Below are 62,596 nucleotides of genomic sequence, written 5' to 3' on the forward strand. Positions count from 1 at the left end.
GAAAGAAAGAAAGAAAGAAAGAAAGAAAGAAAGAAAGAAAGAAAGAAGATAAAAGAAAAAATCAAGTAAGGTAAAATAAAATAATTATAATAAAAAAAATTATTAAGAAAAAAATATTTTAAGTAATAAAAAAATGGACGGATAGAACCCTAGGACAAATGGTGAAAGCCAAGCTATACAGACAAAATCTCACACAGAAGCATACACATACACACTCACAAAAAGAGGAAAAGGGGAAAAAAATCATAAATCCTGCTCTCAAAGTCCACCTCCTCAATTTGGGATGATTCGTTGTGTATTCATATATTCCACAGATGCAATCAAGTTGATTGTGGAGATTTAATCCGCTGCTCCTGAGGATGCTGGGAGAGATTTCCGTTTCTCCTTGTTCGCACAGCTCCCGGGGTTCAGCTTTGGATTTGATCCTGCCTCTGCATGTAGGTCGCTGGAGGGCGTCTGTTCTTCGCTCAGACAGGACGGGGTTAAAGGAGCCGCTGATTCGGGGGCTGTGGCTCACTCAGGCCGGGGTAGTGAGGGGCACGGAGTGCGGGGCGAGCCTGCAGCGGCAGAGGCCGGGGTGACTTTGCACCAGCCTGAGGCGTGCCGTGCGTTCTCCCGGGGAAGTTGTCCCTGGGTCTCGGGACCCTGGCAGTGGCGGGCTGCACAGGCTCCGCCGAAGGGAGGTGTGGAGAGTGACCTGTGCTCGCACACAGGCTTCTTGGTGGTGGCAGCAGCAGCCTTAGCGTCTCATGCCCATCTCTGGGGTCCACGCTGTTAGCCGTAGCTCGCGCCAATCTCTGGAGCTCCTTTAAGCAGCACTCTTAATCCCCTCTCCTGGCGCACCAGGAGACAAAGAGGGAAGAAAAGTCTCTTGACTCTTCGGCAGATCCAGACTTTTCCCTGGACTCCCTCCCAGCTAGCTGTGGTGCACTAACCCCCCGCAGGCTGTGTTCACGCCGCCAACCCCAGTTCTCTCCCTGCGCTCCAACCGAAGCCCCGCCCATCCCAGCCGGTGAGCAGAGAAGCCTCTCGGGCTGGTGAGTGCCGGTCGGCACCGATCCTCTGTACGGGAATGTCTCCGCTTTGCCCTCCGCACCCCTGTTGCTGTGCTCTCCTCTGCGGCTCTGAAGCTTTCCCCTCTGCCACCTGCAGTCTCCACCCGCAAAGGGGCTCCTAGTGTGTGGAAATCTTTCCTCCTTCACGGCTCCCTCCCACTGGTGCAGGTCCTGTCCCTATTCTTGTGTCTCTGTTTATTCTTTTTTCTTTTGCCCTACCCAGGTACGTGGGGAGTTTCTTGCCTTTTGGGAAGTCTGAGGTCTTCTGCCAGCGTTCAGTAGGTGTTCTGTAGGAGTTGTTCCACGTGTAGATGTATTTCTGGTGTATCTGTGGGGAGGAAGGTGATCTCTGCGTCTTACTCTTCCGCCATCTTCCCCCTCTCCTGCTAGTGTTGGAGGGTCTCCTGCAGAGGCGGGCGGTGGCTGTGGCTCACCATGGGGACAAGGACACTCCGAGCAGGTTTTTAACATGGACAAGACAGGACTGTACTGGAAGAGGAGGCCAGACCGACGTTACATCAGTAAGGAGAAGAAGTTGTTGCCAGGCTATAAAGCAGCAAAGGACAGGCTAACTCTGTTGTTTGGTGGCAATGCTTCTGGTGATATGAAGCTGAAGCCTCTCTTAGTTTATCATTCAGAGAACCCAAAAGCCCTTAAAAACATAGCCACGGGCTCTCTCCCTATTGTATAGAAGAGTAACCCCAAAGCCTGGGTTACACAGGCCATTTTCCAGGATGGGTTTTTCTACCACTTTATCCCAGAGGTAGAGAAACATTGCTTGGAGAAGGAGATCCCATTCAACATTCTTTTGCTGCTTGATAATGCTCTGGGCCACCTCCCATTCATGGATGACTTTCATCCCAATGTCAAAGTAGTGCATCGCCACTGAATACTATGTCGCTCATCCAACCTATGGACCAGGGAGTTATAGCGACTTTCAAGAAATATTATTTATGTCACACTTTTCGTCAGGCAGTAAAGGTAAGTGATGAATCAGGAACAACATGGCAACAATTTTGGAAGGACTATAACATCTACAAGGCCATAAGAAACATTGACTTTGCTTGGTGTGAGGTTATGGTCATTACCATGAATGGGATTTGGAAGAACATTTGCCTTCAGTTTGTTCATGATTTTCATGGATTTGAGGTGGATGAGGAGTCCAAAGAGGTCTTCAACAACTTAGTGACCCTCGGCAAGAAGATAGACCTGCAAGAGGACAATTTCATTGAACTCCTTGCTCTGCAACACAAGGAGCTTACTAATGAAGACCTGATGGAATTGGTGGCCCAGAGTAAGGATGAAGAGAGACAAGAGGAAGAAGAAGTAACTGAAGAACTGAAGAGATTCACGACCCAGGAAATGGCAAGGGGATTTTCTTTATTTGAGGAGGCGCTGTTAGTTTTCGAGGCACAGTACCTGAATGTAGAATGGTTCACGAAGGTTGCAGCAGCTGTTCAGAAAGCAGTCTCTGTTATCTATATGAGAAAAAAAGAGCTACTACCCAGACATCGCTGGATTGTTTTTTCAAGAGGGTAGATAGAATTGAATCCAGTGAGGAATCAGAACCCGTGTCATCTATGTCAGGTGTGAGTGAAATTGCAGCTTGCCCTCCATCTCCTATTGCTGACGATCCTTCAGCTCTGCCATCTCCCATCTCCTCTCCCTCCTCCAGTCAGTAACTCTTCTTGCCTGTTTACTCGATGCCAGCCCCTGGATGCCAGCTGTTGTACTGTACCACTGTACTTTTCAAGGTACTGTACTGTAGGATTAAAAATGTTTTATTTTTTGTGTTTGTTTTTTATGTATTATTTGTGTGAAAAGTATTATAAACCTATTACAGTACTATATAGCTGATTGTGTTATGGGTACCTAAGCTAACTTTGTTGGACTTACGAACACGCTCTTGGAATGGAACTCATTCATATGTAGGGGACTTACTGTATTGGAAAAAAGTAAACAAGTCTTGCTGACCTGTGAGACAACATTAAATGGTCTAAGATACATTTAATCGAATTTACAGAAGGAAAGAACAGAGAATGGTGTAGGGAGGTAAGTTAAAGAAATAATGGTTGGAAGTTTCCCAAATGGTGAAAATATCAACCTATCATCTGTCTATGATGCTCAAAGACTTCCAATGAGGATAAATACAAAGAAAACCACACATCACAGCCTAATTGCAGAAAACCAAAGCTAAAAATTTTATCTTAAAGCCAAAAATCTGAATCCCATCAGATAAAAATGTAACTGAAAACTGTTGGGGAAGAAAAGAAAAATCTGTCCACTCAGAATTCTATATCCAGTGAAGATATTTTAAAATGCATACAAAAAAATACTTTCAGATTAAACAGTGCTGAGAGAATTTATCTCTAGCTGTTCTGCACTACAAGAAATGCTAAAGGAAATTCCCCAGCCTGAAGGGATGTGACAATAGATAAAACTCTTTAACTACCAGCAAAACTGAAAAGCAGATAACTGTGTATTTGTGGGTAAATATAAAAACTATTTTTCATCTCCTAATAGCTGTAAAGACAACTGATTGCTTTAGCAAAACATAACGTTTAATTATGTAGTCTATAATTTGTGTGCATGTAAAACATGATAGCAATGACATATAGAATTGAGGTACCAAAAAGTGCTTTGCAAACTTCCTAATTTCACGTGAAGAGGTACAATATTAACTCTAAGAAGATTGTGGTAATGTGGGAAAAAACAATAAAAAGAAAATAATACTAAGAGATGTAGCTAAGGAGCAATAGGGCAAATAACGTAGGATTAGTACAAAAAACAGTAAAGTTTTCATCCCCTGAAGGATTTGAGTTGGAACATCACCAGATCAGGAATTTCATAGACATAGGTTTGATCATTATTCTTCCCGTCAAAACTTGGGATTTGGGGCATATGAAATACTTTCAATCGTTTCTTTATCCCTCCCCAAAGCAATATGTTTCACAAGCCATGTTTTGCTCCTGAATTATTGGGGATCATTCATGTGATCATTTTGGAGGTTTGCATTCATAAACTCAATCTCTGAATCACTCTCATGAATTTAAAACAAAGCTAATAAATAGTATCATATTTAGCTGTAGTTTCGGCACTACTTCGTTTTATGCTTTCAATATAACATTATTTCAGTATCTGGGTAATGGCCCATGCAATTACTACTGAGAAATGCAATATGAATTTTTTAAATCTATTTCACATACACAGTAGCAGATAGCATTCATAAGGGGAAAATGGAAAATTCCAGAACTCCACTCCCATACGCCTTCCCCTATCCAAACTTCTCCCATAGTGGGGCACTGCCAAGTACTCTTCAGAACTTAATCTAATTTACTTCTGTCCAGTTCTGATTCTTTATAAGGTCAGAGATATCTAGATTCCCTCAGTTCCTGTCAGTGGGTTGTGTTCCTTCCCATGGACCACAGATCTAAACTTCATTAGTTTGAAACCAATACTTGTGCCTAACAACAGTAATTAACAAATGCTATTTTTCTCTCAGAAAACATAGGCGACCCAGCTCCCCCACTCCTCTTTTCTGGCACCCCTTCCTCCCTACCTCCCTCTAACATCAAACTGGCCTCCTCCAATCCAGTGGAAAGGAAAACAAATGCCTGGGCCCCGCGCCTGAGGGTTTCCAGCCCGCATTGCATCGCCAAGGTCAATTCTCCAAGCCAAGGGTCTGGGGTGTGGGACAGATTTAAATTAACAGGGCTCTTACTAAAGGCTGGCTTCTTTTCCTTTCTGGGCTCTTTGATCTCTGCCACGAAGCCCTGCCTCACAGGCTCTAGAAAGTGCCTTTAGGATTAGAGGCAACCGTCGACTTGCTTTTATCTTTTTCTTCACCTCACATGTGAGCAGTGACAACTAGTTTTCCCTCTTTTCCTGTCTCCTGTGCATTTTTACTGGAAAGCCGGCTTCAGCAGCGGCCCGTGCCTCCAGCAGCGGCCCGTGCCTCCAGGGGCAGCGGACCCGCGGTAGCAGATCTCCCAGCGCGGGGGCGGGTCGGGTCGGGTCGGGGCGGGGAGACTGCGCCCCGGGGAGGGTCCCCGCCCGCGGGACCACGCCCCCGACCCTCCTCCCAGTCGCCTGCGGGGCTCTGTGTGTTTTTTTTGCAAAATCCTCCTCTTCCTTCTCCATTTCCCCGCCCCGCCCCTTTCTCTTTCCTCCCTGGATAAACTCAGACCCCAGGCCTGGCGTCGCGGGTGCCGAGTGGACTGCTGGCCGGGCGGTGAGTGGGGCCGGGCGGGCGGAGAGCCGGGTCGCTGGCGCCTCGAGGAGAGGCCCGAGGCCGGCGGACGCGGGGGCACGCCGTGTCCTGGGCTGGCTGCCCCCCGGCCCGCCGCGCCCCGCGCCGCATCCCCAGGTGGTTTCCGAAGTTTCGGGGCGCTCGGCGCATGTCTGCCAGGTGGACGCGTGGGCCTGGCTGGCAGCGAGCCGTCTCCGGCGCTGGGTGAGGGGTCGGGGCCCCCTGGATCTGAAGTCGGCGGTCGTGGCCCCGGGACTGAGGCTGTGTTGGGGAGAGCGTTCCGGCCGCGGAAGAGCGCGCCCCGGAGAGCTGGCTGCGCTGCCCGGCCGCGCTGCGCACCTTTCCCGCGTCTCCTGCCCCGGAGGCGGCTCCACTGGCGTCTCTGGCGGGCGCTCGCTCAGCGCAGCTTTGCGGACCCGGGCCTGGCCGACTCGCTGGTAAAAGGGTTTGCAGCCACTTCTTGACGTGCTTTGCTGGCAGAGCGACGGGGGTTACAGGAGAGAACCCAACTCTCGCTTTAGCATTCAGGCAGACTTGGGGGGCGGGTGGTAAATTATTTCGGCGTACAGTTGGTTTGTTTCTATAAAATAAAACGTTTATGTTTCAAGACTTAGAATTTTCTTTCATTTGTTTTCTGGTCTTAGGACCTACGATTTGGTTGAGTTTTTACTTTGTTGCGTATTTAGTGTGTTATCTACCCAAACTAGTACAGAGATGAAGATATTATGCACTAAGGTCGATTTCCCACCTACGTAAAAGGGTAAAGCTTTAATATTTTATATTGGGTGTTACTGCATTACGAGTAGGATACCCGCCATCTGTCTGTCTTGCTCTCACGGTAAATCTTGGAACACTAGCATCACTTCCAGGAAATTTGGAAAAGCCAAGAATGCTCATCATCATACTCTATGACGTTGTTGAGTCGTATAGGCCAGTGAGGTAGGCAGGAGGACACGTTAACATTCTGATTAGAAAAGAAGACACAACATTATCACTTTTTACACGTAATACAATCGTGTACCTTGAGAATCAACAGAAAACAACTGAAAATCTCATAGAAAAAATAAGAAAATTTAGTGAAGTGTCTAATTGCATCTAACTGCGATTTACAGTTATCAATAGATGTTATATATATATATATATATATATATATAAACTGGAAAATAGAACAAAACAAGCCATTCCGTTTGGCATGAAATAACTTGAAAAACGTATTTTAAAAAAGATGTAAAGCTCTAGGGACATAGATGAAAATATACTATATATGAGAATGTATAGATAAAAATACAATGAAATACATAACGTTCTTCTAGACAAAGGTATCATTTCTCTAAAAGAACATATAAATTAAACAGAATCCTAACCGAATTTTTTTGTTTGTTTTTAAAGCAACTGTTTAGCTCAAAGGGAAAAATAACTACTTGCCAGGAAGTTTTCAATTCAAAGAAAAATGTACATATGTATACATATATCTGGGGATTTTGCAATATAATAAAAGGTCTTATAAAGCTGTAGTGATTAAAAGGCCACTAGGGGGAATAGATCTACTACCAGACAAATCAAAGAAACCGAAGAGACATTTAAGAATAAAAGGAAAGCTGACATTTGATAAGCATACATTTAAAATAGGGAATGGAGAATAAATAACATTTAATCCATCATGTATGGACAATCAGGTGTTTATTTGGGAAACCTAATAATAAAACTTGAACTTTCCCTCACTCTTAACATACAAATGAAATCTAGATGATTTACTAATTTAAGTTGAAATATATGAAACCTAAAAAAGAAGAAAAGCTGAATGAATGTTTGTGAGTGTAGCATGTGGGAAAGCATTTTTGAGGTTAATAGAAAAACCTAAAGCCCATGTAGGGACATGATTCTTAACATTTGCATGCAAGAAAAACAGAACAAAACAGATACAAATGGAAATTGTTAACAGAAAAAGAGCTAATTTTCTAATATGCCTAGAACTCTCATTAAGGACTTTTAAGATCAACCATCCAATCTGAGAATAAAAAGTGTGAATTCAAAGTAAGAGAAACACAAATGATAAGGGGAATGAAGACTCAGCCACATTAATTATCAGAAAAATGCAATTAAAGTAAGACCATTTTTGCCTGTTCTACTGATTTTGAAAATGTGATAATGCTCAGTATTGTTGATAGTGTGGTGAGAGAAATATACTTTTACAAACTCTTAGTGGAAATGTATTGGTAAAACTTTTTTATGGTGATAACTTAAAAATTTTAATATCCATTCACTTATTGGAATTCATCGTGCTCCTAAGTGTGCAAATAAAAATCTGTGTCAAAGATGGTCACAAAAAAAAAAAAAAGATGGTCACAGTAGGATTGTTTGTAATAGAAAACTTGGGAAGAGTTTTGTAACCATTGATTGGAATTTGGTTACATAATTAATTGTACATCTACAGTGGAATAATAATAGTTTAAAACATTTGATAGTTCTAAATGTTCTAAGGTGGAAGTATGTCTGAAGTATATTATAAATTGAAAACAAACTAACAAAAAGCAAGTTGTACCACAGTATGTATAAATGTTTATGTATATGGGTGTGTATATATACATATATTTATATGTATATATGTGTATTTGCTTTATTGTGGTCTGGAACTGAACATGCAGTAGCTCTGAGGTATGCATATATTATGTATATTCATGTTTTGTTCTGTAAATATATGCATATTTGTAAATAAAAAGTGATATTTTTATAATAGGAAAAATAAAATAATAAATAATAAAGAGTTTGAGATTGTAATTAGTAATTTAGGTATATAATTCCTTTCTGGATATATTAGTTATCATTCAGTGTAGAAGAAATATATTTTCTTTCACAGAGCTTTTCATATTGTTCACTTCATTTACTTTCTCTTTGAATGTTCTCTTTCAGCTTCTTTCTTTGAAAATCCCTTCCTTTATCTACTTCCTCAGTATTGATTGCTATGATGTTTCCTATAGGCACACAATTGAAGTTTTGCTTGAGGGATTTCACAGCCTGTTAACATTTTTATAAACAGAAAATACAGTAGTTTTTATACTCTTTATATATTTCAGTAACATTGTCCTAAAATCACTTTTATAGTACTCATTCTTCAGGATGAGAGAGATGCTGTACTTCAAAAAGTTTGTAAGAGTATATTTCTCTCATCACATTATCAACACTACTGAGTATTACCACATTTTCAAAATCAGTAAAACAGGCAAAAATTAGACTACAAAAAAATCAAAAAGAATGCGTGGCAAAACTGTAAACATTCATGACAAATTTGAGAAAAAATTCTTAACATAAAATGAAATTTTCTTTTTATACAGCAGGTTCTTATTAGTTATCCATTTTATACATATTAGTGTATATATGTCAATCCCAATCGCCCAATTCATCACACCACCATCCCCATCCCCCTGCCGCTTTCCCCCCTTGGTGTCCATATGTTTGTTCCCTACATCTGTGTCTCAATTTCTGCCCTGCAAACTGGTTCATCTGTACCATTTTTCTAGGTTCCACATATATGGGTTAATATACGATTTTGTTTTTCTCTTTCTGACTGACTTCACTCTGTATGACAGTCTGTAGATCCAGCCACGTCTCTACAAATGACCCAGTTTTGTTCCTTTTTATGGCTAAGTAATATTCCATTGTATATCTGTACCACATCTTCTTTATCCATTCATCTGTCGATGGGCATTTAGGTTGCTTCCATGACCTGGCTATTGTAAATAGTGCTACAGTGAACATTGGGGTGCATGTGTCTTTTTGAATTATGGTTTTCTCTGGGTATATGCCCAGTAGTGGGATTGCTGGGTTGTATGGTAATTCTATTTTTAGTTTTTTAAGGAACCTCATACTGTTCTCCATAGTGGCTGTATCAATTTACATTCCCACCAGCAGTGCAAGAGGGTTCCCTTTTCTTCACACCCTCTCCAGCATTTGTTGCTTGTAGATTTTCTGATGATGCCCCTTCTAACTGGTGTGAGGTGATACCTCATTGTAGTTTTGGTTTGCATTTCTCTAATAATTAGTGATGTTGAGCAGCTTGAAAAGAAACTTTTTACAAAACCTAGCAAACAGAAAAATGGGCACATGACAAACAGGCAGTTCACAGAAATGGAGCTGAAAATGACTTTTAAGCAAAGAGTAAAAAATGCTCAAGATACGGAAAATAAAACTGAAATGTTTTCACCTTTCAGATTAACAATGACAAAATTTTGATAAAACATAGTGTTAGAAATGTAACACATTTTTGTCTGGTATGTGAGTTGATTCAGATTCTTGGCGAAGAGTTTGACAATATATGTCAAAATAAAAATGTTCAAAACTTTTATCCATCAGTTCTGCTTCCAGGGATTCAATACACTGGTGCATAAAATATATAAATTTATTTCAGCATTGTTTGTAATGGCATACATTTGGGAACAATTTAAATTTTCATCAAGCAGCCAGTTGAACCGTGGTGCAGCCTTTAAACATAATAAGGTTATATGAACTGAAATGTAATCAACATCAAAGAATTTTATTAAATGAAAAAACAAGATACAAAACAGTATATAGGAAACTGCCGTTTGTATTAAAAGGCATATATATTAGTTTGTGTTTGCTTAGAAAACCTCTTGAAAGACACAAAAAATCTAGTATCTGTGGCTGCCTTTTGAGAAGGGAAATGGGGCTCTAGGTAGGAAGGATCCTTTTTGTGATATAAATATATGTACTTTTGCAGATAACACATTTTAAAATGTAAGGTTACTTAATCAAAATGATTTAATTGTAGGTCACCTGACATCCTGTTTTGTTACAGTTTTTAATACTAGAAGACTAGCCAGAAAATGACACAATAAGGCATTATCTGGCAATCTTTTAGATATCATGATTGTCATGGTAATGTTTCCTAAAATGTATTATATAAACATCATGATTATATTATTCTTCTGGAATTTTTTGTACTCCAGGTAACAAAAACATGCCTCCTCTGAAAGCTAAAATGGAGAGACCTGATATTCTCTCTTAAAAAATTAAGCTAATACGTTTAATAAAAGTTATCTATCGGGCTTCCCTGGTGGCACAGTGGTTGAGAGTCTGCCTGCCGATGCAGGGGACACGGGTTCGTGCCCCGGTCCGGGAGGATACCACGTGCCGCGGAGCGGCTGGGCCCGTGAGCCATGGCCGCTGAGCCTGCGCGTCCGGAGCCTGTGCTCCGCAACGGGAGAGGCCACAACAGTGAGAGGCCCGCGTATCGCAAAAAAAAAAAAAAACGTTATCTATCAACTGTGACTATCAGTTTGCTCCCATTTAATCTAATTCTTTTGTTTTTAAATAAAGCTGAATAACCAACCTCCTGCTAAAAAAAGGAAATGTCCTACCATAGACCTTTTGTTTGGAAGGAACCATAGTGTGACTAAAATAAGAAAAATATTTGTATAAATTATAAAAACAGAACATAAATTGATTAGATTTTGCCAACATTTTCATTTGTTCATAGTGAAAATTAGTCACCATTTCTGTCAGGTTTCTTGTAGGATTAATTTCATGCAAATATATAATTAAATATATATTCCATGTATTGTTCTAATGAAAGATTCCATGTGTCTCTGGGTTACTTCTACTGCATGTTTTATTCCAAAGTAACAGACCTAAATTTATCTTGTTAGTGCAGGCCTCTGTAATTGCTTTTTGAGTAGGATAGTTTCTTAATTCTAGCCCATGTAACAGCAACCTATTAAGTTGCCAAGGTGTGGAACAGGAATGACAGAATCCTTCACAATCATCGGACTTTAATCCATTCATACTGAGCCCACTCAACTATCTAGTTCCCTGGTGACTAGGAAACCCATAAAACTAACACAATACACCACAGGAGCCAAGATTTTGGCTTCAAGTCTGTAAAGAGAATTGTGTTTGGAAGGGTGTGTAAAGTTTTCATCTTTTATGGACCTCAGGTCTTTTTAGTTAAATTCACTGTAAGAGTCTAGATTGTCAGTTCTATTTCTATTATTTTTTTCATTTCAGATTATAAAATCTATTATACATTTCTTTTTTTTTTTTTTTTTTTCGGTACGCGGGCCTCTCACTGTTGTGGCCTCTCCCGTTGAGGAGCATAGGCTCGAGACGCGCAGGCTCAGCGGCCATGGCTCACGGGCCCAGCCGCTCCGCGGCATGTGGGATCTTCCCGGACCGGGGCACGAATCCGTGTCCCCTGCATCGGCAGGCGGACTCTCAACCACTGCGCCACCAGGGAAGCCCTATTATACATTTCTTATAGAAAATTTGAAAAGGAAATATTATTTATTCTTTAGTATATTCTCTAGATTTTAAATACTTTTAAAAACAAAACTTTCCATATTATAATTATGCAGATTATTGTAAGCATCTTAATTATTTTTACAAAATTATTGTGACCATATTTTTAAAGGAATATGATTTTATAACGTTTCACTATAATGTGTTTTCTTATATGTGTTAGATATTTATGTGCTAGATATTTATGTAGTTTACAGTTACTACTGTTTCATTCTGTACTCCTTCTATGAGAATGAGAATGTATCACTTAAAACAAAAATCTTACAGCATATTTAAACTTTAAAGGAAGTTTATTAAGATAAGGTTCTTTTATAAGTCAGAAGGAGAAAAATACCGTATGCTAACGCATATATATGGAATCTATAAAAATGGTACTGATGGACCTAGTGGCAGGGCAGGAATAAAGACGCAGATGTAGAGAACTGACCTGAGGACACAGCAGGGGAGGGGAAGCTGGGACGAAGTGAGAGAGTAGCACTGACATATATACACTACCAAATGTAAAATAGATAGCTAGTGGGAAGCAGCCGCATAGCACAGGGAGATCGGCTCCGTGCTTTGTGACCACCTAGAGGGGTGGGATAAGGAGGGTGGGAGGGAGGCTCAAGAGGGTGGGGATATGGGGATATACGTATACATATAGCTGATTCACTTTGTTATAAAGCAGAAACTAACACACCATTGTAAAGCAATTATACTCCAATAAAGATGCAAAAAAGAAAAAGATGTGATTCTTTTAGAAGATGGCTTTTTTTTGAGTGAGGAATGGATGTTGTCCAAAGTTGGGCGTGTGTTGGGGGGGTGAGGGGTATGTCAGAATTGCTTGGAAAATGGTTTCAAACCTCATAAACTTTGTGAAAGAAGTTCTCTAGACTAGTGGTTCTCAGAGTGAACTAGCAGTATCAGCCTCACCTGGTCTGATATGCTCTAAGTCCTATTTGGAATAGATTTCCTTTATACAACTACCCGCCTCCTCCTTGAGAATCATCATATTTGATTGCTGAGCTGTAGGATTTTCGTGCAGGAAGGAGCTTTGGAAATCAATTTGTTCAAACTTTTATACAGGTATAGTTAACATATACTTGTCTGGGTGTATTCTATGTGTGACTGAAGCTCTCTATGAAACATATGCGTAGTTTTTCTTCAGTGTCAACGTGATGAAAATTTCATAATTTTTACACTCATGAGAACAAACTGAACCATATTATTTAGTAATATATGTAGCAAATTGACTTTCTTAAATATTCTTGGTAAGAGTGGAGTGTTAAAGACATATCTACACTCATTTTGGAAGTGGTAACATCAAATGATGAGCTAATATTTGGAAAATCCTTGTAGGAACATTGCATATCCTATTAATCATCCTTTTGCAAATTTCTGCTATGCTAAGTACCCTTGAATAGTACTGTAACAGAAAATTTTTAAAAGACATCTGATTTAATGTCATAATCTAAAAAATGTTTATGTATTAAAAAAAAATCTTTAGCAACTTGATCCAATTTAAAAATCTATATGAAAGAACTCCTTTAGATTTGGCTACAGAAGGTGTTAATTTTTATTTTAAATTTATTGTCTCAGTTGTTTTTGAAATGTTTTAATGTTGGACATTTATGTACTTATAAAAGTTTTCAAAGAAGTTTTCTCAATAGAAAAGAAGTAAAACATCTGAAAATTTGATCATGTTCCTGATTTTTGGAATCATTTTCTTAGTTCTTTATAATAGGTACATAAATATATGTTTTGGTACTTGAATAATTAAATACGCACAGTAGAAAGAATATTTAATTCCTTGACTTAAAAACTGTATCTTCTCCCCCCAACATGAGGGAGTGGAGAAAATGAGAAAATATTGGGGAATTCTCAACTCTTCCTGAGCTGCAGGGATTCCCCTTTCCCTCTGCTTAAGCCAGGACCAGAGGGCTTCTCCTGATCTCTCTGCATCTGGCACTTGCTACTGTGTGTCAGGCTGCCTTGAAATAGTATCATGCTAGAGACACCAGAGAAAAATTAGGAAACTGATTCCGGTTTGATAGTGTTTCCCATTCTGGACTTCTTCTCCCATGCTCTTGCTACTGTTTAATTTTCAGGACCTTCAGATGCCCAATCAATTTTTCTACATTAATTGCATTCAGTTGTGTAGATTTACTGAATTGGACTCAGAACTGGAACATGTGACCTCTTATGAATTTTTTTCCTCCTGGTTCATGGATAATTTCTCTCCCAATTATACATATATTTCAAAAATCTTACAAAAGGGAAGTTGAAAGGGAGTTCAGTAGAAAAGTCTATTTTCATTTTAGAGGGTAGAGTACAGTAATAGTAGTGGGGAGAGCTGGAGAGGGCAGCAAGGTGCAGAAAGTAATTTTCAGTGGCATTTAGAATACTAACCTGGCCTCTGATGATGGTGTTTTGAACTACTCTTTCCCCAGTTTATAGAACTGTGACCTTGAACAGATTATTTAAACTCTGTGGGCTTTTGTTTCCTTACCTGTGTAATGAAAATTGTAATATCCACCTCAATCAACATATACAAAGTTCCTGGAACCTCATAGATAATTAATAATTGATATCTAAAACTGAAATCCAATGACAGTGTTTTATGTATATCAGTTCATTTGAAAAATTAATTCATTAATTAATCAGTAGGTGACTCCTCAGCTCTTTATAGCTAACTGCTCCTTTAAAAAATACTTTAAATCTTTTATAAAAAAATATTAAAATTTTTCACTTAAAAAAATCCCATTTTCGGAACTTCCCTGGTTGCTCAGTGGTTAAGAAACCACCTGCCAGTGCAGGGGACACGGGTTTGAGCCCTGGTCTGGGAAGATCCCACATGCTGTGGAGCAACTAATCCCTTGCACCACAACTACTGAGCCTGCGCTCTAGAGCCTGCGAGCCACAGCTACTGAGCCTGCGTGCCACAACTACTGAAGCCCGTGAGCCTAGAGCCCGCGCTCCGCAACAAGAGAAGCCACCGCAATGAGAAGCCCGTGCACCACAATGAAGAGCAGCCCCCGCTCACCGCAACTAGAGAAAGCCTGTGCGCAGCAACAAAGACCCAACACAGCCAAAAATAAATTTTAAAATAAATTTATTTTAAAAAAACATCTTCTATTTGGCCTCATCCAAGGTAGTTTTATTTTTTTATTATTATTATTATTTTTGCGGTATGTGGGCCTCTCACTGTTGTGGCCTCTTCCGTTGCGGAGCACAGGCTCCGGACGCGCAGGCTCAGCGGCCATGGCTCACGGGCCCAGCCGCTCCACGGCACGTGGGATCCTCCCGGACCGGGGCACGAACCTGTGTCCCCTGCATCGGCAGGCGGACTCTCAACCACTGCGCGACCAGGGAAGCCCCAAGGTAGTTTTAAATTGAAGTGTAACAACAGTTATCTGCTTGAGAAGTTAGAAATATGACCAGTTTACCTATGCTTTCCAGCCCTGTGGTTTAGTATTATGTATTATATAGTTATATGTATAAATAAAAGTATATAATATATAAACAGTATTATATGTCATATATGTGTGTGTGATATTTACATATTTAGTAAATATAAATAATTTTTAACATAGTAATCTCTACATATGAGGTTGTAGAGATAGTATGTGGTGAAGAGAATTACATCTGCCATTATGAGCACAATAATGTAATACTGTAGACAACGCAAAAGTGACAGAAATATACAAATTCAGGGCAACTATCTCCATGTGAATCAACTAACAGTCAAAAAACTTTTAAATAAAGGAAATTTACACCGAGAAACTGATGTGTAAAGTGCATAAATCCTGTAGTCCATCATGATCCGGAATCTGTAGGGAATTGTATTCAGAGAAAACAAAAATATACCCAGAGATGTGGAAGAATAATTCAAGCTTTTAGTGTAGATTTTCTTAAAGGGTGTAGCATAGGATTTTACACAGCAAAAAGTTTCATTTAAACAATATTTTTTGGATACCTACCATGTGCAGGCACTGTTCTATGTACTAGGAGTACAGGAGTAAAAAAGTAAAAATCTTTCTTTAGGGAACTTACCTTCTAGTTGGGGGTTCCATAAAACTTAATCCTTGTTAAGGCTCTTACTTCAAGACCGTTTACTTTTTATCGTACCTGCTGCTAATTCTCTCTCTCTTCCTACTCTTGAAGTTTCTTTATGGGGAGGCTTACTCTCCACTGCCCTTCTTCCTCTTCTCCACCTCTCTCCACCGTATGGCACCCCCTCCAAGCCAGAAAGGGGTTTTCTTTTTGCCCCAGTGGCTTTGTTGGGCCATAGGATGGCAGAGACCCCAGCCCTCCCTTTCATAAACATGATCTCCTTTTGGGCCAGTTTCTCAGGGACAAGGGTGGGGGAACCCATGAAAAACATCTTCCTGAGCTCTGTTTGTATCATAAGAAATCTTGCTGCAGAATTTTTTGTGAAATGAATTTTTCACCTACCTCATTACGCTTGCTAAAATACATAAACTGATTCAGTTTAAAATTTACAGCTGACGTTTTTATTATCCATGGTAACGTCACATATGAATTAGTCTATAATCCACAAACCTTTTGCTGAGCCACGGTAGAGAGATTAATATAAATCTGTCACCATTACTGTAAAACCATTTCAAAAACCAGACCCACCCAATTATAAAATGAATTTCATATTCAAAGAGTAGCATATTTGAACTAGTTGTTTTTGCTTTTTGATTTTACCAAGTCTATCACCAGAATTGCTGTGCCTTACAAAGACAAAAAGTAGCTCATTAAATTGTACATACAGTTGACCCTTGAACAACACAGGTTTGAACAGCGAGGATCCACTTATACGCAGATATTTTTTCCTAAATAGGAACTGTAGTACCACATGATCTGAAGTTAGTTGAATCCACGGATGTGAACCAGGGATGAGAGGACCAACTGAAAAGTTATAGGTGGATTTTAGACTGCTGAGGGTCAGCACCCTTAACCCCTGTGGTTCAGGGTCAACTGTGTTTTTTCTATTTTCAAATCTCCCCTACCTCAAATATTGAAGAGTTCTGGTTTGGCCAAAAGGTAGACAGCTGCACTGGGTAAAAGGAAGGCACAGGGAAACTGGATCACCAGTCAATGCTGCCAGAACTTCTTGCTAACTGTACAGCCTTGGAGAAGAGCCTCTTAATAACTTCTCTGTGCCTCAGTTTCCACCTCTATTATAGTATCTCTTCTATAAAGCTTTCTATGAAGTTAATATTTGTAAACTGCCTATGAAGATGTTTTAAAGTATTTTTGTTGAATACGAGTTAAAGATAGAAAGGGATCATCAATAATGGGAGATCTGATTTGATATATTGGCCACAAAAATAATAATCAGTTTTTGGACGTCCAGTCTTTTTCATCCATCAATATAAAGCTAAGAAATGTAAAAAAAAAAGTGAGCAAAAGAACACGTAATACCTCTAGTGAATTTACTGCAAAAATCTAGTTAAACCCTAAATGTGTAAGATTTGGGTGGGATCAGAGGCTTATATTTCTGGATACCCCTGTCAAATCTGATTTGAACTAGTTTGTTCCTCAGCAGTGATTTCAAGGAGCCTACCCCTAAACATGTGTTAATTTAAAATTTCTCTCTTTCAAAAAAGTAGTTACCTAGCTATTATAATATTCAATCCAGAATCCACAGGCAAGCTAAATTAGAAACACAATGTATCTGTTGCTTTTAAACCTCCAATTTGAGGGGCTGTTTCCCTAGGCAACCATTAAATTTCCATTTGTCTTTACCTTGCTTCATCTGAAGAAATGAATAGAAGTTTTATATGTTTGAATTAGCAATAGGTATTTAAAGGGTCACTTATAAAAGGAAGAATCAACAATCCTTTTGAATATAAGTAAAAGTTCCTGAGTACCTACTATTCTGTAATAGTTTTGCGTTAGTGATTCTTTAAAATCTATTAAGCCACTGTATCAGTTAAACTTTCTCTTTCAAAAAGCACATTATTATTATTAATATTTAAGGAATTAAGAATTATATTTAATGGCATGGTAATACAAAAGGAAATTTTCCCTTAGCATATGGGAAAAGTTTAAAGGAAGATAATATTTAATATTGAGATGGTCACTCAGATATGATTTAGGTTTAAACTGAAGAAGTCTGCTAGAAAGAAAATAGCAAAATGTTCCCTAAATTATAAGAAACATCCACCTATAGAACATGAATCCTTCTTAAATTGTTTTATCATAAGAGAATGGCAGAGGTATGTGCAAATATTTATGTAAATGGAAATTATATAGCATTGTTCATAATACCAAAAAGGTGTAAACAGTTAAAATGGAAGAATAGTTTGAATAAGTTAGGGTATAGTCATTGGTACCTTACATTTAAACAAATACATTTATTAGTTTCACAGTATATTTGAAATAAGTGGCAAAGAGATGATATCTTTAAATTTTCTGCTCATTTTAAAGTCTATTACTAAATAAATCCATTCATCTTAAAAATATAAGCAGACACATAAGCTATGCTTTACTCATTTTCTTTCATTTGGCTACAAATATGGAAAGCCCTCCAGCAGTGTCTCCATTTTCTTTTTCCTAGTTTTTCCAATTTGCAACTCCTTACAAACAATGCTCATAAAATCATATCTGCTAGAATTGTTACTCACCCAAGACCTTGGACTCTTTAATCAATAGAAATTGATAAGAGGCCAGACAAGAAATTCAGGCAAGGCTTTACTGGGGCTCGTACTGCAGCAGGAGGGAGCGAGAATAAGAAGCAGGTGGCCTTGCTCACTCTCTGAGGCAGGGGCTAAGCTGGTTCCTTAAATGGGGTGAGGGTAGGGCCGGGTCAGTGGGCTGGGCAGGAGGTGTAGCTTAGGTGGTCTTCCCACCCCCTTAGTGGTGCTGTGTGCAGGGATCATGCACAGGACCCTGCTTTTACCCTCGGCACCTCAGAAATGGCAGTTGGTTTGTGGCCTTTTTGTATCTTATTGCTCATAATTGCCCCACTGTGCATGCGTGTAGTTATTTTCAGTCCCTTATAGTTTCTTTGTATTATGTTGCTCGAGGAGACGAGGGTCCCAGGTCCTAGCCCATCTCTTGGTATCAGCTTGGAACCCAGCATAAAGTCTTACACATAGATGCTCAGTAATACATGTTAAATGACTGGCAGCATTTTTTCTAATACTACATTTGAATACCCAAATAGGGGACTGTGGTAGATGGACTGGGACTTTGCAAGAACTAGCTGTATTTCCTGCCCCTGCTAAGGAGCTGAAGGAATTATATGGACAGGGACCTCTTGCTTTCTCTTCTCTCCTCTCACAGCTGAAGGCACTGGAAACAGGCAGAGCCCAAGGTTTGAGATTTCACACGCAGGTTTCCAAGCCTTGTGCCTAAAGAACGGCAAGATTCTCGTGTGCCCAGAGTCTCTCTTGCCAAGAGACCAGGACAGATTCTAGTAAATACTCAACTGCAAAAAGCTGATTGTCATTTTCAGTTTTGTGATTGAATATCCATGGTATGGTTCAAGGATTTGCGGTTTTATTGCACTTTGCTAGTGTGTCACTATTTACAAAGGTGAAATTGAAGCATGAGCATATAACACAGCTGCAATGCTTGTTGCAGCAAGTGGTATCCGGGTAAATGCTCTCTTGCTGTGGGATGCCATTTAAGATACCAGGGCTGCCTTGCACAACGGCAAACCACAGCTTCCCCAACCTCATGCTATCTCGCCCATGTCTCCTTTCCCTCTTAATTATGCTTCAGTTGGCTTAGATTCCCCCGTATGTAGCCCAAGCCTTGAAAATGCGAAGGCCTCTGCAATTGAGTTCTCTAGACCATGTGATGCTAACCTATTACAGAGACACAGCTCAGTTTTCTATCTGATTTCCCTTTGATAGAAAGCCAAAAGTCAGTCTTTCTTCAATGTATGGCACTTTCTGGCCTTGCTGAGTGAATGAGAAATCTGAAACAATCCACTGAATGTTAAGGGAGGATTAAGTTAGAACATTCACGACTGTACCAACAGGACATTATCCTGCCTTATATAACATTTGTTGATAAAACTATATTGTAAAGATTCAATGCAATCCCTATCAAACTACCACTGGCATTTTTCACAGAACTAGAACAAAAAATTTCACAATTTGTATGGAAACACAAAAGACCCTGAATAGCCAAAGCAATCTTGAGAACAAAAAACAGAGCTGGAGGAATCAGGCTCCCTGACTTCAGACTATACTACAAAGCTACAGTAATCAAGACACTATGGTACTGGCTCAAAAACAGAAAGATAGCTCAATGGAACAGGATAGAAAGCCCAGAGATAAACCCACGCACATATGGTCACCTTATCTTTGATAAAGGACGCAGGAATGTACAGTGGAGAAAGGACAGCCTCTTCAATAAATGGTGCTTGGAAAATTGGACAGGTACATGTAAAAGTATGAGATTCGATCACTCCCTAATGCCATACACAGAAATAAGCTCAAAATAGATTAAAGACCTAAATGTAAGGCCAGAAACTATCAAACTCTTAGAGGAAAACATAGGCAGAACACTCTATGACATAAATCACAGCAAGATCCTTTTTGACCCACCTCCTAGAGAAATGGAAATAAAAACAAAAATAAACAAATGGGACCTAATGAAACTTCAAAGCTTTTGCACAGGAAAGGAAACCATAAACAAGACCAAAAGACAACCCTCAGAACGGGAGAAAATATTTGCAAATAAAGCAACTGACAAAGGATTAATTTCCAAAATTTACAAGCAGCTCATGCAGCTCAATAACAGAAAAACAAACAACCCAATCCAAAAATGGGCAGAAGACCTAAATAGACATTTCTCCAAAGAAGATATACAGACTGCCAACAAACACATGAAAGAATGCTCAACATCATTAATCATTAGAGAAATGCAAATCAAAACTACAATGAGATATCATCTCACACCAATCAGAATGGCCATCATCAAAAAATCTAGAAACAATAAATGCTGGAGAGGGTGTGGAGAAAAGGGAACACCCTTGCACTGCTGGTGGGAATGTGAATTGGTACAGCCACTGTGGAGAACAGTATGGAGGTTCCTTAAAAAACTACAAATAGAACTACCATATGACCCAGCAATCCCACTACTGGGCATATGCCCTGAAAAAACCAAAATCCAAAAAGAGTCATGTACCAAAATGTTCATTGCAGCTCTATTTACAATAGCCCGGAGATGGAAACAACCTAAGTGCCCATCATCAGGTGAATGGATAAAGATGTGGCACATATATACAATGGAATATTACTCAGCCATAAAAAGAAACGAAATTGAGCTATTTGTAATGAGGTGGATAGACCTAGAGTCTGTCATACAGAGTGAAGTAAATCAGAAAGAGAAAGACAAATACCATATGCTAACACATATATATGGAATTTAAGGAAAAAAATGTCATGAAGAACCTAGGGGTAAGACAGGAATAAAGACAGACCTACTGGAGAACGGACTTGAGGATATGGGGAGGGGGAAGGGTGGGCTGTGACAAAGCGAGAGAGAGGCATGGACATACATACACTACCAAACGTAAGGTAGATAGCTAGTGGGAAGCAGCCACATAGCACAGGGAGGTCAGCTCTGTGCTTTGTGACCGCCTGGAGGGGTGGGATAGGGAGGGTGGGAGGGAGGGAGACGCAAGAGGGAAGAGATATGGGAACATATGTATATGTATAACTGATTCACTTTGTTATAAAGCAGAAACTAACACACCATTGTAAAGCAATTATACCCCAATAAAGATGTTAAAAAAAAACAAAACTATATTGTAAAATTTTTAAGAACAGGGAGAGAATTTAGAGTGGTGAAAAGAAAAGAAACCAGTGGCTCAAAGGAGGGAGGACTAAACAAATTCCATGAGCACCTGCAGCTTGTTAGGCAATGTGTAGGTGTATTTTACTTTAAATTCATTGATATTAGTTACTTTAAAAAACATTCTTATAGATTTAAAATTTTTTCAAAATTGGTTTATTTTTTCAAGGTGTTTTTCAATCGCTGGAATCACATTTGAATGCTAATTTCTGCCTGGCATGGTTGAGAACTGTTATTTTTCTTTACACTCTATCAGTCCAAACATGCCTGATCAAAAGGATCACCTGGGACTGTGTTAAAAGTACAGATTTCCAGGCCTGGACCCCAGAGGTATTATTTCACTTCTGGGGTCCAGAATTATGTACTTGTTTTCCTTCAAGTTTTTTGTTTTTGTAATAAAAATATTCAAATCTGTCTTCACTTAGCTTCAGCAACTGTTAACATATGCCACTTTTGCACTATGCTGTACCATTTGCCACTCTAGATAGTTGGATGGATATATGGATGAATGGATGAATAGATGGATAGATAGATTGATAATCTGGCCCGTTTTTACTAAGGCACTCAATAATCTGTTCTAATTACTTTCCATCACAGTTATTTGACAGTTTGCAATCCCCAGGCTTGATGTAGAAAAGAACAATAGATGTTTAGTTAGAAAGTTACACTAAACATATAACTGTCAGATGGTTCTTTTTTATTGTGAAACAATGTCGTACATATAAATATGCAGATATAAACATATATGTACTCTTTAAAAACTAGTAACAACCCATCACCCCTGTTTCACCACCCTATTAGAACTAGAACATTAGCAGGAACTTCAAGCCCCTTGAGGGCCAGAGCTAAACACTTTACCCACATCACTTCTTTTCCACAGGTAACCATTTTCCTAAATTTTGTGTTATTAATTACCTAATTTTATTCTTTAAAGTTTCCCCCACACATGTATCAGAAAAAAAGCGTTTTGTCTCATTTCCTGCTTTTGAACATTCTTAAATGGACTCGTATGTGTTCTCCTATGACTCCTTTTTTTTGTACAGTGTTGTAATTTCGAGATTCATCTCTGTTGATGGGTATGGCTGTACTTTGTTTTCACTACAGTATACTATTATGTCATATAAATACCAGAATATATTTATCCAGTGTACCATTGATGGGCACTGGAAATGTTTTTAGTTTCTTTTAGTATGAACAGTGTGTCAAGAATATTCTCGTATATAACCTGTATGTACACATGCAGTCACTTGAGGGTACATTCCTAGGAATGTCCAGAATTTAAGGTTCTAGAAAGATAGGGGCATTTTCCTAAACACCAGATATTACCATCATTAAAGGAATAGGACCAGTTCCTGGAACTCTTGGTTGGCCTGCAGTTGGGTCTGGATTTGTGATGTGCTCCAGGGAGCTGTTTTCACTTTTAAGACACGTAGGACATTGTACAACTAACTCCAGCTCCAGAGAGGGAGAGGAAATGGTCCAACACTGACGCAGGCTTGGCAGGAGGCTAGAATCTACATACTGGCTTATGCCATGGTGACATTTGCTGGGTCAACTCAGTCTGTATTGACTACTCACTCATATAGTGTTCTAATGCTTCTTTGGCATACCTACCCTGTATCGGTGATTTCTACCCTACTGGAGCAACACAAATGACCACATTCTGTACTCTGATAAGCAGAACAACTCATTGGAAAGAACATGGACTGGGAACTTAGAAGTACTTAAGTTTAGCAGCATTGGCCATTTACGTATTAGATGTTTTCATTTGTTTTTTTCACTATTACATTGTTTTGTTTATTTACTTTTTTCCCAGTTTATTTATTTATTTATTTATTTATTTATGGCTGTGTTGGGTCTTTGTTGCGGTGCACGGGCTTTCTCTAGTTGTAGCGAGTGGGGACTACTCTTCGTTGCAGTGCATGGGCTTCTCATTGCGGTGGCTTCTCTTATTGTGGAGCACAGACTCTAGGCACACAGGCTCAGCAGTTGTGGCTCGTGGGCTCCAGAGCGCAGGCTCAGTAGTTGTGGCACTCAGGCCCAGTTGCCCCACGGCATGTGGGATCTTCCCAGACCAGGGCTCAAACCCGTGTCCCCTGCATTGGCAGGTGGATTCTTAAGCACTGCACTACCAGGGAAGTCCCTGTTTATTTTTTTTTTTGGTTTGTTTTTAATTTTTATTTTATATTGGAGTATAGTTGATTAACAATGTTGTGTTAGTTTCAGGTGTACAGCAGAGTGATTCAGTTATACATATACATGTGTCTGTTCTTTTTCAAATTCTTTTCTCATTTAGGTTATTACAGAGTATTAAGCAGAGGTCCCTGTGCTATACAGTAGGTCCTTGTTGGTTATCTATTTTAAATATAGCAGTGTGTACATGTCAGTCCCAAACTTGCAATCTATCTCTTCCCCCACCCTTCCCCCGCTGGTAGCCATAAGTTCGTTCTCTATGTCTGTGAGTCTGTTTCTGTTTTGTAAATAAGTTCATTTGTATCATTTTTTTTCAGATTCCACATATAAGCGATATCATATTTGTCTTTCTCTGTCTGACCTACTTCACTTAGTATGATAATCTCCAGGTCCATCCATGTTGCTGCAAATGACATTATTTCATTTTTTTAATAGTTGAATAATATTCCATTGTATATGTGTACCACATCTTCTTTATCCATTCATCTGTCAATGGACATTTAGATTGCTTCCATGTCTTGGCTATTGTAAACAGTGCTGCAGTGAACATTGAGGTGCACGTATCCTTTCGAACCATGTTTTTCTCCAGATATATGCCCAGGAGTGAGATTGCTGGATCATATGGTAGTCATATGGTAGCTCTGTTTTTAGTTTTTTAAGGAACCTCCATACTGTTCTCCATAGTGGCTACACCAATTTACATTCCCACCAACAGTGTAGGAGGGTTCCTTTTCTCCACACCCTCTTCAGCATTTATTGTTTGTAGACATTTTGATGATGGCCATTCTGACTGCTGTGAGGTGATATCTCATTGTAGTTTTGATTTGCACTTCTCTAATAATTAGTGATGTTAAGCATCTTTTCATGTGCCCCTTGGCCATCTGCATGTCTTCTTTGGATAAATGTCTATTTAGATCTTTTGCCCATTTTTTGACTGGGTGGTTTGTTTTTTTGATATTGAGCTGCATGAGCTGTTTGTAAATTTTGGAGGTTAATCCCTTATTGGTCATATCATTTGCAAATATTTTCTCCCATTCTGTGGGTCGTCTTTTCATTTTGTTTATGGTTTCTTTGCTGTGCAAACTGGAGATAATATATGAAAAGTGCTCTGCCTTTTCCTTACATTTGATAAGCATTCAGAGTATTATAGCTTTTGCTGATGTTTTCTCCTTGTTATTTGTCATCGCCCAGAACTCAGAAACCTGAAATACTGAAATTCCTTTCTGTAATAATCTTTTCCCCTTGATTGAATTAATGAAATCAATGAACTCTCTCCCCAACCTCCACCCCTTGTTTCAAATATCATCCCAACTTCTAGATTACTTCTCTGAGTTATTCTCATAATGTTCACATGTACATGTTTTTTATTTAAATGTTTAACATGTCTTCTCTTGGACTCTTCTTTAAACATAACATGTCCCGATTTAAACTTTTGATTCCTGCCCACCCCAGTCCCAACATTTTCCCACCATCTTCCCACCATCTTCCTCTCTAGTTCAGCTAATGGCATCACCATCAGCTCGGGTACCCTGGCTTAAAAAGTGAGACTCATCCTCGCCTCCTCTCTTTACTTAGTCCATCAGCAACTCCTGTGGGTTCTGCTTCCAAATCTTGTTATGCATCTGACGGCATCTGACCCTCTCTCATGTCACCTCCCCAGTCTAAGCCAGCATCAGCTCCCACCTGGATTACTGCTGCCATCCCTCCCCCACTGCTTCTACTCCTGCCCCTCAAGATAAAGTTTAAATCAGATCTGGTCAATCCACTGATTAAAGTCTTCCAAAGACCCCCAACTGCAATTACAACAGATTCCAAACATTTTGCCATGAGTTTCAGGTATGATCAGACCTCTGTCTCCATCTCTGACCTCAGTTCTCTTCTTTCCCTGTGTTCCAGTCACACCTGACCTCTTTCTCTCCCTTGCTCATTGCCCAAGCTCATTGCCATCTCAAGGCCTTTGCACTTACTTTCTTGTCTTTTGGGAACTCTCTTCCTACATTTTGAGTATAATGCTTTCTGTCATAGTTCAGATAGCTGAAAGCTCACCTCCTGAGAGAGCTTTTCCCCGACCCTCCTCGAGCACCTCATCCATGTTTTTCTTAATCTTTAACTTTGTTTTCTTCATAACTGTACTACCTAAATTTAATCTTAAATATCTCTTGATATGTTTCACTCCACTAGAATATAATCTCCAACAGAGTGTCCATCTGGTTTACTGCTGTATTTTCAACACCTATAATAGTCCCTGGTACATAATAGATGCTCAGGAAATATTTGTTGAATTAATGAAGGAATGAAAGAAAGGTAACTGGGGACTAAAAGAATCACAGAACTTGTTACATGTATCACTAAATAATAATACTAACTATATAAATATATTTTTAAAGGTATAAAATGTGGTTTTTTTTCAGGATTAATTAGAATTCTTCAAATGTCAGGTAAGTTTTTGTGAATAAATTTTAATATGCTTTATTTTCAAATGTGAACTGTGTGATTCCTTTCCTTAAAAAATTGGAGTTTATTTCACTTTGAAGTCACTTGTTTAATATTTGAAGAATATATATATATATATATATACACATATATACATTCTTTTGTTCATTTATATATATGAACATCCCTCTTTATCTTTGACAGAAAAGGATTAAAAGGGTTTTATACTGGCATATAGGTACTGCAAAAATCTCTAAAGTATGTGGGGGAAAGTTAGGTAAAGGAAAAATACAGGTAGGAGAGTAAATCTGCAAAGAGAGGTAATAGTAATAAAAAGCCTGTGATGGCAACTTGCCTTTACAGAAGAAGACTCAAAAGTAGCGCTGCTTTTTCAAGCAATGTAGGAGATGATACAAGGAGAGAAACACCACATCTGTGGGATTTGTGTTTTTTATGAGATAAAAGTCAACCAGTTAAGAGAGTCAGGACTACCTTCTAGTGAGTAATTTCTCTAATTTCAACAAGAGGACAAGCTATAACATAACAAAAGTGACTTCAGTACCTCCCTTGCAGCAATTACAATGATCTAGGTTGCTTTTAGGCAGAATATGGTAAAAATGTGACTCACTGGAGATGAAGACTGAACCACCTCCAGCTGAGTTGTGTGTAGCATTACTGCTATTTAAAGTATTAAGTATTCATTGTGTTATGTTTTAAATTTATTAAGTATTCATCATGTTATATATTAAATTTATTAAGTATTTATTGTGTTGTGCTTTGAATTTATTTAAACACAGCCATTTTCCAAAAAGGATTCGGGACTAAATCAGATGCACTCTATAAATGACTGTACTCTCCCTATTATATAATAGGAGAAAGAAGTTTTGCTACTGTGCAAGGAGTTTATGTAGATAGGAATGAGCATCAGGTCAGCTGAACACTAGCATGAAAGCTTGTTGCTTTGATCATAACAATATAATTGCTTAGTTTTATTTTTAAGTCCATATTCAGGCTAAAAATTCATCAAATATATTAATAGGTTGATGTCTAATATACGTAATGAATTGCTTTTTTATAAAAAATGAGTGTATGTCATGTTGGTTATATTCATTGATGCATACCAAAATTTAAAAAATGAATATCTTCTGTAATCATATTATCATTCCCATTGTAAATCAGGTCCCCTTTCTCTCCCCCAAAATATAGTCCCCACAGGCCCTGAACAACTTGCAGATGAAATGGAGAATCAAATAAAATCACCTGATCCAAGGCCTGGTGCCCCTCCTGAGTACAATTCCCATTTTGTACCAGGTAGGTTAAATATTCAGAAAGAATCTTGCCCCTCTCCAGAAAACCATACTCATAGTTAAGATTGCTTTTAAAATTAACTAATTAATTAATGGAATGATTCAGTAAATAAATACTGGATGCCTACAGCGTGCCGAGTGGTTTACTAGATGTTAATTAGAATTATATTCCTGTCTTAGGAAGGAAGTTGTGCAAACATTGATGGCATTCTCTTTGCTTGAATGTGAAGAGAACGTTGTCCTGTGAAGAGCACAGAGGGCAGTAACTGCCTCTACTGGGGATTTGAGGGAAGCACTAACTGAGGAAATCAAGTTTTACTGGCATGTGAGGAATTTATCAATCGAAGGAAAGGGGGAAAGGGCCATACTTGCAGAAAGAACATGTCCAAAAGCTCAGGGTCATGAAGGTCTGGTTCGGGACAAATGGCAGGAGAAGTGCAGAAAAATGGAAGTGAATGGCTTTGAGTTCTGATTCAGGAGCTTGTAGTCATATTTTTATAAGTCTGAATACACAACTCATACTGTACTCAGGGACTCAGGAAAATAGATACTCCTAAGTATTTGGGCAATATGTAAATTCTTTAAAATTAAAAATACTCTTACTCTTTCACTTGGTCATGGCTAAAAAAACTAAACAAACAGTATTTTTCTCGAATGAACATCCTTATGATAGATTTTCTTTTTTTTCCAGAGAACAGCAAAACATCCACAGCTAAGTCCAGCTGTTGAAACTTAACCTTAATCCTGACTTGAAGTGGAAGCTTTTAAAAAATCTTCTCTTGCTTTTCTACCAAATTCTAGCTACTGTTGTCTTTGCTGCTACTTTTTCTCCCTAGATCTCATATTCAAAGATGCCTATGGGTTTAATTATATGCAAATTGCAGGTTATTATGTTTAGAGACACACAGACACACAGCATGGAGGGTGGGTGGAGCCCTCTAGGTGCTGAATTTTGATCCTTTGCAAGATGACAGCAGTGGGGTCTTCTGGATTCTGCAGCTGTTAATTCAGGTCACCACCGACCGTGTTGTGATGTTCCAGACTAAAAGGCAAACTGGAGATATTTCTTTATACTGTTATTCTCATAAAGAGATAAAAGTGACATACTATACGTTTATATAGCAAGGTCTGTTTTTAATACCAAATAGTTTATATCTCTATGCATTTATATCTCTGTGCCTTTATATTTCTAATAATATGGTTCTTGTTGGTATATGTTGAGACTTGAGAATGTTAGGATCCTTGACCTTGTGCATTAGAGTGTTACGTTCTCAACTGTAGTGTGCCTCCCCTTCCCCCTCCCCTCTCCCTTTTTAAGCTGCTTCACAAGATTTGGAAGCTCCCTGATTCACTTTTACATTCCTTTCAGTGGGTAGAACGGTTGGTTGGTTGGTTGCTTGCTTGCTTACTTGGTTGGTTCTTTGTTTTTCAGTTATGCTGTTAAACTAAAAATCTCTGTTAAACTCCCTTACTGTTCATGTGACTGTTCTCTTTATGGTGTTTGACCAGTGATGCCGTGAGTTCGGGAAGATCTTCGCTGAACAGTCTTTTCCCCTATTGTTCATCCATTGTCAGTGTTTTATGTTGACCATGTGAAGGACATTAAAGCCCTAAAACATCTAAAAAAAAAACCAACTCTTACTTTTGACTAAGGAAATAGTTTTAATCAGGATTATATTCAAATACATTTTAGTGATTTAGAAAATGATAAAGTATAGTGATATTTCTTTAAATATATATTTAAGTGTTTGTTTAGAGGCAGAAACCAGTGAGTTAGGCTGTGAAAGAGCAGAAGAAACCCCAGTATCCACAGGATGATGGCAAGGATGTTGTCTTGGCTCCAGACATATGATTCATGGAGCTCAGGTAGCCTTTGCCCCGGCAGTGTTTTCTGAAAACAGGGCTTCCTTTTCCCCTTTCCCTCATGTGTATGCATGTTGTGTGAATCTGATCCAGTATAACCCCTCATTATGGCTTAACCCCTGCTAAATCCAAGTTTTTGACGACCCTACATTGTAATATCACTATATATACATTTCTCTATGTTTTACTTCAGTGGCTATCAACATTATCTACATAATCTGTCTTAGATTCACCAGTCACTCTATATCCAAGAACTTAGGTTCCAGTAGAACAGAAACTCCACCGTTTCTAAGAAGTAAACATTGGTTATAAATCATGTTCTGCTCATCTGGGAAAGTGTCTGTCTCTTCCTTTCTGTATCAAAAAAATAGCACAACTAATGAATTTTCAGTTATGAAAATCAGCAACAAAAATTCACTGTGATCACCATCTAGTGGCCGAACTATATACTTATTTATACTGATGCAAATTGTGTGCCCTTGATTCACATTAAGGAACTTGAAATACTAGAAATTTTAGCTTTAATGAATTCCTTTAAATTCAATTATATAATTCCATTTGCATTACATTACTGGATATTTGTTAATAATTTGAAAATAATTTTGGGCCAAATATGTTTAAAAACATAGTTAATAAAGAAGGCTTTGTTATATGTAGTCTATTTAAAGAGGAAAATGACATACTTTTTTGAAATAAAAAAGGATGATAATATTCAAAATAACTAAGAAAACACAAATCCCATAAAGCAGTATTTCTCAGTATTTTCCTACCTACTAGCATTGGTAGGAAAATGCTCCATAACAGAGTTCTTTATTTAAATAAGTGTGGGATACTATAGTTACACAAAGTTAAACATGTTTTGTTGTGTTTTCCTGCAGAACAATCAGAACCCTTAACGGCAGTTTTAAAGCTTAAAAGAGAGTATAAAACATTTCCCACACGTAATTAGATTGTTTTTTTCTTCACTTCTCTTAACCTCTCTGAATAATACATACTTATAACAAAAATCATTTGATTACATACATTTGTATACAATTTTTTTAGAAGTATAGTCTCTAATCTGAATAGCACCATAATCTAAATTGTAATTTCTTTTCTAATTTATTGATCCTCAAATTTTGTTCCATGACGTACTTTTATCTTAAAATCACATGGTTAATACCAGAAGAATTAATCATCAACTCATTGAAGTGATATAACAATTAGTATTTTTGAGATAGTTTGTGTGACTTTTTAGGTGCATTGTATGCTTTTTAATAATAGTTCTAAAAAAATGATGAGCGGGATTTCCAAGCCAATTTGGGTACTCTTAAACACAGCTCTTAAAGGAATTAAAGTCTGTTCTTCACAACAAACTGAAACGTGAGATTTCCTCCATTTTTTCTAAAGACATTAGCACTTTTTTCTCACTTAGCTCTAATTTAACATTGTTTCTAGTTACCATTATTTTTCTGTTAGTCTCTCCTGACTCCTGGTCTCTGTCAAGAGGTCTGTGTTCTCTACCCTTAAAAATGGGTATTCCCCAGAGGTCCTTGGGCCACTCCCCTGTCCAGCCCTGCCCTGCCCTGTCCTCTCTCTCACCTCTTCCATTCACCTGTCCTTTTACACTCTCCTAAGTTCTACTGGGAATACCCCCATATGGTTTCATTTGCCTTTAACCACTTACGAATCCCTTAGCCCCTACCCACATCAGTCTCCTCTGCTCTAAACTTGCATTTCCACCTGCCTGTAGACCACTTGCCCTGGGTGACCCAGGATCTCAAACTCAGTGATTCCTCAGTGCATCTTGGGCATCTCACTCCAGAACACGGGCCCTCTGTTCTTTCTCTACACTGGAGGCCTGCAGGGACCCACGTCAGAAACTTGAGAATCTTTCCTCACATCCAGTCTATTGCCAAGACAATATGTCTCTTAAACGTCGATTATTATTTCTCCACTTTCTACTCTTTTCATCACAATTAAACTCCCTTACCTCACATCTGGACTCCTGCAGGCACCTCCTTCCTAATTTAACCTTCTCATTCATAAAGGTTCTAAATGTAAAACTGGTCACTCCATTTTACATTTTACTAGCATAAAGTTCAGGTTCTTTGCACAGAGCATAGGTCTTTCATAATCGTCACTTCCTCCCCACCTTCCTTTCTGTTTTGTTTGCTAAATCTCTATATATGCATGGCCTTTATTCCTGTGGTACTGAGCTTCCTCTGTGCAGCTGCTCATTTTTTACCTGCTGTATCTAAAACTTTTGCTCATCGTAAAGGTGCTGGCTGGGTCTAATGTGTCAGCACTTACATCACAGGGTATCTCTTCTGCCTAGGTTAGTTGCCCCTCCTCTCTAATCACTTCACATACTATGCGTCTACCAGTGAATATGTTACAGACCCAGGTCCTTGGACAATTTAATCAACAGAAATTGTTAAGAGGCCAGATGAGAAGTTGAAGCAGGGCTTTACTGGCATTCCTGCTACAGCAGAGGGAGCGGGAGCAAGAAGCAGGTGGCCTTGCTCACTCCCCGAGGCAGGGGCTGAGCTGGTTCCTTAAATGGGGTGAGGGTAGGGACGGGTCAGTGGGTTGGGCAGGAGGCATAGCCTGGGTGGTCTTCCCACCCCCTTGGTGGTGCTGTGTGCAGAGATCATGCACAGGACCCTGCTTTTGCATGCAACCGTTCATAATATTTCCATATGATGCATTTTAATTTCTGTAAGTTTAGTAATGTCCCCATTTTCACCCCTGTGTTTAATAATTGAAGTCTATTTTTTTTTCTTGGTTAGTCTGGCTTAAGGTTTCTCAATTTTGTTGATCTTTTAAAAGAACCTACTTTTGGTTTTGCTGATTTTTAAAAAATTAATTAATTTATTTATTTTTGGCTGTGTTGGGTCTTCGTTTCTGTGCAAGGGCTTTCTCTAGTTGTGGCAAGCGGGGGCCACTCTTCATTGCAGTGCACGGGCCTCTCACTATCGCGGCCTCTCTTGTTGCGGAGCACAGGCTCCAGACACACAGGCTCAGTAGTTGTGGCTCACGGGCCCAGTTGCTCCGAGGCATGTGGGATCTTCCCAGACCAGGGCTTGAACCTGTGTCCCCTGAATTGGCAGGCAGATTCTCAACCACTGCGCCACCAGGGAAGCCCAGTTTTGCTGATTTTTGTCTATTGTTTTTCCTGTTTCATTTCACTCACTTCTACTTCAGTGTTTATTATTTCCTCCTGCTTGCTTTGGGTTTGATTTATTTCTAAGGTGGAAAGTTGGGTTACTGATTTGAGCTATTTCTTTTTTAGTGTAGGTGTTTACAGCTGTCAGTTTCCCTCTAAGCATTGTTTTAGCTGCATCCCATAAGCTTTGGTATATTGTGCTTTTGTTTCATTCATCTCAAAGTATTTTCTCATTTCTCTCATGATTTCTTTTTACCCCTTTGTTTATTTAAGAGTGTATTGATTTATTTCCTCATATTTGTGATTTCCAAAATTTCTTCTATTATTTTTGATTTCTGGTTTTATTCCATTGTAATAGAATATACTCTGTATGATTTCAGGTATCTTAAATTTGTTGAGACTTGTTTTATGGCCAACCAGTAGGTCTCTCCTGGAGAAGGTTCTATGTGCATTTGAGAAGAATGTTTAGTCTGTTGTTGTTGGGTAGAGTGTTCTATACATGCTTGTTATGTATTGTTTCATTTATAGTGTTTTTCATGCTTCTATTTCCTTTTTGATCTTCTGCTTAGGTGTTCTATCCCTTATTGTGAGTGGGGTATTGCAGCCTCCACCTATTGTTCGTTGGATTGCCTATTTCACTTTTTAGTGTGTCAGTTTTTGCTTCATGTATTTTGAAGCTCTGTTTTTAGGTGTATATAATTGTTATGTCTTCTTGATGGATTGACACTTCTGTTATTATAATAAAATGTCCTTTACCTCTAGTAACAGTTTTTGTCTTAAAGTATATTTTGTCTGACATGAGTATTGTTATTTCACTAGTTTTTATTAATGAAGTACTAATGCAAAGTTCAAGGATGAACCTTGAAAACTTGCCAAGTAAAAGAAACCAGATACAAAGGCTATGTCACATGATTTTATTTATATGAAATGTCCGGATTAGGCAAATCTATAGAGATAGCGGTTTCCAGGAACTGGGGGAAAAGATGGGGAATGACCGCTAATGGGTATGGGATTTTTGGGACGGGTGATGAAACTGTTCTGGAGTTAGATAGCAGTCATTAAAAGAACCCCTTTGGGGGGCTTCCCTGGTGGCGCAGTGGTTGGGAGTCCGCCTGCCGATGCGGGGGACACGGGTTCGTGCCCCGGTCCAGGAGGATCCCGCATGCCGCGGAGCGGCTGGGCCCGTGGGCCATGGCCGCTGGGCCTGCGCGTCCGAAGCCTGTGCTCCGCAACGGGAGAGGCCACAACAGTGAGAGGCCCGCGAGATGCAAAAAGAAAAAAAAAAAAAAAGAACCCCTTTGAAGTTAAGTAGACCTTACTATCTTTATGACCTTAAACAATAATAACAGTAAACATAGTAACAAAAAATTAACCATGCTAATTATATGCTAGGCCTTACACTAATCCTACTATAACCTAATGAAGTACGTATATTATTATCTCCAAAGAAGGAAGCTAATGCCTAGAGGCTAACATGTTAACTTGATATTTCAACCTTACTTCTGTACCTCTGAAATGGGAATAATTGTCTCATAAGGCTTAAGAGGATTAAATGAGTTAATATGTAAATCCCCTTAGTACATTTTGGTACATCCTACACACTCGTAAAATGGAACACCTTGTTATTTTTAAGTGGAGGTTGTGTGATTCATATCATCTCCATGTAAAAAGTCATGCTAATTTTCAATATATTGTAGTGTTTATAATGTATAACACTTTCATTTGTTTTTGAACACAGGGCCCCCTGGACCAGCTGTCCCTCCTCCTGCAGGCCACCCAGGAGGCTTACCTGTGGGATACTACAGTCCACATCAGCCCACTACCTTCCCCTTGTACATGCAAACTGGTGGTAGCCATCCTATCCAGTACCAGCCTGGAAAATATCCTGCACCACAACATTCTGCTCCAATAGTATGGATGCCAATGCCAACTGTTATGCCAAACTGTCCTCCAGGTCTGGAATATTTAGCCCAGGTACTTCACACAAATCCAAATTATTTTCTTACAAAGTATGACTGGGGATCCAAAAAAAAAGAGACTGGATAGAGTGGATAAAGGGATGGGTCAGTGATGACAGATGTTTGTGAGACTATCGGAGTGGTAGTGCTAATTTCAGAAATGTGAACAGGGAACAAAGAAGATAGGGATTTTTTTGGTGGGATGATATGGTTTTTGTGAAGGTTGTATATTGAATTTTAAGACATTCAAGATGTCCTATCGAAGGCAGTTTAAAAACTAGGAATTGGAATAGAAGAAAAATTATCAAAGATGTTAATTGGAGTGTGATTTGCTTAGAAGTAAAGGCTGAATGTCAAGAAAAGCAATATTACAAAGAACAGGACAGACCAGTAGACAGTGAGTAAATCACCCAGTGCCTCAGGCCATTGCTATTTCTCACCACCCATAGTTTTCATCAACCAGTCTTGTCACCTCCCAAAGCATACAAGGTAAATAAAAATAGGGGACCTCCAAGGATACTGTTTCAGATCAAGGTCCGGAGAACCCCTTTCCACAACACAGAGACTCTCTAATTTTTATCTAGATGGACATTCTAGGACTGGGCCACCCATTTCAGAAACTGGGGCAACATGCCCACAGGTTTGTGTACCATCAAATGGTATTGTTTAAAAACCCATGTCAGAAATAATGTTGCTTAATGAAAATAAGATAAACCTAGTATTGCAAATCCCCTAGAAACTACTAAATCATGTTTCACTTTTAGAAAAAGCAAGTGTTGGAATATTGATACATTATAAGCAAGGGACTTGCCAATTCAATACATGTCTCCCCACCGTAGTCAACCAAATGTTCCTTGGAGTTGACATGTTTCTCTTTTCAGTTTTATATACTGACTGTTAATCCTGTGCATTGAAAACCATTGTTACAAAGTTCTAGTGTTGATCTTTGAAAGTAATACAGTTGTATCAGGAAAATTTGGATTTTACATAAACCAAAAACTTTATTAACCTGTTGTTTGGCAAAATATTGACAAAGCCAGTCATTCAGGTACAATGCTAGAGTAACCCCTACATTATTTTGGAAGCTTATAAAATGCTTATAAGTTAGCCAAGTTTAGAAAGTTTATTTTTTGCTTGATGATAAATATAGAAAATTTCCTTAGAAATCCAATATCTAGAGTCATTTCTTTTTAAAAATGTATAGCTTTAATATTGTTCATTTAAATATTAAAAAACCATTTTCTTAATTTCTTCTATTACTTTCAGTGAAGTTAAATGGGCATATTTTATGAATTCTATTTTCCCTTTCAGCAATGTTTTTAGTTTAAAAAAAAATTGAAAAAGAAACAAATAATACAGGTTTAGAGCCAGACAAACCTGGGTTTTAATTCTAGCTCTACTCTCTCCTCACTCTACTACCTTGAGTAACTTTTCTAACCTCTTGGTGCTTGAATTTCATCATCTATAAAATAGTGCTAGTCATACCTACCCTATTGGTTGTTAGGAGAATTTTTAATGAGATAAGGTTTGTAATGTGCCTAATATTTTTGGCACATGGGACCCACACAGTGGATAATAGCTGTGAGGATGTTTTTAGTTGAAACACCTTGTGTGTAGGTGGAAGACACAGAGCCAGGCATCTAAGCATTTTTTCATCCTAGGCTTTTATTTTTTATTTTTGGCTGTACCTTAGTTCCCCGACCAGGGATTGAGCCCATGCCCCCTGCAGTGGAAGTGTGGAGTCTTAACCACTGGACTGCCAGGGAAGTCCCTATCATAGTCTTTTTGCCATCTCGTGTGCAAATTACATGAATCATTATCAGGGCTATCCTGACACTTTAACATCCAGAGTAGCAGGTTTATATTATTTCTAGAATATTGGCTTGGCCAGTGACAACACACTTTGTTAGAACTGCTTCTTAACAACCGTAGTATCTTATTGGGTAAACTTCTTTCACAGTAACAGGCATTTCTTTAGAATATTTTGCTCAGCAGTAGAAGCTCTTACCAAGTAGTGAATATTTTTACTTTTTAGTTATAGATGTTTAAGAGTCCCTAGAGTTTTTCAAAGGGACTGTAAACCACCCTAGTGGCCACTTTTGATAATTTTGTAAGACATGTTTAGGCCCTCTCACCTGATTGTGTTTTCATAAAAGAAAATTTTTTTTTTTTTTTTTGCGGTACGCGGGCCTCTCACTGTTGGGGCTTCTCCCGTTGCGGAGCACAGGCTCCGGAGGCTCAGGCTCAGCGGCCATGGCTCACGGGCCCAGCTGCTCCGTGGCATGTGGGATCTTCCTGGACCGGGGCATGAACCCATGCCTCCTGCATCGGCAGGCGGACTCTCAACCACTGCGCCACCAGGGAAGCCCGAAAAATTTTTTAATGAAAGAAAGATTGTATCCTCTCTATACCCACCTGTAAAGGATCACGCCACAAAATGTTTATGTCAGGTTACATTATTTAAAATTTTATTTATTACCACAGTAATGTAGTGTTCATTAATTAATGTATTCAACAAACATTTGGTAAAATATGGCATTTCAGGCAATGTTCCGGGCTCAGGCATTAGGAATGATCTAATCTAAATTATCTACAGTTAGATAGATATGAGTAGTCTGTCCTTAAGGGGGTTTCTTTTCTGCTAGGATGTTCTCAAGTATAACAGATGATGGGCCAAAGTGTTTATCTTGACAGTGATTCCTAAATAAAGTTAAGGTAGAAGTTGGTCTAATGATATTACCAACCTCCCTTTTCAAGGGATTCCATACTTGGAGAATGTTTCCTCTCCTTTGCCCTCATCCTATTCACATGCTTCCCGCTCTCTTGGATCTTCCCCTATTAAAGTCTGCACTTAGGGAAGACCCTGGCATCAGCAGCCCAAGTGAATGGAAGTCAGTGTGTTAACCTCTTTCAGAGGTACTGTGACGTAATATGAGATCGGACATTCCTGTGCAAGGTCCACCCTGCTTCATTCACTCTCCCTAAGCCACTGAGAAAGTTGGCTTCTCTGTGGCTGGTCCATGTTAAACTGTCCCGAACTTCCTGACAAGTCCAGCCTGTGGGTGACAATATCAGAGAGACCAATGAGTAGGAACTGAACTAGGCAACATAGCTTCTTCTAGGTGCTGTTACTGAAGCAGGAAGATGATTTTCTGATATTTTAGAGAATTGTTTCAATATTTTACAGTGGACCTGGAGGAAAGTGTTCTATCTGGACAGCTCTGCTAATAACCATCTGATCAGGTGCAGATGGGCTGATTTTGCTTGATAAAAATGTTTTTGATTCCATTCAGTTTCAGAGAGATATTTTTGTATCAGCTGATACATTTAATTTCTGTCTCATCAGTTTTTTTTCTAATACTGGTTTGATTTGATTCTGTTATTTCTCTCTCTCCTAATTGCTTTGTTCTATCCCAACAGTTGGACAACATACATGTTCTTCAGCATTTTGAATCCCTGGAAAGTATGTATAATTTTGTAGTGTCCAGCAATATTTGAATCAGGTGAAAATTTGCATTATCCAATATCTAGTTCCTTATTTATACTGATCATTTTTTAGTGGTTCAAAGAGAAAAGACTATCCTCTATTACCCTATCTTCAAGAAAGTAATAAAGGGACTTAACTTTGTATAATTTTATCTGTTTACACATCATACATGAGCTCTTAGATTTCAAAAGGACTTAAACATTTTTACCTGATCTAACGCCCTATCCTTTACCCATCTCAACTCCTCCATATTCACTTTTCATGGACAAGGGAAAGAAGGAGCAAAAAGACTAGATGAGCTAGTCAAGGGCACCCTAGTCAGCTAATCAATGGCAGAGCTGGAAATAGAGTCTCAGTCTGCTGAGTTCTAAGTCCAATGCTGTGGAAGTAAGAAAAAATCACGGTAAACACAATGCCTGTTCTCAGTTCCCCTCACTGTATCAGATCTACACCCTCATTTCATTCATTTTACCTCCACATAGAGCCTTTGACTTTTCTTATTTGGTTTTCTTATTTGCAATTAGTAATGACCCTAATCCTCTCAGCATATTTCATAAGCTGATTAATTCATGGTCTGGTGTATAATTTCCTTTAAATGTTTTTATAATTAAAGTTTTCTTAATTCAAGTACTCCAGGAATATTGTTTCCAATCTTTGCTTCTATGTGGAAAAGTTTTAAAAATCATTTTACACTGAACTTCTTAAAAGAAATGTTTTAAAAGTTCAAAATTACCTATATACTTATAGGGCATATGAATTACAATGGCATTCTAATAATTGCATATTTTTCACCTGAAATTGTTTAAAAAGCTCTTTTGCTTTAGGCCCCTGTGAAATACTACAAAAGGACTTCTTGAGGCCCATTTTAACTGCTTCTAAAATAAGATGGCTCTCTCATTTTTAGTGATAACAGGTTTTGAAACGAATAATACATATGATATTAAAAACAACCTGGGCCAGATGGTTTACTTTGTGACCGAAGACACAGTTGATTATACCAGGAATGCTTATCGGACACTGAGGCCCTTTGTGCTCCGGGTCACTGACTGTATGGGCCGAGAAATCATGACAATGCAGAGACCTTTCAGATGCACCTGCTGTTGCTTCTGTTGCCCCTCCACCAGGCAAGAGGTAAGAGGACAGAAGTCTCATCCGTTGTTTCTTCCTGATCCAACTCTTCCCTGCACGGTTGTGCTCCTTCCAAAGCTACACAGGAGGGGACTTCCATGGCACAGGCAGAATGGAAGAAGATATTGGGATGAGGGGAGGAAGGAAGCCAAATGCCAAATTGTCTTACCTATGGAAAAACCACAAAGACATTTTTCATGTGGGTTCATGTCTTCAGGTGCTAGTTGTGGGGGGGGGTCAAGCACAAATGAGGGTTATTTAGTCAGTGATCGCAATTCTATCAGTTGTGTCTACTGAATTAGAAATTAGTCTGTTACCTAGAACACACATTTGTCTAAATGTGCCTACATATCCCCAAATGAGGTCACACTAAATGTAGACATGCTTTTAAATAGGATCGGAAGAAACTTCAGATACTGTTACTCTACCCATCATAATCTACACCTTGTTACAGATAAAGAAAGGGTGGCTAAAAAAGTATAAGTGCCTGAGGATGGTGTTACACTTGGTAGATGCTGGAACTAGGAAGCAGTTGTGCCAAGTTACAGTTTAATTGCTCTTCTATAATCTGTGCTGCCCTAGGAAAATTGCCTGCTACAGGGAAGAGAAAAGTTTTAGAGAGAGATCCAAGAGAATCTGAATTTCAAATATGCCACCTACTTAAAAGTGGGCAATTTACTTAACCTGTTTTAGCCTCAGTGTTCTTAATACGTTAACTGGGCAGAAAAAAATACCTCCTAGGATTACTGGGATTTTAATTATATGTTAAGTACCAGCATTTTCAATAGAGTTTACTTATAGCCTCTGTGCCTTGATTTATTCACCTATAAAATGGAGATATTAATAGTACCTATCTCATAGGATGGTTATTTTGAGGATCATATAGTAAGTAAATGTCAACTGTGTTAGCATAGTGCCTGGCAAATAGTTTAGTGCTCAGTGAATATTAGCAATTGTCAGATAGCTTACTCCTTTGTCATTATTGTCTTTGTATAATAACAGTCTTATATTTGAGATCAGTCTCCACTTCATCCTATACTTATACACACATACTGTTGTCTTCACAACATACAATTTTCAGAATGCCTCTTTTCTCTTGTTTCCTATTACACTTGTCATGTCTGAGATGTCAGTCTAAGAAGCTAGCATGTTACTTTTTCATGGATTGTGCCAGAAGACATGAGAACCCTAGGTCAGGGGCAAAGGACTTTATTACAGCACAGTAAGCAGCATGAGCTCCAGCACATGTGCGTAGGTCCCCTCATCCCCAAGTTCTACAAGGATGACTCAGCAGATCCCAGGTAGGTGCTACATATGCAGCTAAGGGACATGGAGCTTGGAGAACTGACCATTTTATAACAAGGAGTAATTTTGTCCCAAAGGGAACATGACTTCATCTCTCAAGGCTGTTCACTGAAATACAGCCCTAAGAAATAGACTGGGGATAATGGAAGACTCTTTCCCAGTGACAGTTTCCCTAGTTCTTGAATGAATTAGGAACATACCTAGATTGTGTGTATCTGTGTATGTGTATACCTATACATGTAGCATCTTCACCTCTGTCCCTGCTTCATTTGCAGCTGGAGGTGCAGTGTCCTCCTGGTGTCACCATTGGCTTTGTTGCCGAACACTGGAACCTGTGCAGGGCAGTGTACAGCATCCAAAATGAGAAGAAAGAAGATATGATGGGAGTGCTTGGGCCATGCTCAACCTATGGCTGTGGTTCAGATTCTGTTTTTGAGGTAAACAAATATAAAAATTAATGTTTCTACTATTTTTTCTACATCTACTAACAGACCTCAGAATGATGTGCTTTTAGATGATTTTTTTGTGTGTGAATGAATAAAGTAATGTGAGGAAAGAGTTAACTAACCAGTTGACATTGAAAAATTTTCAAATTATCATTAGGGGATTGCTTAATGTTTTCCACAATGTGAGCTTCTTTTGCATGATTTCAGTGTTTGATAAAGATAAGAAGAAACCATTTAAAACGTTAAACCTGAGAATAAATAGCCTAACCTAATCCATCTATTTTATTCTTGGCTGTATTTCACTAACCATTTTTACCAAAGATTTCCAGGAACAGAATATAGGTCCTGAGTAATGAAAAGGCCCCACATATCACAGAACCAATAGAGCACCCCTGAGGTTGTGCAAATTGCTTATTTGCAAGATAGAAGTCTGTCTGCATCCTCAAGAAACAAGACAACACTCATAAACCAGGATAAATCTTATAGTGGATTATAACATTTTCTGGAAGAAGGAAAATCCTTCTGTTCTGCCTTCATCTCAATGGTGACAAAATGATAGCTTATTACTCTTAACAGTTGTGACAAAGGAGATTCCTGGGCTTCTTAAAGAGTTCTTTCTAAATGCCTCACAATTCAACAAAATTGATAATCCAGAATTGCTCATTCAAATATTTTCTATGACACCCGATAAACTTTCCTTAGTTCTCATTTTACATAACCATATCATCAACCATGACTTATTTATTAAAAGGCCATTATAGATAGATAGAAAATGTAGATAAGCCAGATTTCGAGGGCAGGGTGTGTGGGTCATTTTAATCACCAAAATGTAGTGTTTGGTTATTATCCTTGTGGCAGGTGCCTTCTAGAAGCTGAAGCCCTTTGGGATTCTGACATACTTTAAGAAGACAGGGCCCACAAAAGCCTGAGTGATCATATGGATTTTGTGAAGTGAAAAGAGCCATACCACCTTGCTTTTGCTAACATGTTTCCCTCGACTGGGAAAGACTCCCTCCCAATCCCCAATTCCCACCCTTTGCTATATGAAAAAGAATTTCAAAATCAGTTTAAATCATACCTCCTCTGACAGGCTTCCCTAATAACTCATTTGAGGGTGAAGAAAGAACACTGGCCTGAGAATTGTAAGATACTCCCCAGCTTGGTTGTCAACCAGTTGCAAGGCATGTAACCCTTCTTGGCCATAATTCCCTATTTGAAATTATATTATTACTATATTCATTTCCTGCACCATATTTATACTACCTCAGTGTAAACTGCTTATAAACAGGAGAATAAAGCATGTAGTTTAACACCTTTCAATCATAAAGTCACATTCTTGTCTTTCTAGGTCATATCCCTTGATGGTGTATCCAGTATCGGCAGTATTACTCGGAAGTGGAATGGTGTGTTATCAGCAATGAGTGATGCTGACCACTTTGAAATTCACTTCCCGTTAGACCTGGATGTGACAATGAAAGCCATGATTTTTGGAGCTTGCTTCCTCATTGTAAGCCTTTTGCTTCTGAGTTATCCTGAGAGAATTATTCTTTCTGATGAGAAGCAGTGTAGTGCAGTAGAAAGGCAATACGATTTGAAGCTGTCTCTGCCACTTACTAGTTATATGTCTTGCAAAGTGTTTAACACTTGCAAGCCTCAGTTTCCTTATTTGTAAAATGGAAATGAAAATACATATATATATATATATATATGTATATATTTCAGGGTTATGAGTATTAGCTATCATATGAGTAAAGGGGCCGGGAGAGTGCTTGAAAGATACTAGGCATCCAGTGGGTGTAATTGTCATCATTTCATGTTACTTACCATTCTCACTACTTAAAGATGCCTGTTCTTTGATTTCTTAGTGAAATAAAATAACTCTAAAGCTGATGTTCTCTCCCTTCATCTATTACCTCTTTGTCAATATACCTAAGATTTATTAGGTACAATTTCCTTGCTGTATTCCTGTCTGATTAGTGGCTAATATTCATAAATCATAGAAATAAAATTGATAGCGTTTACCTTAAAAACCTAATTAACATATTGCAATTGGTATATTTAACATTTTTAATATTGATTATCAAGTTTTTCCTCCTTTCAACAAGGAAAATTTAGTTAATTGGTACCCCAAATGGAAAACTTATTGACTACCCAGTTTCAGATTTGCAATTGCTGTTCTTCATATTAGGTTCTCTTCATGAAAATTTCATTAGCTTGATTTATTCTTAACTGGAATGAGATCACCTGATAAATTATGAAGAATAACATTTTGTGCATTGCACCTAATTATCTATTTACATTCTTTATTTATATAATTATTTATCTATCTAATTTGATATTTATCTATACATATAATTCTTTTTCCAATTTCAGGACTTCATGTATTTTGAGAGCTCTCCACCACAACGTTCATCCACTCATAATTGATGGATACCGCAAATCAGCAATTCTGATTAATGAAAAAAATTTAGAAAAGTTGGTTGGGCTTACAGTCAGCCCTCAATTATTCACAAATATATTTATCTGCTCTTGCAGATTATTGTTATTGGGTATTAGCTTTGACAGGTAGGCTGAGCGTGTAAGTGAAAGAACACATCTAAACATGTGTTTCAGTTGAGTATCTGTCTACCCGTCTACTTGGTAGACTAGGAATTTACCTGAAAAAGTTATGACCCATTAACCAAGTAAACATATATATAGTGAACTTGAAAACGCTTTAAACATGAGATGAGGGGAAATGAATCCCAAAGCTTTCACATTAATTGATAGTAAAATGATGGGCTTTTTAGAGCAATCTTTGTTGAGATAGAGTAATATAGCTTCTAACTCTGACCCTCTCCTCTCCATCAACATGTGCAGTTACTGAAGACAAATTTGATTCCAGGTGAAAAGAATGATACTCTTCATTGTTAAAAACAAAACGGAAGGCAGAGAGGAATACTATGTTTTATTGCCCAAGGAAAATTTTACTTGTGCAAATGTATCAGAACCTTATTTTGCAAACTTCATAAAAATTTCAATGGAAATTTTTATTTTATTACAAAATAAAACATGTTTTTCATATCATAAGGTTATATTTTCTATGCCTCATTTACTAGCATACACAATCAGGAGCTGCCTCTGTATGAAGATAGAGTCAGACTACCAGGGCCATTAACCAATCTAGATCTCTGAGCAATTTAGAGACATCAGTGCCCTTATGAGAAGCTTGTATTTAATACATTTAACCTCTCTTGGTTATAGATGTCTTACATGTAAAATAGGTTTGGTCGAATCTCTAGGATTGCCTATTGAACCTGTGTCTCATTTGATATGACACAGAGGAGATGAGTTTTTTTTTCTTACAAGAAGATCCCTGATTTGAACTGTGCTGTTCAAATTGCAAGAGTTGGAGTTTTGTTTTTAAATTTTGAAATGTGACATTCTGCATAGCACTTTGTAAAAGCAAAAATTACAAATGCAGACACTGCTTAATATTGTTTTGCTGTTTTTTATTTAAATGATAGATAAATCTGTATCTATGCAAAGAAAATGATAAAACACAGCAAACATGCTGCTTCTCTGGGATCTATAGCTTATCAGTAAAGATTATTTGGATCAACATAGTAAAAGTATAAATTACACTTATTTGTATTAACTAGTTAAAATCACAGTGTATTAGTGAATACACTCTGATAAATCAACTTGCCTCTACCGCACTTTAGCTTCCTATCTGGACCTGAACTGTGTTCTTTCAACACAGCCAGTACATAGAATGGAATGTATTCTTCCACTGCTCTTTATTAAAAGAAGCAAGACTGAGTGTTCTTTGGTATGAGATGAAGGCCTTCACCCACAGTTCCTATTGAAGTGAAAGAAAGGTGCCTCATTTTAAAATTATATTCATCTTTTCATGGTAAATGTTGTTTTACCCAGTTTCTTGTAATGTTCATTTTTATATGCTACTACTAGCTTTCAAAAAAAATGTAAAAACTGCTTGTTTCTAAAATAATAATTACCTTATATTTAAGGCAATTGTAGTCTTAAATGGACAGATATATTATTTCTTATAATGATGTCTGACATTTGATAGAGCAAATCAGACAATAGTATTCAGAAAGTTTACTATATAAACTTCATTTTTACTTGCCTACATCCCTACATTCTAAGACCTGATGCATAATACCAAGAAAAAATTATTTCTAGCATGACATTTTAAATTTCCGTTTAAAGTTGTTGTGCTATTAACATGTCTCTTACAATTTCTTTCTTTAAAAATAATACTATGTTTCTTACATTTTTATACTACAGTTTATATTATAATTTTTATGTTTCTTAACGATATTTCATTGTGTAAAACTGATCAGATTGATTAACAAAACAAGCCATTCTCTGAAATGTGTGTGTTTTCATGTTTCATCATATTGTTTTTGGCTTCTAAATAAATATAATATAGTTTATAGTAAAATACTGTTTTATTTTTGACTTGTGATTGAGGCTTTGCAATAGACTGGATGTTTGTATTCCCCCCCCCAAATTTATGAATTACCTGTGTGACGGTATTTGGAGTGGAGCCTTTGGGAGGTGATAGGTCATGTAGGTGGAGCCCTCATGAATGGGATTAGTGCCCTTATAATCTGCCAGCCTTGATCTTGGAATTCCCATCCTCCAGAGTTAAATGTTTGTTGTTTAAGCCTCTCAGTCTGCAGTATTTTTGTTATAGCAGCCCGAACAAACTGACAGAAATTGGTACGGAGAAATGGGGATGCTGCATAACAAATATGTAAAAATATGACACTGGCTTTTGCACTGGGTGAGGAATAGAGGCTGGAAGTTTTAAGGTGCATACTGGTAAAAACCTATATTGACATGAACAGAATTTTAAAGATAATTCTGATGAGAGCTTAGGAAGAAAAGAGGCAAACTGTAGAGAAAACCTCAGTCTTCTTAGAGAATACCTAATTAAACATGAACAGGATATTGGTAGAAATATGGACAATAAAGACCAGGATGGAAATGAGGAACATGTTATTGAAAACTGTAGAAGTGATCCTTATCGTAAAGTGGCCAAGAACTCTGGCAGAATTGTGTCCATGTTCTAGTGTTTTGTGGAAGGTAGAAATTGCAAGTGGTGAAATGGGATACCTAGCTGAAACAATTTCTAAGCAAAGTGTTGAAGTGCAGCTTGGCTCCTCCTTACTGCTTACAGTAAAATTCAACCTGAGAGAATGGATGTAAAGATGGGATTGTTAAGCAACAAGAAAGCAGAATTTATTTACTTATTTAGAATTTTATTTTATTTATTCTTTTATACAGCAGGTTCTTACTAGTCATCCATTTTATACATATTAGTGTGTACATGTCAATCCCAATTTCCCAGTTCATTTCACCACCACCCCGCCACTTTCCCCCTTGGTTTCCATACGTTTGTTCTCTACATCTGTCTCTATTTCTGCCCTGCAAACTGGTTCATCTGTACCATTTTTCTAGGTTCCACATATATGCATTAATATACGATATTTGTTTTCCTCTTTCTGACTTATTTCACTCTGTATCACAGTCTCTAGATGCATCCACGTCTTTACAAATGACCCAATTTCATTCCTTTTTATGGCTGAGTAATATTCCATTGTATATATATGTACCACATCTTCTTTATCCATTCGTCTGTCGATGGGCATTTAGGTTGCTCCCATGACCTGGCTATTGTAAATAGTGCTGCAATGAACATTGGGGTGCATGTGTCTTTTTGAATTGTGGTTTTCTCTGGGTATATGCCCAGTAGTGGGATTGCTGAGTCATATGGTAATTCTATTTTTAGTTTTTTAAGGAACCTCCATACTGTTCTCCATAGTGGCTGTATCAATTTACATTCCCACCAGCAGTGCAAGAGTGTTCCCTTTTCTCCACACCCTCTCCAGCATTTGTTGTTTGTAGGCTTTCTGATGATGCCCACTCTTAACTGGTGTGAGGTGATACCTGATTGTAGTTTTGATTTGCATTTCTCTAATAATTAGTGATGTTGAGCAGCTTTTCATGTGCTTCTTGGACACCTGTATGTCTTCTCTGGCAAAAAGTCTATTTAGTACTTCTGCCCATTTTTTGATTGGGTTGTTTGTTTTTTTAATATTGAACTGCATGAGCTGTTTATATATTTTGGAGATTAATCCTTTGTCCGTTGATTTGTTGGCAAATATTTTGTCCCATTCTGAGGGTTGTGTTTTTGTCTTGTTTGTAGTTTCCTTTGCTTTGCAAAAGGTTTTAAGTTTATTAGGTCCCATTTATTTATTTTTGTTTTTATTTCCATTACTCTAGGAGGTGGATCAAAAAAGATCTTGCTGTGATTTATGTCAAAGAGTGTTCTTCCTGTGTTTTCCTCTAAGTGTTTTATAGTCTCCAGTCTTACATTAAGGTCTCTAGTCCATTTTGAGTTTATTTTTGTGTATGGTGATAGGGAGCGTTCTAATTTCATTCTTTTACATGTAGCTGTCCAGTTCTCCCAGCACCACTTATTGAAGAGACTGTCTTTTCTCCATTGTATATCCTTGCCTCCTTTGTCATAGATTAGTTGACCATAGGTGCGTGGGTTTATCTCTGGGCTTTCTATCCTTTTCCATTGATCTATATTTCTGTTTTTGTGCCAGTACCATATTGTCTTGATTACTGTAGCTTTGTAGTATAGTCTGAAGTCAGGGACTTTGATTCCTCCAGCTCCGTTTTTTTCCCTCAAGACTGGGAAGCAGAACTTAAGATTAGAAAAATTCTCAGCCTATCCATATTGCAAAAAATGAGAACACTAAGGGCGTGGTCAAGTGACTGATAAGGAGATTAGTATGGATCAGCCATCTGATCAGAAGCCAGGCACTATTCTCCAAGGCAATGAAGAATGACCCCCAAAGGGGATTCAGAGATCAACAGAGCTGCCACTCCCATCACAGGCCCTGAGTGCAAGGGCCTGGGGAGCAGCGTGGTTCAAAGAAGGGACCACCAGCACCTGTGAGACCTTTGTGCCAGCTGTATGGTGCCATTCACATGTAGAGCTCTGATCTCTGTAGTCTGTGCCACACTCCTCCAACACCCCAGATGAAGTTCTGGTAGACCCCCAGTGTAGCATGGGCCTCAGTGGTTGCCCTTCCAAAGGGCACAGGCAGCAAACTTTGGTGATGACCATACGACCCTATGTCCATTGGCTCAGGTCTGGTGGGGCATGGCTGCCTTTACCTAAATTTCAGAGGATGGGGCCACCTGGGAGACTCATGGGCCAAGGACCCCAGACCCAGAGAGCCATGGAGCCCAGGCAGAGAGTCGCTACAGGCCTTCCTGATGAGCCCTGGGATGATATTGCCATCCCAGTGGGTCTAGAAGGCAGGTCACTGAGTCAAAGAAGATTATTCTTGAGCCTTAAGGTTTAACGTTGTTTGTTCTGTTCGGTCTTGACATACCTGGGAACTTTCCTCCTTTATTCTTTCCTGTTTTACCCTTTTGGAATGGAGATGTCTATGCTATGCCTGCCCCACCATCGTATTTTGGAAGCACACAACTTGTTTGGTTTCACAGGTTCACAGCTGGAGAATAATTTGCCTCAGGATAAATCACACCTTGCGTCTCACCCATAGCTGAGTTGGCCAATATTTAAATAAGACTTTGGACTTTGTAGGAATAACTAGCTTTCTGATATAACCAAGTTATTTATAAGTGCTTATTTGTAATTCACTTATTTAAGACACATTTAAATTTTAAGTATGATTTCAATGCCAGTATATCATGCAGAAAAGCTGCTAGAATTTGTAACTGTTGGTGAAGGGTACATTTCAAACATTTTTTTTTCTTAATGACAGATTTCCCAGAAATTTTATAAAAATCTGGTTATTAGACTAATTTACTAGCTGAATTTTCCAAACAACTAGATGTTAAATTAAGCTCAAGTCTGGAATAAGTAGTGATTCTGGGGAATGTCATCCTGCCTCTGATGGGACTGCTGCCTACTTTTCAGTCCTTTTTCCCCCCAGTAGTCAAAGTTTAATGTAATTTATACTGAAAGATGCAAGCTTGGGAAACCCATAGGTCCGGATTTAATCAACGAATACCAAATTCAGCTTTTTGGCTGGTGATAGCTGATATTTAAAATGGACCTATTCCCGTAAGTTGGTCGACCATTGCAGAATGCATTTCCCATTTGCCTCTAGCTCCCTAAATTGTAAAACCCAGAAAAGAGAAAAACAGAATGACACATTCCAAGTGTAGTCAGAGTGAGGCGCATAGTATGCTACATGATTAGACGTGGTATGGTTAGTAATAGCACACGGTAGGCGTTCACTCAGTAGACATTCACCTCTGCCTAACGAATAACAATAAAGTCAGTGGATATATTTTTGCAATATTTGTTATAGTAGCCTGTAAAAAGTTTTAACATCCTCTCCACTATTTCGCTCTATCAATCATTACTTTGTTGAGCATCTTCTAAATTCAGACACTGAGCTATTTCTGAAGCAGAGGGAAGCACAAATGTGAAAAGTACATAATTACTACTCTCAGGGGCTCACAGGCTAGTGGATGAGACAGATTTTTAAACAAAATACACGTCTTTGAGGAGCAGGGTGGACATGTGCTCAATGGGTTGTTGGCATATTCAATAGAGGCCATGTCACTAGCACAATCTAAAGTGTTGGGTGATATATTTCTGTCCCATTTAATCAGACAGTCAGGCTGGCTGGTTGTGTCATAAGCTCAGGTAAACTTCCTGGCATGGCTGGAGATGAGTAGGATGCATTTTACAGTGTGTTGGCAAACTGAATACATGGTGAACGTAACTGAAATGGTCCATTTAGTAAATCTTCATCAAACAAAGCGGGGATTGATGGTTTATTACAGTAAACATAGAGCTCAAGACAGTTGTACATTTAAGATGCTCAATGAACATTTGTTATCTTTAAAAAATTTATTGATGTAAAATTGGCATATAACGTCACACTGGTTTCAGTTGTACAACACAATAATTTGATAATTGTATACTATGAAATGATCACCACAGTAAATCTACAGGCATACCTTGGGATATTGCGGGCTCGGTTCCAGACCACCACAGTAAAGCAAATATTGCGATAAAGTGATTCACACAATTTTTTTTCTGTTTCCCAGTGCATGTAAAAGTTATGTGAATGCTATACTGAAGTCTGTTAAGTGTAAAATAGCATTATGTCTAAAAAAAAAAAGTACAGATCTTAATTTAAAAATAGTTTACTGCTAAAAAATGCTGTCATTTGAGCCTTTAGCAAGTTGTAGTAACATCAAAGATCACTGATCACAGATCACCATGCAAAGTATAATAATGTTGAAAAAGTGTGAAATATTGCAAGAATCACCAAAATGTGACACAGAGACATGAAGCGAGCAAATGCTTTTGGAAGAAATGGCACTGATGGACTTGCTCTACACAAGGTTGCCATAAACCTTCAATGTGTAAAAAACGTAGTACCTGCAAGCACAATAAAGTGAAGTGAAATTAAATGAGGTACGCCTCTAGTTCCCATCTGTCACCATACAAAATCAACTTTTTGGCACCTTTCAAGTGTGCTCTGCAATGTTACTGACTATAGTCACGATGCTGCACATTCCATCCCCATGACTTATTTATTCTATAAGTGGAAGTGTGTACGTCTTGACTCCCTTTCACCCATTTGGCTCACTCCTCAACCCCCTTCCCCTCTGGCATACACCATTCTGTTCTCTGTACCTATGATTTTTGTCTTGTTTTTTAGATTCCACATATAAAGGAAATCATTCAGTATTTATCTGTTTCCTGTAGCATAACTTCCAAAGGTCCATCCATATTTTCACAAATGGCAAGATTTCTTTCTATTTATGGCTGAGTAGTATTCCATTGTGTGTGTGTGGATAGATAGATAGATAGAGATACATGTATATACAGATATACCACAATTTCTTTATCCATTCATCTTTTAGTAGACACTTAGGTTGTTTCCATATCTTGGCTATTGTAAATAATGCTGTAGTGAACATGAGGGTACATGTATCTGTTTGAATTCGTGTTTTTGTTTTCATCGGGTAAATACCCAGAAGTAGAATTGCTGGATTGTATGGCAGTTCTATTTTTACTTTTCTGAGGAACTTCCATAACATTTTCCATAGTGGCTGCACCAATTTACATTGCCGCCAATAGTGTGCAAAGGATCTCTTTCCTCCACATCCTTGCCAACACTTGTTATTTCTTGTCTTTTTTTTTTTTTTTTTTTGCGGTATGCGGGCCTCTCACTGTTGTGGCCTCTCCCGTTGCGGAGCACAGGATCCGGACGCACAGGCTCAGCGGCCATGGCTCACGGGCCCAGCCGCTCCGCGGCATGTGGGATCTTCCCGGACCGGGGCACGAACCTGTGTCCCCTGCATCAGCAGGCGGACTCTCAACCACTGTGCCACCAGGGAAGCCCTATTTCTTGTCTTTTTGATGATGGCCATTCTGACAGGTGTGAGGTGATATCTCATTGTGGTTTTGATTCACATTTTCCTGGTGATTAGTGTTGTTGAACATCTTTTCATGTGCCTGTTGCCCATCTGCATGTCTTCTTTGGGAAATTATCTATTCATATTCTCTGCCCATTTTTAAATTATATTGTTGGTCTTTTGCTATTGAGTTTTATGAGTTCTTTGTATATTTCGGGTATTAACTCCTCATTGGATATATGATTTGCAAATATTTTCTCTCATGCAGTAGGTTGTCTTTTCATTTTGTTGATGGTTTCCTTTGCTGTGCAGAAGCTTTTTAGTTCGATGTAGTACCACTTACTTATTTTTGTTTTGTTGCCTTTACTTTTGGAGTCAGATCACACTGCCAGAGAGGCAGTGGGAAAATGCCTTGACTGTGCCTGCCAGACAGCTTCAGTGATGCAGCAGGAGAGTGCCTTTGTGTGCATGACTGCAGGCTCTAGCAAGGGAGTGGGAGAATGATGCCACAACTCATGCTCACTGGTCCGAGCCAGGGAGCTTGGGGGTGCTGCAACCTTTGACCCCTGCCAGCCTCAGCAAGGCAGTGTGAGGGTGTTACATCCACATATGCCCTCCTGTGCTGTCAGGGTAGAGAGAGAGTGCAAAAATGATGTCAACCATTGTCTTTTTCTCTGGAGAGAGTCCCACCTGCCACCCTGCCCCTCCAGCAGCACTAAATATGTTTACTGTTTCTAATGCTGTTGTTAAGTAAAAAGTGATTCATTTAAAATGGTGCCAGATCTAATGGAAAAAAATCTAAACCACACACACATTTATATAAATATATGTAACTGAATCACTTTACTGTACACCTGAAACTAACACATTGTAAATAAACTATATTTCAATGAAAAAATTTTTTTAACTAGGTATAATAAAAATATTATACTTAAAAATAAATTAAATGGTGCCAGCTATTCTGTAAATCAGACTCAGATAAATTTATTTGGCGAAATTACAGGAACATTCTTTTCCTTGAACAGTTTTAAAAAAAAAATGTTTGCTCAAATTGTCTTAGCTAACAGTTAAATATAATTTATTTTTTAATTCTTCTCATTATAACACATAAAAACAGTTAGAAATTAGACAGTTTTAAAAACTCTTGATTTTGCAGCAATAGGTACATAGAGGGTGCCAGAGAGACACAATTAGAATGACAAAATATTTGTCTAGTTTTACAGCACGCCCTACACCTTGTCAGTCTACTATAGGGGGCAGCACCAGCTCGTGGATTTCTTTAGTACACTCTGCTCATTTTTTTCAGTCAGGAATATATTGGTACTAATCTATAACTTTTAATGAATAGAAGCAAAGGACTTTAGACTTAGAAGGGCATTAAGGTCTATCTGCTCTACATTCTAATATATAAATGAAGAAATTGAGAGAGGCCCTGGTCATGTGTCCAAAGTTATAGCAGGAATTAGTAGCAGAACCAGAAGTAAAAATGGATGTCCATTCTTTTTTTTTTGCTGCGCCACGAGGCTTGGCGGATTTAGTTCCCCAACCAGGGATTGAACCCGTGCCGCCACCGTGAAAGCACCGAGTCCTAACCACTGGACCGCCAGGGAATTCCCAGATTTCCATTCTTTATTCCAGTTTCCTTCCACCAGACCAAGAATTTAGCAGCGATTTAAAACATTTTAATGCAACATCTTTCATAACACCAGAATGTTAACCAATAAAAAAATCAAAACCCAATTTAAAAATTTTCTAATCTTCTAACTCATTTTTAAGCACATGCTTATAGAGTCTACAGTACTTCAATACACCATACTAATTTCACAGAGGTCTTCTAACTACAAAGGAGAAACTAAATTACAATGTTACAAAAACAACAACAAAAACATTTAAAATGTTTATGTCATGGGTAACATAGAGGGTTACTTTATTTATTTATCCATTTATCCACTGATACAATTGATACCTTTTATAGTCACCACTCACATCTGAGTTCAATTTCCTGATTAAAATATGTATTTAGATTTTTTGGTAAAAGTCTCTTCATTGTTTGGTAGATTTTCCTGCTTTGAAGAAATATAATTGCTGGTTCAAAATGGAGTATCAGTTGTGCAAAGACAATCATAGCACTACCCTGAGTAGGGAAATGGAAATACAGACAAATGGACAGTTGAACACAACTCTTGCCTAGATGTGTCCTGGTCTGCCTGCTGGCCCATCAGATGACATGGAACAGATGACGTGGCTGAGGATGTGGGAATATTTTATTCAGGGATCTGGTAGAGGGGGTGAGAGTCAGCAACGAGGATTATTCCTGATAATGCTCAGTGTCTATTTTATCCCCTTAAGTTGCTTTGCTATCATTTTTTTCTGCTAGATAGGCCATTTCTATTTTTCTCTCTGTTTTCTGTGTTTGTATATCTCTCCCCATTCTATAGGGCTTTGTGTATGTCTGTTTACAACATGTTCATGGCACATGTTTGAGATAAGGCCACAGGACTTGCCTGGATGTGGAAATCAGGAAGAGTTTATGCCATTTCCCTCACTGATAGCTCTGTAACTTTTTTTTTTTTAATTAATTAATTTATTTTTGGCTGTGTTTGGTTTTCGTTTCTGTGCGAGGGCTTTCTCCAGTTGCGGCGAGCGGAGGCCACTCTTCATCGCGGTGCGCGGGCCTCTCACTGTCACGGCCTCTCTTGTCGCGGAGCACAGGCTCCAGAAGCGCTGGCTCAGTAGTTGTGGCTCACGGGCCTAGCTGCTCCGCGGCATGTGGGATCCTCCCAGACCAGGGCTCGAACCCGTGTCCCCTGCATTGGCAGGCAGATTGTCAACCACTGCGCCACCAGGGAAGCCGAGCTCTATAACTTTTAAAGGGAAACTGTATCTATATTGCTGGTGTTTTGAAAGATTTATCTTGTGAATGAAATTAATTGCGAGGTAGACAAGGGAGGGAAGCACAAATTATTTTTATCCTCGTAAGGCTGTTTTAAGGATATTGGGGGTTCTCTGGCAACAGTAGGTTTACAGAGTGGTATAGAATCAGTTACCTTCCCTGTCTCAGGCAGAGCTGGAAGACAGGAGGGGTCCCTGGTGGAAACTTGCACCTATAAAACTTACCCCACAGAAGAGCTGGGAATGTCAGGCTGCCTCCCCAAAGAGAGGCAAAAACAAGGAACTGCTTATGTCCCATTCCTTCTTTTAAACTCACTAGCTGGATAAGTCATCCTTGCTCCCTGAGGCAAGTAAATGAGGGGAAGGAGAGTGGCCAGCAGTGTTCTCCAGTGCCACTGCCATCGCATGCAGCGTCAGGAGTAGTGAATTATTGCAGTAGAGGTGGTTCTGTCCCCTCAAGTCTCCTCTCACCTTCTTCCCTTATATTTTAGCTTCTGATTTCATTGATTCACAGTAAAGCCTTGAATACACATAATATTTCCTTGACATGGTGACACGGCAAAATTCTGGTCCATTAAATGTGAAGTCTGGCAACTTCTTTAAAAGATAAATGACACATATCACTTGCCTCTCATTGATTCCCCCTTCCTGAAGGCTAGCAAAACAGATCAAGCTTTTAATAGTGGATACCTCTGGGAAGTAGAATTGGGGAAGTTCATCTTTATTTTAGATGCTATTTTATTTCTTGGATTTATTATAATAAATTTTTATTATAATTTTTTCATAATTTAGAAAATTAAAAATAAACTTTAAAAAGTTTTCTATAGCTGGCTGTCTCTAGGATGTCATATTTTAGGATATAATTTAGGGCTTCCTAATGCTGCAGGAACACTGAAAATTGACTTTTCCTTAATTGCAGTGTAGGGGGCCTGCCCCCCCCTCCCTAGACACTGATTTAATTGCTCTGGGGTAGGATCCAGGCACAAGTGCTTTCAAAAATTCCCTTAGACTTCTGTTTTGTATAGTACAGGATGAGAATCACTGGACGTCAGTCACCAGCTTCTTGCTATTCCAGTGTCACCTGGGATGCTTTGAAAAATTCCGTCCCCTGGCTGCGTCTGAGAGCAACAGCACCAGAACCTGAAAGCCTCCAGGAAGCTTCCAATTGGTATATAAGCCCATAAAGTAAACCTTCTTATTTGTATCCATGTTTTAGCCAAACTAATAGGGTTGCTAGATAAAATACAGGATGCTCAGTTAAATTTGAATTGCAAATATCAATTTTTAGTAAAAGATTATCCCATGCAATATTTGAGACTTGCACACACACGAATTATTCAGTGCTTACGTGAAACTCACATTGAACTGGGCTTTCTGTATTTTTACTTGTGAAATCTGGCACTCCTACCAACAAAACAAATGCTACTCCAAAAATCACAAAAGAGCAATGTAGACTTTCTCTGTATGTAAAGGATCTTTAAGGAGGTTGAGTCCTTGAGGAGAAAGCAAAGAGAGATCACATTGCTAATGCCCAGTAAAACAGCCAAAAAGTCTTTTTTATTCATCCCTCTTACCCAGTAGTCCTATGTTTTATAACAACTGGCTCAGTTTCTTTGCTGGATTCCACCCAACTTAATACATAAGCGAGTTACCCCAAAACTCTGCTCCTGTCGCTCCCACACCACCCTCCATCTTTCCTCCTTCCAACCAACCAACTAAATCAACCTACATTCAGATGTTGCTAATTTTTTATCTGAGCCACGCAGAAAAGGTACTAAACCAAGAAAATGTTCCTATGGGTTGACCAGTGTGTGTGTGTGTTTGTATACAATGTCTAATATTCAGGTAGCGGTGGGGAAGCTTGTATCAGGTAAATATTGGGTGTTTTCTGCAGAGACATGTGATGTATCAGAAAGAATGTAGTGGACTTTGCGGGGCCCAGACTTTGCTCCCTGTTCAGCAGCCGCCCTTGCTAACTAAGCGACACTAGGCTTGAAATGAAGCTCTTGTGCTCCACCACTTCTGTATCTGTAAAATTAAAACCATAATGTCTGACTTGTTCTTTTTGTTTGTTTGTTTGTTTTGCGGTACGCGGGCCTCTCACTGTTGTGGCCTCTTCCGTTGCGGAGCACAGGCTCCGGACGCGCAGGCTTAGCGGCCATGGCTCACGGGCCCAGCCACTCCGCGGCACGTGGGATCTTCCCTGACCGGGGCACGAACCCACGTCCCTTGCATCGGCAGGTGGACTCTCAACCACTGCGCCACCAGGGAAGCCCCAAAACCATAATGCCTGACTTGTTTTTATAACAGTGTTATTGTGAGAATTTCAGTGAGACAATTTATGTGTGTAAAATTGGACTTTTTCACACATCAGCATTTTTACTAAGTACAAGAAAAGAAGGAAGAGTAGGACAGGGTTTGTTTTGCTGTATATATACGAGGAAACTTAGCCAGGCTCTTGTGTAGTCTGTAATGAGATATCAAAGCAAACTGGTCCAGAAATACCCACAAGGGATGAAAGAAATGCCAGCTAGTAGGCCAGCTGTAAGCACTGATTTTTTTAAAAGAAAAAGAAAAGATGAAAAGTGCCAAAGCCACAAGGTTAGTTTCTTCAGAGGCTCCTGGCATCCTAACTGGGGATCGTGGATTTGTTAAATGATCATGTTCCCTTCCCTGGGTTAGATGGAAGCATTAAGTCATCTGAACCAAGGATGAGTCACAGACAAACTTACGGGAAGATCCTCAAAGTCTGACTGGTAAAGTCAATGAGATGGAAAAAATGTGTATGGATGCCATGTCTCTGTATACTTAAATAGATTAGCTAGGTTAAGTTTCCCTTATGAACCAGAATCACTTCTGTTTTTAGAGTTCAAGGAAACTGCATTACATCTGGCTTCTCTAAGTTTGAATATGTGATCATTTGGACAAGCTCTGGAGTCAAGTATACTATTACAGTTTTCATGAAGAATCTAAAAAAAAAAAAAAAAAACAAACAGTATACTTAAATCCTCCCAAAAAGAAAAAAATTTAAAAAGTAATATAAGTCACCATATTATCTAGCTACATATAATTTACATGTTCAGTCCTTTACACTAAATTCTTTATAAACTTATCTGCCCTCATTATATATTATATATTTGTATATCTCATTAACAATGGTGTATACTTCCACTGTATATACACAATGTATATAACAACGGATATATACATCCATTGTTAATGATATATTTACTCTTTGTAAGGACTCAGTGAGGGCAAGGCTGGTGTGGGGAGCCTTCTGTGGTCTCTGTTGCTAACAGAGTTTTGAAAATCATCTTTTAGAAATGACTTCCCAAACTACAAAACTCAGTTTGTACCATAAACTCTATGACTCCAAAGACTCACTGACGACATTCACCTACTTATCTCAAATCTACTCTCAAAGATTATCCAAATTAAGTTACTGCCTTCTGAAAATGCTGCAGTAGCTTTCCATTTATCCACATGTCAAAAAGCAAACTGTGTTTCCTCTCCGGGCCCTGGATCATTCTTCCCAGATCTTAAGTTTGCTTTTTCCTTGTCTTCACAGTTCACCTCCTCAGAAAGGCATGCCCTAGTCCCTTATCTAAAATATTTCTAAGTCCCCCAAATTCACTCTCTCCTTGTTGGCACCCAACACCATCAGAAATATTATTTTTTGTTTATAATAATTACTGAGAAGGCAGGAATTTTGTATGTCATGTTTATCGCTATATCCTCACTGCCTACAAGAGTGACAAACAAGAAGCAGAGACTAATGAATGTTGAATAAATGCCATTGAATATAGGTAAAATAATATGATAGTTTCTGTGAAGATAGTTTTAAAAGAGGAATTTAAAAGGGTATGAATGAGGACAGCATCATTAGAATAATTGCATCTCTAGCCATGATGGCTACTTTGAATGAGACACTACTTTTTTGGACATATTCATTGGCCATAAGAAAAAAAAGAAGTTTTTTGTTTGAGAATACAACACATTATACGTACACACACGTGTATGCACACACAAACTCACACAACTCCTAAACATTCTCACTCACATACATGCAGACGTAACACTGAAAGAAACACATCAGAATGTAAACTCTGGTCACTTCTAGGTGATGAGTGGATTATGAGTGATGTTATTTTATTTCTACGTTATTTTCCCATTTAGCTCACCGAGCTTTCTCATTCAAATTCCTCATACCCAGCTCTGCACCCAAAGAACCCTTGATTCTTCTCAAGCCCAATCCAGCCAAGTTCCAAGCTGTCCAAGTCTACCTCTCACTCACTGGGCTCTGAAGCCACTCCTGTTCATTCTTCATCCCTGGGTCCAAGCTCACAGGGTTAGACATTCTTTACCTTAAGCTCCAAAGAATAGCTTCCTTGCCTGGAACTCAAGCAGTTTTAAAACATTGTCACAAAATTCTTTGACACTAGTCCTATTGAGTGGTGGGGTCTATGTCCTCTCCCCTTGAATACAGGCAGTTTTGTGGTAGACTGTTTCAACCAATCCAGGATGGTGGGAGTGATACTATGTGACTTATGAAACTGTGTCATAAAAGGCATTGCAGTTTCTAACTTGTTTTCTGGAATACTCACATTGAGTCCCTATGTCAAGGCTGACTACCTTGAGGCTGCCATGTTGTGAGTTAACCTCAGATCCGTGGAAACACCATGTGTAGGTGCTGAGACCAACAATGAGAGTGAATGAGCTCTCAGCTGATCCCAGCTCTGTAGGGTTTCTCCCCACCTTCAAATATTTCCAGCTGAGGTCCAGACATGGCGAAGCAGAGTCAAGCTGTTTATATTGTGCCCTGTCTGAATTCTCTACAGGAGAATCTTTGAGCTTAATAAAATGGCTGTTTTAAAATGCACTGCCAAATTTGGGAGTAATTTGTTACACAGCAATAGCAGCCAAAACAGGAAACTTGAACCCAATTTGAGTCAGAATTCTGACAAAGAGCTGGTCAGCCTTTTTTTTCTTTTTTAATGGCCCAGGAGCCAAATGCAACCATTCTCCTCAGGTTGATATAATGCTTTTCCCAAGTGTTTCATCAGTCTAAGGAACCTGAAAGAGAAACTCTGTTTCCTATTACAGAGATGCCCAAGGAGGCCCTAGGAATTGTTAGAGACTCCTTTTAATATGTTATATCCTTTCCTTAATAAGGAAATATCCTTAATAAGTTGTTTCCTTCCTCTGTGAAACTTTTGGATCCTTGGAATTTAAGGATTCATTTTCTTTGCCTCCCAGGTTCTAGAAATCTTATCATTTCCTAAGGCACTATCCTGCCTCCTGGCCCTCCAATTTGGATTTAGCTGAAGATTTTAATTTCTGAGAATTTTCTTCAGGCTTGACCTAAGGTCACATATACCACGAATGTCAGAGATCTGAAGAGGAGATGAGGTAAAAGTAAAGAACAAGAATAGAAATGGAAAGTACAGGAGAAAATTAGGAACTAAAAGAAATGTGAAAAGAATTATCATTCTTGGTTATTTACAGTGTGCCAGTATGTTACATGTATTATATTATTTCAATATAACATCAGTCCTAGTGATGAAGGTATTTTTATTATCTCCATAATAAATGGATGTACAGATTTTTCCCGGGGTGGCAGAGCTGATAGTCATATCCAGGAGTCTGATGTGAGATCCTGCCCTCTTAACCACTAGACCATACAATCTAGAAATAGTCAAAACTATTTTCATAATAATATTAAAGTTTGACTTTTTTCACCCTTATTTTCTAATGAGTGTGCAGTGAATTTTCCTTTGTGTATTGGGAACAGCTGCATGACTCAAAGACCCAATGTATCTCAAATTTCCAATACACAGTGTTATAACATCACATGTGGGTCAAAGATCCTTTCAAAGTGCAAAATAGACCAACGGATTTTAATCTAACAGGGTGCCAAACGTTCACTGACATGGTTTGAGGTTTCACTTTGCAACTAATCTTTCAGAAACTGCTACTTTTCAAATGTTCATGTGACATCAAGGAAGAATGTGAAAAGTCAGTTACAATAATCCTGTCTTTTTAGACTACATATTTGTGTGAGACTACATATTCTCCATACACTTCAACCAAAAAGCAAAAACATTACAACAGATTGAATGTAGAAGGAGCTATGAGACTCTAGCTGTTTTCTATTAAGCCACATATTAAAGAAATTTACCGCTCTTCCTACTAAACTTTCTGTTATGGAAAATATAGTTTTTTTCATAAAAATATGTTATGTATAGTAGCTTTTTCACTTGTACTTTAAAATGAATAAATAAATATTATTAAAAAGTTTGTTTTAATTTTGAATTGGTAAATATCAATGACTATAACCTACATAACCAAAAGGTCTTTGGGAGTTGTCTTAGGCAATTTGGGCCGCTATAACAAAATATCTTGGACTGGGTGGCTTAAATAGCAAGTATTTATTTCTCTTAATTTTGAAGGCTGAGAAATCCAAGATCAAAGTGTCAAGAGAATCCATGTTTGGTAAGCACCCTCTTCCTGGTTTTGCAGATGAATATCTTTTTGTTGTATCCTCACATGGCAGAAGATAAGATAGGTCTTTTTTAAAAAGTCACTAATACGATCATGGAGGTTCCATCCACATGACTTCATCTAAACCTAATTACCTACCAAAGGCTCCACCTCCAAATGCTATCACATTAGGGATTAAGCCTTTACGCATATGGACAAATAAATTCTGGGGGGACAAACAAACATTCAGTCCTTCAAGACCTTTAATAATTTTTAAGGGCGTAAGGTGTTCCTAAAATCAAAAAGTTTGAGAGTCCCCGGTCCAGAAATTGGGTGGATGGTTATGTGGAGCCAAAAAAGTGGGTCTTTCGATTTTATTATAATGGAATCTGTAGTGTATAGAAGTGCTTTAGAAAAGTGCAAAGAAAAGTGTTGCAAGTATAGGAGAGAAGGCCATTGATAAGGTCCAGTATGTGAGTGAGTTGAAGTGATTCATCCCAGAGCACAGGTGGAGGGACCCACCTGGCAGGGTCAGTGATGGCAATGAATGAACTTACATCTTTCATCGGAGCAATGGGAATAGGGAGGGAAGGTAGTTCAAAAACCTTCACACTGTTGGCTTCCACTTTTTCTATTAAGTAGAAGACAAAGGATTCTTTTGAGATTGCAACTGTGAGTTGAATCTTGAGGAAAGAAGTAAAGAACTCTACAAACTATTATGGAAATGGTAGAGAAAACTCCCTGGGAGCATGTAGTCTTATGTTAGCAAATGATTAAAAATAAATTTTTGAATTCCTGAAACTTCCTATGGAAAAACAAATTTTTTGTTGTTATTGAATTTTGTTCTTTCATATGTGCTTAGCTCATGTGAAGAATGAAAAATGAGGAAAAGGTTGTTATAAAAAAGATATGACAACATCTTGGAGTTAAACATCTTAGGTAAATCTTATTAAACTGCACAGCAAATCAATGGGTTTTTTTTCTTTTAGAAAAGTCACTACCCATCTTCTTTTTGCATGTCCTACTGTAGATTAAAAGCAATGTGATTATTTCAGATTTAGTTTGTAGTTTAAAAGGGTAGGGCAAGAGTTACACTATTTGTAAGGTTGAAAATTCACACTTGATCAAAAATCTTTTCCTGGAACTAGCACGCAAAGTTCCCTAAAACAGAATTGCACTGACATAACTTTAAAAATACGTGGTGGGCTCTACCTTGTTTTTGTTACAACCCAAGATGACATGTCTATTTCTCAAGCAATTCTATGAAAGTATATTTAAAATGCTATATCAACTTAATTCATATTTCAGAATGCTGAAAAATGTTTTCATGGGGGGAAGTTGGTTCGGAGTTAGAGCCTGCAAGGCAGATGGAAGGCCTTGGTATAACTCTGGGCCTGTCACGCGAAGCGGGCTGGGAGGTGAGAGAAGGCAATTTCCAGTGAGAACTCAGTGGAGAAGCAGAAGACCTTGAGGCACAAAAGGTGACCTTATTCATTATTATATCAATAGAATCATCCTACTTTTTACAGTCAGCTACGTCCCTCTAGGCGAGGCTACATGTTTTATTGCTGAACTGCACAAGAGCTTAGTGACACCAACGATGATGTCAAATTGTATCAGCAGAGCCTTGTGATGATTCAGGGAAATGTAAAACCTATGTCTCATGTCAATGACAACCTCTTCACACTGTCATGGGACCAAAAACCCTTCTTCAAATGATGCATCAAAAAGCCACATAGATATCTTTCATAGATGGACATATGAAAGTCTCAGTAACAATTGACGAGAAAAGCACAATATCAACTTGGATTTTCTTGATGGTGACCAAGGGCCAAAGCCCAAATCTTCACCGTAGCCTTTAATACTCTATGTTGTCTCCTCTGCCAGTATGAACCCTCCGCCCCGCCCACCGCCACTCCATTCTCCTTCTCTAGTCCATTTCTCCTCCCACACCCCTTGCTCATTACTAGTCAGCAATTTGCTCTCTTGCCTGTGATCCTCAGATTCCTAGAACACCCTCTCCCCAGCTCCTCCTTCAGCTCACCCTTCAGGTCCTTGTTTAAACATTTCCTCATCAAAGTCTTCCCTGGCTACGTTAG

The 62,596-nt window shown here is 38.6% G+C and overlaps 1 protein-coding gene across 1 annotated transcript; it reads left to right on the top strand.

Moving 5' to 3' along the window:
* The first annotated feature begins 5,216 nt into the window (after window positions 1-5,216).
* On the top strand, window positions 5,217-45,001 carry LOC114890188 (phospholipid scramblase 4-like). Its single transcript, XM_029213612.1, has 8 exons — window positions 5,217-5,286; window positions 27,253-27,357; window positions 34,103-34,338; window positions 37,743-37,785; window positions 38,714-38,940; window positions 40,518-40,679; window positions 42,037-42,195; window positions 43,062-45,001. Exons 2-8 carry the CDS (start codon window positions 27,285-27,287, stop codon window positions 43,113-43,115), a joined length of 954 nt encoding a protein of 317 aa, XP_029069445.1. The 5' UTR covers window positions 5,217-5,286; window positions 27,253-27,284; the 3' UTR covers window positions 43,116-45,001.
* The last annotated feature ends 17,595 nt before the right edge of the window (window positions 45,002-62,596 follow it).

This window comes from Monodon monoceros, unplaced genomic scaffold (genome assembly GCF_005190385.1).
Source record: "Monodon monoceros isolate NGI ecotype Baffin Bay Population unplaced genomic scaffold, NGI_Narwhal_1 Super_Scaffold_11, whole genome shotgun sequence".
In the NCBI taxonomy this organism is placed as follows: domain Eukaryota; kingdom Metazoa; phylum Chordata; class Mammalia; order Artiodactyla; family Monodontidae; genus Monodon; species Monodon monoceros.

Coding starts and splice junctions, on each gene's coding strand:
- LOC114890188 (XM_029213612.1), top strand. CDS start 27,285: ATGGAGAATCAAATAAAATCACCTGATCCAAGGCCTGGTGCCCCTCCT. Junction 27,358..34,102: donor CAATTCCCATTTTGTACCAG/GTAGGTTAAATA, acceptor TTTTGAACACAG/GGCCCCCTGGACCAGCTGTC. Junction 37,786..38,713: donor GCATTTTGAATCCCTGGAAA/GTATGTATAATT, acceptor TCTCATTTTTAG/TGATAACAGGTTTTGAAACG.